The sequence below is a fragment of the Mustela putorius genome, unplaced genomic scaffold (assembly GCF_011764305.1).
Source record: "Mustela putorius furo isolate JIRA1106 unplaced genomic scaffold, ASM1176430v1.1 tig00003896_pilon_pilon_pilon, whole genome shotgun sequence".
Lineage (NCBI taxonomy): Eukaryota > Metazoa > Chordata > Mammalia > Carnivora > Mustelidae > Mustela > Mustela putorius.
This window is the reverse complement of record NW_025422045.1, coordinates 14,577,982-14,650,070: the sequence shown is the minus strand read 5'-3', so window position 1 is coordinate 14,650,070 and position 72,089 is coordinate 14,577,982. Positions and strand designations below refer to the sequence as shown.

At 36.2% G+C, this 72,089-nt stretch overlaps 3 protein-coding genes across 3 annotated transcripts; 1 reads left to right on the top strand and 2 right to left on the bottom strand.

Annotated features, from left to right (window-relative positions):
• Nucleotides 1-10,045: 10,045 nt before the first annotated feature.
• Nucleotides 10,046-10,996, bottom strand: LOC101680795 (olfactory receptor 4K2). The gene has a single exon (XM_004781751.1). The coding sequence runs from the start codon at nt 10,994-10,996 to the stop codon at nt 10,046-10,048; it is 951 nt and encodes a 316-aa protein (XP_004781808.1).
• Nucleotides 10,997-35,805: 24,809 nt separating this feature from the next.
• LOC101676320 (olfactory receptor 4K3) lies at nt 35,806-36,753 on the top strand. The gene has a single exon (XM_004781739.1). It carries the CDS (start codon nt 35,806-35,808, stop codon nt 36,751-36,753), a length of 948 nt encoding a protein of 315 aa, XP_004781796.1.
• A 13,751-nt stretch (nt 36,754-50,504) lies between these two features.
• On the bottom strand, nt 50,505-56,321 carry LOC101680489 (olfactory receptor 4K2-like). The gene is made up of 2 exons (XM_004781750.1): nt 56,296-56,321; nt 50,505-51,444 (listed from the first exon to the last, which is right to left on the bottom strand). Exons 1-2 carry the CDS (start codon nt 56,319-56,321, stop codon nt 50,505-50,507), a joined length of 966 nt encoding a protein of 321 aa, XP_004781807.1.
• Nucleotides 56,322-72,089: the final 15,768 nt, after the last annotated feature.

Genomic DNA, 72,089 nt, shown 5'->3' with positions numbered 1-72,089 from the left:
ATAAACATTGTTAAAATGTCTAAACTGCCTAGAGCAATATATACTTTTAACACCATTCTGATCAAAATTCCACCGGTATTCTTCAAAGAGCTGGAGCAAATAATCCTAAAATTTGTATGGAATCAGAAGAGACCTAGAATCGCTAAGGAAATGTTGAAAAACAAAAATAAAACTGGGGGCATCACGTTACCTGATTTCAAGCTTTATTACAAAGTTGTGATCACCAAGACAGCATGGTACTGGCATAAAAACAGACACATAGACCAGTGGAACAGAGTAGAGAGCCCAGATATGGATCCTCAACTCTATGGTCAATTAATCTTCAACAAAATGGGAAAAAATATACAGTGGAAAAAAGACAGTCTCTTCAATAAATGGTGCTGGGAAAACTGGAGAGCTATATGTGAAAATGAAACTCGACCATTCTCTTACACCGTACACAGAGATAAACTCAAAATGGATAAAAGACCTCAACGTGAGACAGGAATCCATCAGAATCCTAGAGGAGACCATTAGGTTTATTTATAATGTCTTATGCATATAAAAGTCTGTATTAAGTTGATGGTCACTTAAGTTTGAGCTCATTCAAAAAGTATTAAATTTTTCTCCTCTCCTACCCAGGTTTTAGGCACATGGTAACATATTTTAACTCTCTTATTTTGTGAATCCCTTGACCAATTTTTTTTAAATATAATTTTATTGCTTTTGTGTTTATTTCCTTTCTTACTCCTGCTTATGGTATTTGCTTTTCCTTCTTTCTTTTTTTTTAAATTTTTTATTTCCTTTTAGGGTAACAGTATTCATTGTTTTTTGTACCACACCCAGTGATCCATGCAATCCATGCCCTCTCTAATACCCACCACCTCGTTCCCCCAAACTCCTACCCCACGCCCCTTCAAAACCCTCAGATTGTTTTTCAGAGTCCATAGTCTCTCATGGTTCACCTCCCCTTCCAATTTCCCTCAACTCTCTTCAACTCTCCTTCTCCCCTTGTCCTCAATGCTATTTGTTATGCTGCACAAATAAGTGAAACCATATGATAAATGACTCTCTCTGCTTGACTGATTTCAATCAGGATAATCTCTTCCAGTCCCAGTCCCCTCCATGTTGCTACAAAAGTTGGGTATTCATCCTTTCTGATGGAGGCATAATACTCCATAGTGTATATGGACCACATCTTCCTTATCCATCCGTCCTTTGAAGGGCATCTTGGCTCTTTCCACAGTTTGGCGACCGTGGCCATTGCTGCTATAAACATTGGGGTACAGATGGCCCTTCTTTTCACTACATCTGTATCTTTTGGGGTAAATACCCAGTAGTCCAATGGCAGGGTCATAGGGAAGCTCTATTTTTAAGTTCTTGAGGAATCTCCACACTGTTTTCCAAAGTGGCTGCACCAACTTGCATTCCCACCAACAGTGTAAGAGCGTTCTCCTTTCTCCACATCCTCTCCAACACATGTTGTTTCCTGTCTTGCTAATTTTGGCCATTCTAACTGGTGTAAGGTGATATCTCAATGTGGTTTTAATTTGATACTCCCTGATGGCTAGTGATGATGAACATTTTTTCATGTGTCTGATAGCCATTTGTATGTCTTCATTGGAGAAGTGTCTGTTCATATCTTCTGCCCATTTTTTGATATGATTGTCTGTTTTGTGTGTGTTGAGTTTGAGGAGATCTTTATAGATCCTGGATATCAACCTTTTGTCTGTACTGTCATTGGCAAATATCTTCTCCCATTCCATGGGCTGCCTCTTTGTTTTCTTGACTGTTTCCTTTGCTGCGCAGAAGCTTTTGATTTTGATGAAGTCCCAAAAGTTCATCTTTACTTTTGTTTCCTTTGCCTTTGGAGACATATCTTGAAAGAAGTTTCTGTGGCTGATATCGAAGAGATTACTGCCTATGTTCTCCTCTAGGATTCTGATGGATTCCTGTCTCACGTTGAGGTGTTTTATCCATTTTGAGTTTATCTTTGTGTACAGTGTAAGAGAATGGTCTAGTTTCATTCTTCTACATATAGCTGTCCAGTTTTCCCAGCACCATTTGTTGAAGAGACTGTCTTTTTTCCACTGTATATTTTTTTCTCTTTTGTCTAAGATTATTTGCCCATGTTGTTTGCTTTTCACACAGAGTCTTCTTTATCATGTCTTTAAGACTGACTCAGTGATGATGAATTCCTATAGCTTTTTTATCTACCCCCAATCTCTCTCCTTCTATTCTGAATGATAGCCTTGCTGGGTAGAGTATTTTTGGTTTTAGGGTTTTTCTTTTAGCTCTTTGACTTTATCATGACCCTTCCTTCTGGCCTACAAACTTTCTGCTGAAAAATCTGTTGATAGCTTTATAGCTGTTTATTCCCTCAGCACAGTTTTACTTTCAGCTATTGAATTTATCTCTGATTTGTTATTTATGCTTTTTTATCTGTTTGTTGAGGGTCTCATGGAGGTCCTCCACTCTTTCTTAATTCTAGTGAGTATACACTGAGGGAATAAATAGAATAGAAAAAGTGGGATAACAGATTAGCAATCTGGAGGACAGAGTAATGGAAAGCAATGAAGTTAAACCATGAGAGACTCCTGACTACAGGAAACAAACTGAAGGTTGCTGGAGGGGAGACAGGTTGGGGATGGAGTAATTGGGTTTTGGTAATTAAGCAGGGCACATGTTTTGATGAGCACTGAGTGTTATACACAACTGATGAGAGAATGGAGTTTATTCATTTCTCTTGTTGACTTTTTTTTTTTTAAGATGCTATTTATTTATTTGAGAGAGACAGAGATAGTGAGAAAGAGCATGAATGGGGAGGAGATGAAGAAGCAGACTCTCTCCAAGCAGGGAGCCAGATGCATGGCCTCAAATCCAGGATCCCAAAATCATAACCTGAGCTGAAGGAAGATGCCCAACCAACTAAGCCACTCAGGTGACCCTCTCTTGTTGATTTTAACTGTTTTTTATTTTTCAAAATTTCATTTAAATACAACGTTTCATTTGGCATTATTTAAGTCTGAAAACACTGTCACACTTTTACAAAGAGTGTGAAGATGTTCAAATGCTACCATCTACCAAGAACTTCTTTCGTTTGGCAGTACAGTCCAGTGATCACATTATCCAAAGCTCTTATCAGTAGAAAATACTTCACATAAGGCTATACCATACAAAGGTTTACTTGTCTAAGAAATTATTTACTGATCTATGCATCTATGACTTTGCCTTAATAATATAAAGGATGAAACATCATCATTCTTAAACTGACCAAAATTGTGGTAAAAATCCATTCTAAAATCAGTAAACCAATTTAATAATTAATCATTGTAAAGAAGCCATCGCACACTAAAAACAATAACTCAGAATTTTTCATGATTCATAAAAATTATGAGCACTGAGGAAAACAATCTCTGGAGACTTGAATAAATATAAAAGTTAATGTAGTTTTCTTTTTTGTTTGTTTGTTTATAGAGACTCATTTATTATTTTTTAGAATGCAAATTCTAGTCTTTTTTTTTTTTCATTTATTTATTTTCAACATAACAGTATCATTATTTTTTCACCACACCCAGAGCTCCATGCATTCCGTGCCCTCTATAATACCCACCACCTGGTACCCCGACCTCCCACTCCCCCGCCACTTCAAACCCCTCAGACTGTTTTTCAGAGTCCATAGTCTCTCATGATTCACCTCCCCTTCCAATTTACCCCAACCCCTTTCTCTCTAACTCCCCATGTCCTCCATGCTATTTGTTATGCTCCACAAATAAGTGAAACCATATGATATTTGACTCTCTCTGCTTGACTTATTTCACGCAGCATAATCTCTTCCAGTCCCGTCCATGTTGCTTCAAAAGTTGGGTATTCATCCTTTCTGATGGAGGCATAATACTCCATAGTGTATATGGACCACATCTTCTTTATCCATTCGTCCGTTGAAGGGCATCTTGGTTCTTTCCACAGTTTGGCAACTGTGGACACTGCTGCTATAAACATTGGGGTACAGATGGCCCTTCTTTTCACTACATAGAAATAGCACCTATTCTCCTGAAGCTGTTTCAAAAAATTGAAGTAGAAGGAAAACTTCCTGACTCTTTCTATGAAGCCAGCATTACCCTGATCCCCAAACCAGGCAAAGACCCTACCAGAAAGGAGAATTTCAGACCAATATCACTGATGAATATGGATGCTAAGATTCTCAACAAGATTCTGGCAAAAGGGATCCAACAGCACATTAAAAAGATTATCCACCATGACCAGGTGGGATTCATCCCTGGGCTACAAGGATGGTTCAACATTCACAAATCAATCAATGTGATAGAACAAATTAAAAAGAGAAGAGAGAAGAACCACATGGTCCTCTCAATTGATGCAGAAAAAGCATTTGACAAAATCCAGCATCCGTTCCTAATTAAAATGCTTCAAAGTATAGGGAGAGAGGGAACATTCCTGAACTTCATCAAATCTATCTATGAAAGACCCACAGCAAATATCATCCTCAATGGGAAAAAGCTTGCGTCCTTCCCGTTGAGATCAGGAACACAACAAGGTTGCCCACTCTCACCACTCTTGTTCAACATAGTATTAGAAGACCTAGCAACAGTAATCAGACAACAAAGGGAAATAAAAGGTATCCAAATTGGTAATGAAGAAGTCAAAGAAGTCTCTCTTTGCAGATGACATGATTCTTTATATGGAAAACTCCAAAGACTCCACCCCCACACTACTAGAACTCATACAGCAATTCAGCAACGTGGCAGGATACAAAGTCAATATACATAAATCAGTGGCTTCTTATATGGTAACAATGAAAATACAGAAAGGGAAATTAGAGAATCGATTCCATTTACTATAGCACCAAGAACCATAAGATACCTGAGAATAAACCTAACCAAAGAGGTAAAGGGTCTGTACTCAAGGAACTACAGAACACTCGTGAAAAAAATTGAAAAAGACACAAAAAGATGGAAGACCACTCCATGCTCTTGGATCGGAGAAATCAACATTGTTAAAATGTCTATTGCCTAGAGCAATATATACTTTTAATGCTATTCCAATAAAAATTCCACCAGTATTCTTCAAAGAGCTGGAGCAAATAATCCTAAAATTTGTATGGAATCAGAAGAGACCCCGAATCCCTAAGGAAATGTTGAAAAACAAAAATAAAACTGGGGGCATCATGTAACCTTATTTCAAGCTTTACTACAAAGCTGTGATCACCAAGACAGCATGGTGCTGACATAAAAACAGACACATAGACCAGTGGAACAGAGTAGAGGACCCAGATATGGACCCTCAACTCTATGGTCAATTAATCTTCGACAAAACAGGAAAAAATATACGGTGGAAAAAAGACAGTCTCTTCAATAAATGGTGCTGAGAAAACTGGACAGCTATATGTAGAAGAATGAAACTCGACCATTCTCTTACACTGTACACAAAGATAAACTCAAAATGGATAAAAGACCTCAACGTGAGACAGGAATCCATCAGAATCCTAGAGGAGAACATAGGCAGTAATCTCTTCGATATCAGCCACAGAAACTTCTTTCAAGATATGTCTCCAAAGACAAAGAAACAAAAGCGAAGATGAACTTTTGGGACTTCATCAAAATCAAAAGCTTCTGAACAGCCAAGGAAACAGTCAAGAAAACAAAGAGACAATCCATGGAATGGGAGAAGATATTTGCCAATGACAGTACAGACAAAAGGTTGATATCCAGGATCTATAATGAACTTCTCAAACTCAACATACACAAAACAGACAATCATATCAAAAAATGGGCAGAAGATATGAACAGACACTTCTCCAATGAAGACATACAAATGGCTATCAGACACATGAAAAAATGTTCATCATCACTAGCCATCAGGGAGATTCAAATTAAAACTACATTGAGATATCACCTTACACCAGTTAGAATGGCCAAAATTAGCAAGACAGGAAACAACATGTGTTGGAGAGGATGTGGAGAAAGGGGAACCCTCTTCCACTGTTGGTGGGAATGCAAGTTGGTGCAGCCTCTTTGGAGAACAGTGTGGAGATTCCTCAAGAACTTAAAAATAGAGCTTCCCTATGACCCTGCCATTGCACTCAACATAGTTTTCTAATGGAAGTTAAAAACTCTCTTATAGATTTTTTAAATGATAAGGTGAAAAATGTAAAATAGAAGTTACTTTTAATTTTCCAAATTAATCCTGATATACATTAATTTTATGCATAGGTACAAATACTGAAAATTCATAAAATGAAAATTTACCTTTCAAATTAAACATGTCAGTTCTTAGCTCAGGAGAGTATAAAAGCCCTTAAACAAAGATATCCAAAGTAGATCAGAACAATAGTACAATAACATTCGTTGAACAGGTATATGAACATATATTATGTAAGTCATTCAAAGGAATGGCTTCCTTTATTCCTCCAATAACTCTGCAGTGTTAGTACTATTATTATCTCCTTTTACAGATGTTGAAGCTGAGGCTAAGAGATATTAAGTATCTTGTTCAAGTTTACACCACTAACAAATAGTAGAATTGGCATTTAGAGCAGATAGAACATACCTGAGTCTAAGAATTTTACCCTCTGTACTCAGGGTGGATCCAGGTTCCGTAGAACCTAAACTCTGTCTAGTCTGAAGGGACTTCTTTAAGAAAATAAAGAATCAAAATTGTGGGTAAATTGTTGTTAAAGTCTATTCCAGGGTCTTGGAGGAAACACATGCAAAGAACAGGCTTTGATATGAACCTACCCCCATTACACTCTATTGTATTATCAAATTTTCCTCAAATGTTTTTGGAAGTATACATCATGTAGAGTTTTTACTACCATTACAAATATCCAGTTCCTTCACATATTACTATTTACATTTTATCATTTTATCTAGACCTGATTTTTAATATTTTTCACCTGCATTTGATTATTGTGCTTAATTTTACAAAACTTTTTTCTTGCTGTTGTTTCAATTTTGAAAGCTCATAGGCTTGTCACTATGAAGCTTCCCAAACACCTAAAGGAGGAGGGAGTTGTTTGTCATCAAAGTCTTATAAATTATCCAGTTTGCAATACTCTCAATTGTGTTACTGGAAATTTAGACCAGTTAAAGCCATTCTCAACCTGGTATGTTTATATTAGCTGGTTTCTGTTCATCTAGAATGCTTTGAAAACTTTATTTCTTTAGTTGCAAATGATATCATCTTTACTACTGTGTGGCCAGCCTGCTCCCTGTCACTGTGCTTACTTACCCTCATATAAAAGAGTGTCAGCAGAAGGATGAGGACACATGGTGATAAATAATCTACCTAGAGCTCCTAATTAAGATTTAAGTCTTATGTATTACATAGAGATTGATTGTACATTTACTGTTCATGCTGAGCCACCAGAAAAGGTAGTAGGTAGTGCCCTTTGCATACGGAAGTCCTTCAGAGGCTGTGATCCTTTTCATTCTCAGCTGCAGAGTCTTACTGTAATTCCAACTATTCAGTCTCATTATTGACTTCCCTTGCAGAGTTGCCTGCTGATCAGTTGCACCTTTGAGGGTTTTGGCAAATGTCCTTGAGTTTTATCATTCTCCACACATGTACTGAAGATTAATGACATTCCTTTGAAAAGGCTGGACAGTTTTATCGTGCAAAAAGCATTCCATTAAAAAAAATTCACTGTTCAAATGAATGTATTATTTGAAAGAATTATTTATGGAATTTATAAAACACTGGCTAGAAAATTCCTACATAAATGAATTTCTTGATCCTAAAATTATTTGCACATGTAGCTGAAAGCTCACTCTCTCTCTCTCTCTCTCTCACACACCACACACACACACACACACACACACACACATACACACACACACACACGCATCCTGAATTGGTCCATTTGTATCCCTATTTCAAGTAGAATTATGCTATTATCTTGTGAATATAAACACATGCCAGTCTAGTGTTGGTACTGTAGGCATTTTTACCCAGCAATTTCAATAATTCCTATGTTTTAACACAATAATATCACACTTTATTAACTGTAAATGTGTTTCCTTATTTAATATATTAATAAAAAAACATACTGATGAAGAAAAAACACATTTCTCCTATCATTTGGCTTAAAATGAACAGTTAGGAATTTCCTTTTCTTAATTTCTATCTCATCATTGGTAATTAGTGCATATATAATTCTTGTTTTTTTCTATTTTCTCAATAATGCCAAAGAAAAAGAACTTGATATTTATCAAATACTGTGGTTATAACAGATATTTTCTTGTTCATAAAAGTTGGACCATATACTGAGCACTATATATAAGTATAATTTAGTTAATTTCAATAACAGTTCTTTCACGTTTGCCTTCACAAAGCAAGACATAGGAAAATTATTTCTCATAAATTTCAATGCTTGCAATTCCAGTAACTACCAGCAGGTGGTAGTGATAGCTCGTGTACCTTAAAGCTAATTTTTAATCTTTTTAAAACTAAAAAACCTATTTGTATAAAGGAATATACTTATTACATTGATACTGTATTACTAAGCACAGATTTACTATTTTTGCAACCAAATACTAAAAGGAAAAAGTAATTTAACCAAACTGTAAATCAATGTAATACTTTAAAGTGAAACCACAGGCTCTCCATAAATTATCTTAATTCCAGTCTTAACTTCCCAGCCATTAAGCTCACATAGTACCTGCACGAAACAAAATGTAGTGCTTTGAAACTTATTTCATTATATTTTCTAATTTGCAGAATTCCTCAGCCTCTGTAATCGTAATGCATTATAAGAAGTTGTCATGGCTGTATTTTTTTTGCTTACTAGCTAGAAGTGAGTGGTGGAGACTCTTCTACTTATAACATTTGCTTTGGACATCATCAAGATTCATAATTAAATATATCTAGGATTTTCTTCAATAGAAAATATTACAAATGTTTAAAATGTTAAGTAAGAATGATTCAGGGATACACGTAGGAAATCGTTGTCTGTCAGAAGATACTCCTATAGCAGTATAGCGTTTCTAAGGCTTATACAAATTTTACTAGTTTGCCATACTTTAGGGACAATTCTCTAAGTAACTCAGTGATTTGTTATTTGTTTTGTTTTGTTTTGAGAGAGAGAAACCCCACCAGGGTGAGGGGGTGGTGAGGAGAGGGAGAGAGAGAATCCTAAGCACACTCCATGCTGTGTAACTGTCTCTCAGAACAACATACTGCTTAAAATATAATTTATAAGAAATTATACTAGTTACCAAACATGCTTAGATATAGCCTTTAGAAAAACATGTACTAGCAACAGGCTTCTGGGGGAGAGGATGATATACATACTTAAAGCTGAGCAGCTGGGGATGCCCGGCTGGCTCAGGGTAGAACGCCACCTGCTTCAATTTTCTGTTATCTCCCCTTCACAGGAGCATTAGCAGTTAGTCAGACAATTCTTTTGTTTGGCCTTGCTCACTATGGGTCATGTACTATGTGACCAGACATGTTTTGCCTTTCTTCTTATGTATCTACAAGACTCATGGTCAATGTTAATCTACTCCAGCTTCTTTGTTGATTGTTACTCACTTTCTAATAAATATGAGACTAAGGATTTGTTCAGGTCAACAGTTACAGTGCTAAGCATGGAGCCCAATATGGTGCTCTATCTCATTACCCTGAGATCATGACCTGAACAGAAATCAAGAGTTGGATGCTTAACTGCTTAAATGACTGAGCCACCAACGTGTCTCTCAGTGACAAGTTGTATATAAATGTTATTATCTTCTAGTTCCCCTTTAATCTGTACTTCCTCTTCATACTTTTTGTTCATCTTTTCCAGTGAATAGATAATGAGTATTGAATCTCCTACCTGGAACAAGGACTCTTGGCACTTCTGGAAGAAATTGTTTCTGTCAATTTGCTTTTCTGAAATCTAACATGTATTTCAAACATATGCAAGTAGTTTTAATATTTACAATTTGATTGCAATTTAATCGAATTATAATTTGATGAGAACTCCAGAAATAAAAGCCTAGTCACAATGCTGTGTACACAAAACTGTGACATACAATGCCCAGGAAGTTAAAACTAGTAGAATTTAAGACTAAAAATAATGCAAAGGAGTCGTCTTCTTGGGATTTAGAAGCCTATTTTTCAGTTTCCTCATAGCTGTCTTCACTTCTTGATTCCTTAAGGTATAGATTATTGGGTTCAGAATGGGAGTAAAGATGGTATAAAACACAGACAGGATCTTATCTACAAGGAAACTGTTTAGTGGCCACATATAAATGAAGATGCATGGCCCAAAGAACATGAAGACAACAATAAAATGAGCTGTGCAGGTAGAAAGGGCCTTAGAAGATCCTTTTGAAGAATGATGCTTGATAGTAACCAGGATCATAACATAAGAATTGAATAAAAGAATAAAGCAGGATAAGGCAATTATGCCACTAGTTGAGATCATGAAGAGGCCCAGAACATAAGTATCCACACAAGCCAGCTGGAACACTACAGGAAGGTCACAGAAAAAGCTGTCTACTTCATTGGGACCACAGAACGGTAATGTGAGAGCAAATATGACCTGGCTCATTGAATGCATGACTCCCACAACCCAGGAAGCCACCACAAGTGCAGTACACACCCAGGGATTTATGACTGAAGCATAGCGGAGAGGCTTGCATATTGCAATATACCTATCAAGGGACATGGCCATAAGTAAAATTATTTCAGTACCAGTAAAAAGGTGTAGAAAAAATATCTGGGTGATGCAGCCATCAAAGGAAATGGTTTTGTGTCCAGTGAGGTAGTCTGTAATCATCTTAGGAGTGGCAAAGGAAGCAAGTGACATATCAATGATGGAAAGGTTGGTAAGCAGGAAATACATAGGAGAATGTAGGTGAGAGTCAGCTATAACCGTGATGACTATGAGGCTGTTACCAACCATTGTTGCTACATAAAACAGTGAAAACACCATGAAGAAAAACAGCTGAAGTTCCCGGGACTTAAAGAGTCCCAGCAAGACAAATTCAGAAATAGATTTATTGGCCACATCCATTATCCTGATTGATAGCTGAAAACCTATATCAAAGTAAAAAAAGAGAAAATATGATTCTATTTAAGCAAAAGGTACAGGGCTCCACTTTCATAGACTTTGGTTCCTCTATGAAAACTTATCTTTACTATTCTTTCCATTTTCATTGGTATGTTGGTTTGAAAGATAATTATAGAATATTAGAGATCATAGTGAAATACCACTGAAGTCATAGGGATTGAAAATAACACTTTCTTTTTTGGTATTAAATAGCAATCAAACTGAGATTATATCATCCAGAAGGTATCTACTTATCTACATATTTGTCCATCTATTCATCTATATAATATTAAAGGTAATAGCTAAGTAAGCGCTTGCTCTGGGATGACAATGTGTTAAATACACACACACACACACACACACACACACACACACACACACACACACACAATTGAGTCTTTTAGAATTCATCCCTAAGAATATCCTTACTGAAAGAACATATAAAAATTGTATCCCATGTAAGTGCCATAGAAAGATTTCAATGAACAGTTGCAGAGCGCTTGTAAATTTCCAGAGATTTTTAACATATCCACAGATAAAGAATCTCATTGAACTGATCAGAAACAGAGAAAATAAGTAAAAATCCAATGTAAGAAGACTGCTTTATTACCAAGTTTAGTACTATATAGTTATATAGCCAGTTATATAGTCTGTTTTTCTTACAAATATTTGTAATTCTATGATTTAAAATTTTACCTTTGTCTCCTTAAAGACTATATCACAACATTTCTATGGGAAAGAGCTCAAAGATTAAGTTCTTTAGTTTCTCCCCTGTTTCAGTTCTCCTTTTATATCTGCCAACATATGTAAACTGTTTTATTTATCTCAGCTCCAAGGAAAAGGGTTAGGAGATTGGAAGTAAGAAAGGCAGAGATTTAAAATCTTTCAGTAGAAATTATTTGTGAAACACTTAAGCTTACCAGCTGTGCAGTAGAATCAGGGCTTTAGGTTATTCTGTATTAAGTAGGATCTGATAGAGAGCATATAGGTAATTTTAAATATAAATAAATGACCTAGTTGAATCATTAGTTGTTTAGCAGCTCTAGAAAAAATGTTGTAGGAACTTGGGGATTGACCAAAAAAACATCTTGCAATGGGATTCATTAAATAGGAAAGATGGTGTTATTTGGTTTACAACAGGAATATATGTCAAGAGTCTTATGGGAGTTTACAATGATGATTTTCACCTGGACCAGAGAGATTCAGAGATTGGAAGTTGAAATAACCCATCATTTAAGAGGTAGCCAGAAATATCAAACAATAAGTTTTGATAAGCACTTCTGATCAGCTAACCCTGTTCTAGAGGCAGCAGAGAATAAAATCCAAAAACATTAACCTCTGCTTCAAGTAATTTATTATTTGTTTGGAGATATTGAATACCATAATTAAAAAATATTAGTGAAAATATACAGATAAATAAATCTATGTTCATACAATTCTCAGAGATCATGAGTGAATGGAATTTTAGATAAATGAAAATGTATAATGTGCTTAATTAACCAAGAAAGTGTTATTGCAGAAGAAATATCATGCCTTGACCTAGAATGTAAACTAAAATCCTGATTGGTAAGAGAAAAAAATGCACATGTGGAATAAAACAGTGCAACTAATTTGCAAGAGCAAGATATTCAGTTAGTAGTTTGAAAGAAAAGAAAATGCAGTTGTCCTAGAAAGAATAGCTTCATTTGAATATACTAATGTAAAAAAATATGTTTACAATGTTATCTCAAGTGAAAAGCAAATTGCAGAGTAATGTGTATTATATGATCTTGATTTTATAAAATCAAACAATAACAAAGCAAACTAGGCTATTAAGAAAGTGTAGGGCAGAAAAATGATGCATTTTCTCATTTATATGTATTTGAATATTTTTCACTTCTTTCTATTTTTTACTGTTTTTGTTTCAAAAACTTGTACAGAAGTGTTCATGGCCATACTATTCACAACAGCAAAAAGTGGAAACATCTATCAACTGATAATAGCATTTTTTTTTGAATGAACAAATGTGGTATAGCCATGATTGCAATGGATTACTATTTAGCCATAAAATGAATTATGAAGAGTGATTATATGCTATAGCAAGGATGAATCTTAACAACATTCTCAGTATGGAGAGTGCTGTGAAGTGAAGTGTGTAAACCTGGCAATTCACAGACCTGTACCCTTGGGGATAAAAATACATTATATGTTTATAAAAAAAAAAACTTTAAAAATGTAATTAAAAAAAAACTTTCTCAGTGAAAAATGTCTTTTAATATATGTATAGGTGTGTGCAGGTGAAAGAACAGAATAAAATCACAGCAAAAGAGCTTCATTAAATGGAGAAAAGCAATATGCCTGATAAAGATTTCAAAGTAATAGTCATAAATATTCTCACTGGACTTGAGAAAAGAGTGGAGACTCACAAAAAATTCTTCAACAGAGAGAACGGAAATATAAAAAAGAACAATCCGAGGTGAAGAACTCAATAACTGATATTAAAAATACACTAGAGTGAAGTACTTAGTCAGTTAAAGTGGCTGGCTCTTGATTTTGGCTCAAATCAAGATCTCAGGGTCTTGGGATTGAGCCCAACACTGGGCTCTACACTCAGCAGGGAGTCTGTTTGAGATTCTCTCTCCCTTTGCCCCTTTCCCCTATTCATGGATATGCACTCTCTTTCAGATGAATGAATCTTAAAAAAAAAAAATACAGTAGAGGGAATAAATAGTAGTTGAGAGGAAACAGAAGAATGAATCAGTGAGCTGGTAGAGTAATGGAAAGCAACCAAGGAGAACAGCAAAAAGAAAAATAATAATAAAAAATTAGAGTAGGCCAAGGATATTTTCCTTATCAAGGAAAATACATTCACGTTATAGGGATTCCAGAAGGATAAAAGAGAGAAAAAGGGATGGAAAATTTATTTGAAAACTTCTTTAATCTGGGGAAGGAAGCAGACATCCAGATCTAGGAGGCACAGAGATCCACCAAAAAAATCAATCCAGGAGGTTCACACCAAGGAACATAATAATTAAAATGGCAAATGGACTACGTCCTCCAGTCAAAAGATGAAACATAAAAAACAATCAAACTACAAAGACCTGTCCATATACTGCCTATAGAGACTCATTTCAGACCAAAAGACACATGCAGTTTGAAAGTGAGGGAGTGGAGGAACATTTATCATTCAGATGGTGATAAGAAGAAAGCTAGAGTAGCAATACTTACATCAGATAAAATAGACTTTAAACTCTGTAACAAGAGACAAAAAAGGACACTGTATCATCATTAAGAGGACAATGCAATAAGAATACGTAATAACTGTAAATATTTATGCACCTAAAATGACAGCACCCAAATATATAAAACAGTTAATAGAAAAGGTAATACATTAAAAGAAGGTAACTTTAACACTCCACTTACATCAATGGACAGATTATCCAAACAAAATCAACAAAGAAACTATAGCTTCGAGTGACCCATTGGACCAGATGGATTTAACAGATATATTCAGAATATTCCATCCTAAAAGAGCAGAATAAACATTCTTTTCAAGGATGCACAGAACATTCACCAGAATTGATCACATAGTAGTCCACAAAACAAAGTCTCAACAGATTCAGAAAGATTGAAATCATACCATAGCATTTTTTTTTTTTGGCCATGCATCTTTTTGGACCACAGTGCTATGAAAATAGAAATCAACCAAAAAATCTGGAAAGACCACAAATACATGGAGGTTAAATAATATGCTACTAAACTATTAATGGGTCAACTAAGAAATCATAGAACTCAAATGAACATAGAAACAAATGAAAATGAAAATACAGTGGTCCAAAACCTTTAGGATACAGCAAAGCAGGTCTAAGAGGGATGTTTATAATAATATAGGCTTATCTCAAGAAGCAAGAAAAATCTCAAATAAACAACCCAACCTGACACCAGAAAGAACTAGAAAAAGAACAACAAATAAAACCTAAAACCAGCAGAAGGAAATAATAAATATTAGAGCAAAAATAAATGATATAAGGGCACCTGGGGGGTTCAGTTGGTTAAGCATCTGCCTTTGGCTCAGGTCACGATTCCAGGGTCGTGGAATTGAGCCCCACATTGGGCTCTCTGCTCAGCAGAAGTTCTACTTTTCCCTCTATGTTCTCTCTCTCTCTCTCTCTCAAATAAATAAAATCAAAGAAAGAAAGAAAGAGAGAAAAGGAAAGAAAGAAAGAGAAAAAGAAAAAGAGAAAAAGAATGAAAGAAAGAAATGATACAGAAACTAAAAAATAAAAGGAAAAAATCAATGAAATCAGGATCTGGTTCTTTGAAAAAATTAATAAAATTGATAAATCTCAGTGTGCCTGGGTAGTTCAATTGGTTAAGTGTCAGGTCCTGAGCTGAGGTCCAAGGATCAAGCCCTGCATTGGGCTCCCTGTTCAGCGGGTAGTCTACTTCTCCCTCTCCCTCTGCCCCTCTCTCCATTCATGCTCTCTCTCTCAAATAAATAAATAACGTCTTTTAAAAAATTGATTAACCTCTAGCCATGCTCATCAAGAAAAAAGAAAGGGCCCAAATAAACACAAGCACAAATGACAGAAGAAAACTAACAAACAACACAACAGAAATATAAACTACTGTGAAAAACCATATGCCAACAAATTAGACAACATAGAAGAAACAGATTATTTCCTAGAAACATATAACCTCCCAAAACCGAAATAGGAAGAAATAAGAAATTTGAACAGACTGATTACCAGCAAGGAAATTGAATCAGTAATCCAAAAATTTCCAACAAACTAGAGTCCAGGACCAGACAGCTTCATAGGCAAATTCTACCAAACATTTAAAGAAGAGTTAATACATGTTTCTTCTCAAGCTATTTCAAAAAATCAAAGAGGAAGGAACATTTCCAAATTCATTCTATGAGGTTGGTATCACCCTGATACCAAAATCAGATAGGCACCACCAAAAAAAGAGAACTACAAGCCAATACCTCTGATGAACATAGATGCAAAACTCTCCACAAAACATCAGCAAACCAAATGAATAGTACATTTAAAAAAAAAATCATTTACTACCATGAAGTGAGATTTATTTCCAGGAATGCGAGGGTGGTTCACTCTTTGTAAATCAACCAATATTATACATCAATCACATCAATAAGAGAAGGGATAAAAACCATATGATCACTTCAGTAGATGTAGAGAAAGAGTTTGACGAAGTACAACATTCACTCATAATAAAAGCCCTCAAAAAAGTGGGTTTAGAGGAATATACCTCAATAGAATAAAGGCCATATATGGAAAACCCACAGATAACGTCTAACTTAACTAAAGTCAGGAATAAGACAAGGATGTCCACTCCCACCCACTTTTATTCAACATAGTAATGGAAGTCCTGGTTATAGGAGTCAGACAACAGAAAATAATAAAAGGCATCCAAATTGATATGAACAATATAAAAGTTTCACTGTTTGCAGATGACCTGACACTATTTATAGAAAATCTTAAAGACTCCACCAAAAAACTACTTGGACCTAATAAATGAATTCAGTAAAGTTGCAAGATACAAAACCAATATGCAGAAGTCTGTTGCATTTTATACAATAATAAAGAAGCAGCAGAGGGCAGCTGGGTGGCCCAGGTCATAGTCTTAGGGTCCTAGGATGGAGCCCTGCATCGGGCTTTTTGCTCAGCATGGAGCCTGCTTCCCCACCCCTCTCTCTCTGCCTGCCTCTCTGTCTGCATCTCTGCCTACACGTGACCTCTCTCTCTGTCTCTGTCAAATAAATACTAAAATCTTTTTTTTAATTAATTAATTATTTATTTATTTTAAAAGGAAGTAGAAAGAGAAATTAAGAAAACAATCCCATTTACAATTGCACCAAAAATAACAAAACATCTAGGAATAAACCTAACCAAAGAGGTAAAAGATCTGTACTCTGAAAACTGTAAAACACAGATGAAAGAAATTCAAGATGACACAAAGAAATGAAAAGACATTCCATGCTCATGGATTAGAAAAACAAATTTTGTTACAATGTCTGTATTACACAGGAGGAGGAGTTAAGCTGGTGGAGGAGTGGGAGGGCTCTGAGTTTGTCCCTCAAACCCAGTTTAGATAGTTACTAAATTATTCTGAACACCCAAGAAGTCAGTTGGAGTTCTGAAGAACAAAAACTTCAAGTCTATAAGTAGAAAAACAACTGTCTTTTGGAAGGTAGGAGGTGTGGAAGCTCACTTGGGAAAGATATAACTATGGATGCAGTGGTGAGGAGAGAGCCTACTTGTGGAGGCTACCATAAAGTATTGGAATGAAAAATCTGAACTTTTTAGTTGATTAGTGTGGGGGGATGTCCCTGCATTAAAGGTGCTCAGGTGGTGAAGTGGGGCAAAACCCCAGGAGTGACAGAGTGGTCTGAGGATCCACTGGGTCGCAGGAAGAACAGGTGACACCAAGGTACTGTGCTTTTCCCAGGCATAGAAGCTGGGAAGCTGGCTGAGGGCAGCAGGTCTTGGTGCCAGCTTTTTGGTATAAACTACAGACCACAGCACAGTTGTGCAGCTGCTTTCCTTGGACCTGCTGGGAAGCCTGACAAGACCGTCCTCCAGAGAAACACTACAGATCCATGCCACAGACCTCCCTAAAAACTGGAATTTTGAAACTGTCATGCGCCTAAGATAAAAAGGCTCAGACATGGCCAGAGTGAACATAGGATCATAGGGAAACCAGGAAAAAAAAAAAAAAAAATAGGGTGATTGGCTGCTTTTCTGTGAGGGCTCACTGAAGAGTAGAAGGTGTGAACTTTGACCTCCCAGGCTTTTCATCCAGCCCATCAGTGGCTAAAAGCCTTCAAGGAGGAAAACAGCACCACCTAGTGGAGATGGGAGCCTCTTACATCAATTCCCCCACCAATCCCCAACTCCCCCACCCAACCCCCCAACTGCCCCAGGAGTCTTTCCATTGAAACAAGACAGCCTGAGAATTAGCCCCAGGCCCCACCCCCAGAGGACCAGCATAAACAACTCATACCAAGTTTATTGGTAATAGAGTGCTGCAAAGTTTCACCTCTAGGGGAATTTTATTTCCTTTTTACTTTTATTCTTTTTTTTTTTTTTTTTAAGATTTTATTTGAGAGAGAAAGATTGAGAATGAGGGGAGAGGGGCAAGCAGACTGCACTGAATACAGAGCCTGATGCAGGGCTAGATCCAGAACTCTGAGATCATGACCTGAGCCAAAATCAAGAGTCAGAAGTTTAACTGACTGAGCCACACAGGCACCCCTATTTCTTTTATTTTTATTATTTTTCATTTGTTTTCTTAAATTTTCAGATACCCTTTTAAATTTATTAATTTTTTAAATTTTTGTATGTGTTCTTTCCATATATTTTTTTTCTATTTTTATTTTTTTTTTAATTTTGGGATCTAGATTCTTTCAGTAAACCAAACTGAAGCACACCCAGGATCTACATTTCTTTTTTCTGATTTTCTTGTTTTGTGTTTTTCTTTTGTTTTCTTTCTCTTTGTTTTTTGCTCTTTCTTGTTTTTTGTTTATTTTTTGTTTTATTCTGTTCTGTTCTTTTTTGTATTCTTTTCTGAACAAAATGACAAGTTGGAAGATTCACCCCAAAATAACAAACACAAGGTAGAATTCACATCCAGGGATTTAATCAACACAGATATAAGTAAGCTGTCTGAACTAGAATTTAAAATTATTATAAGGGTACTATTTGGGCTAGAAAAAAGCATAGAACACACTAGAGAATCCCTTGATGCAGAGGTAAGAGAACTAAAATCAAGTCAGTCCAAATTAAAAATGTCATAACCAAGATGCAAAGAAGCAAATCAGTGATATAGAAAATAAAACTATGGAAAATAAGGAAGCAGAAAAGAAGAGGGACCACAAAGGTAGACTTAGAGAGTTCAGAGACTCAGTAAATCATAATAGCATGGATACCATAAGAGTACCAGAAGAGGTTTATTCAAACAAATTATAGCTGAGGACTTCCATAATCTGGGGAAGGACACAGACATCAAAATTCAAGAATCACAGAGAATTCCCATCAAATTCAACAAAAGCTGTCCATCACTAAGGCATATCATAGTCAAATTCACAAAATACACAAATAAATAGTCTAGGAAAGAATCCTGAAAGCAGCAAAGGAAAAAAAGTTCCTTAACTTACAAGGGAACACAGGTCAAGGTCATAGCAGATCTGTCCACAGACACAAAGTGAGCCAGAAAGGAGTAGAAGGAAATGCTTAACCCGCTAAATGGGAGAAATATGCAGCCAAGAATTCTCTGTCCCCTAGACAGAGGGCAAGTGGGTGTAAGGATCAGTTAAATAGGTGCTGGGGATTAAGGACAACACTTGTGGTGAGCACCAGGTGTTTATGAAAGTGTTGAGTCACTATATTGTACAGCTAAAACTAATAATAGACTGTATGTTAACTAATTGGAATTTAAATTAAAACTTTAAAAAAATAGATTCTTCCATAGGTGTAAGGTTAAAAAATAAAATAAAAATTAAAAAGACTATATAAGGTAATGTTTAAACATAGTACAACATTTATAGGTATAATATGTGTAACAATAATTTCAAAAAAAAAGGAGAAAGGGGTATAGAGCTATATAAAAGTACCATTTGTAGTTCTTACTGTAATTCAGTTAATATAAATCTGAAGCCGATGCTGATAAGATATACAGTAAGACCTGGAACAACCACTAAGGAAATAGTTGAAAAATAGGGGTGCCTGGGTGGCTCAGTCAGTTAAATGTCCAACTCTTGATTTTGTCTCAGGTCATGATCTCATTGTTGTGAGATCCAGCTCTGTGTCAGGCTCTGTGCTGGGCATGGAACCTAAGAGTCTCTCTCCTCTTTTTGCCCCTCCCTCACTTCTCTCTCCCTCCCTCTGTCACTCTCTCCCTCTCAAAGAAAAAAAAAATCTTTAAAGCAGTTTAACTACATTAAAAATATTCAATGCAAAATAAAATAGTAAAGGAGAAATAGAAGAATTTAAAAAAATGAGACATGAGAAAATAAAAAGCAAAATGGCAGATGCAAATCCAATAATATCAATAGCAACTTTAAATATGAGTGCATTAAACAACCCAATCAAAAGACAGAAATTGTCAGATTGGATAAAAACCAAAATAAGATAGAGCTATATTCTGTTTAGAAGAGACATATTGTAGAGTCAAAAATAGGATTTCAAGTAAATTATGGAAAATAATATGTCATGCATATAATAACCAAAAAGAAGCTGGAGTGAGTATACATACATCAGACAAAATAGATTTTATTATTTTAAAAGATTTTATATATTTCTCAGAAAGAGATCACAAGCAGGGGGAGAGGCAGGAAGAAGGAGCAGCAGGCTACCTGCTGAGCAGGGAACTCATTACAAGACTTGATCCCAGGGCATTAGGATCATGACCTGAGCCAAAGGCAGATGCTTAACAGACTGAGGCATCCAGGTGTCCCAGACAAAAATAGACTCTAAAACAAAAATCTACAAGAGATAATAAGAGACATTTTAAAATTATAAAAGGTCAGTCCATCAGGAAGATAAAACAATCAGAAACTCTGTGAGCCTAATAACAACACCAACATGAAGGAAAAATTGATAACAATGAGGAGAGTATAGAAAATTAAACAATAATAGTTGGATCATAGTTGGAGACTTCAAAAACGTCACTTTCAATAATGAGTAGAACAACTAGGCAGAATATCAAGGAATTAGAAGACAAAAACAATACTATAAATCAACTAAATCTGATAGATATCAATAAACTAGTTCAACGAACAGCAGTATATATATTTTCAAGTACATATGGCTCATTCTCCAGAATGGACCATATACTAGTCCATGAAACAAATATCCGTAAACAGATTGAAATAGAAACAAATGTGTTCTCTGACCTTAATGGAATAAAGTTAGAAATCAATTTAAAAAGCAATTTGGTAAACTCACAAATATGTGGAAATTCAATAATATATTTCTAAATAACCAACTCAAAGAAGTAATCAAAGGAAAATTGTGATATTTTTGAGGTGAATTAAAATGAAGACACAACGTACCAAAACCTATGGGACGAACTAAAACAGCAGTGTTTGCAGAGAAATGCACAGAATTTTTTTCTTTTTTTTTATTTCTTTTCAGCACAACAGTATTCATTGTATTTGCACCAAACCCAGTGCTCCATGAGATATGTGCCCTCCTTAATACCCAATACCTGACTCCCCCAAGCTCACACCCCCCCCCGTTCAAAACCCTCAGGTTGTTTTTCAGAATCCATAGTCTTTCATGGTTTACCTCCCCTTCCAATTTTCCTCAACTCCCTTTCACTCTCCATCTCCCCATGTCCTCCATGTTATTTGTTATGCTCCACAAATAAGTGAAACCATATGATAATTGACTCTCTCAGCTTGACTTATTTCACTCAGCATAATCTCTTCAGTCCTGTCCAGGTTGCTACAAAAGTTGGGTATTCATCCTTTCAGATGGAGGCATAATACTCCATAGTGTATATGGACCATATCTTCCTTATCCATTTGTCCATTGAAGGGCATCTTGGTTCTTTCCACATTTGGGTGCCCATGGCCATTGCTGCTATAAACATTGGGGTACAGATGGCCCTTCTTTTCACTGCTACTGTATCTTTGGGATAAATACCCTGGAGTGCAATTGTAGGGTCATAGGGAAGATCTATTTTTAATTTCTTGAGGAATCTCCACACTGTTCACCAAAGTGGCTGCACCAACTTGCATTCACACCAACAGTGTAAGAGCGTTCCCCTTTTACACATCCCCTCCAACACATGTTGTTTCCTGTCTTGCTAATTTTGGCCATTCTAACTGGTTGTAAGGTGACATCTCAATGTGGTTTTAATTTGAATCTCCCTGACAGCTAGTGATGATGAACATTTTTTTATGTGTCTGATAGCCATTTGTATGTCTTCATTGGAAAAGTGTCTGTTCATGTCTTCTGCCCATTTTTTAATATTATTATCTGTTTTGTGTGTGTTGAGTTTGAGGAGATCTTTATAGATCCTGGATATCAACCTTTTGTCTGTACTGTCATTGGTAAATATCTTCTCCCATTACATAGGTTTCCTCTTTGTTATTTTGACTGTTTCCTTTGCTGTGCAGAAGGTTTTGATCTTGATGAAGTCCCAAAAGTTTATTTTTGCTTTTGTTTCCTTTGCCTTTGGAGACATATCTTGAAAGAAGTTGCTGTGGATGATATCAAAGAGGTTACTGCCTATGTTCCTCTCTAGGATTCTGATGGATTCCTGTCTCACATTGAGGTCTTTTATCCATTTTGAGTTTATGTTTGTTTTCAGTGTAAGAGAATGGTTGAGTTTCATTCTTCTACATATAGCTGCCCAGTTTTCCCAGCACCATTTATTGAAGAGACTGTCTTTGTTCCACTGCATATGTTTTCCTGTTTTGTCGAAGATTATTTGACCAAAGAGTTGAGGGCCCATATCTGGGCTCTCACACTATTTCACTGTTCTATGTGTCTGTTTTTATGCCAGTGCCATGCTGTCTTGGTGATCACAGCTTTGTAGTAAAGCTTGAAATCAGGTAATGTGATACTGCCAGTTTTATTTTTGTTTTTCAAGATTTCCTTAGTGATTCAGGGTCTCTTCTGATTCCATACAAATTTTAGGATTATTTGCTCCGACTCTTTGAAAAATACTGGTGGAATTTTGATCGGTATGGCATTAAAAGTATAGATTGCTCTAGGCAGTGTAGACATTTTAACAATGTTTATTCTTCTGAACCAAGAGCATGGAATGGTCTTCCATCTATTTGTGTCTTCTTCAATTTCTTTCATGACTATCAGACACATGAAAAAATATTCATCATCACTAGCCATCAGGGAGATTCAAATTAAAACTGCATTGAGATGTCACCTTACACCAGTTAGAATGTCCAAAATTAGCAAGACAGGAAACAACGTGTGTTGGAGAGGATGTGGAGAAAAAGGAACCCTCTTACACTGTTGGTGGGAATGCAAGTTGGTGCATCCACTTTGGAGAACAGTGTGGAGATTCCTCAAGAAATTAAAAATAGAGCTTTCCTATGACCCTACAATTGCACTCCTGGGAATTTATCCCAAAGATACAGATATAGTGAAAAGAAGGGCCATCTGTACCCCAATGTTTATAGCAGCAATGGCCACAGTCATCAAACTGTGGAAAGAACCAAGATGCCCTTCAACGGATGAATGGATAAGGAAGATGTGGTCCATATACACTATGAAATATTATGCCTCCATCAGAAAGGATGAATACCCAACTTTTGTAGCAACATGGACGGGACTGGAAGAGATTATGCTGGGTGAAAATATCAAGCAAAGAGAGTCAATTATCATATAGTTTCACTTATTTGTGGAGCATAACAAATAGCATGGAGGACATGGGGAGGTGGAGAGGAGAAGGGAGTTGGGGGAAATTGTAAGGGGAGGTGAACCATGAGAGACTATGCACCCTGAAAATCAATCTGAGGGTTTTGAAGGAGCGGGGGTTGGGAAGTTGGGGGAACCACGTGGTGTGTGTTGGGGAGGGCACGTATTGCATGGAGCACTGGGTGTGGTGCAAAAGCAATGAATACTGTTACTCTGAAAAGAAATTTTTAAAAATCAAATAAAATATATGGAACCCCTTCCCCCATGTATACTATATTAGGAAGGGAAAAGTATATAGGACTTACAGAAGAGAATAAAATAACTATATTCAACTAAGAAAAAAACATGATAAATATGGGGGTATTGTCAAGTATTTGACTCAGCAATAGAAGACCTAGAAATAACGGTTCATTTCATACAATTACAAAATTATATATTCTAGAAAATTAAAGCTAGTGTGTGGTAACATGAATATCAATAGTAATGTGAGGACAGAATGAAGAAGGAATGAGGAAGAAAGAATTGCAATTACTGGAAATTTTGTGGAAAAAATAAATAAATAACAATTGAAATTACAAAAAGAATAAACTAAACTAAAATTTTTTAAAAATTCAAAAAATAGAAAAGCAATGACAGTGGTGATAATGGACATCCCTGCCGTGTTCCTGACGTTAGGGGAAAAGCTTTCAGTTTTTCTCCATCGAGAATGATATTTGCGGTGGGTTTTTCATAAGTGGCTTTGATAATATTGAGGTATGTGTCCTCTATCCCTACACTTTGAAGAGTTTTGATCAGGAAGGGATGCTGTACTTTTTCAATGCTTTTTCATCATCTATTGAGAGTATCATATGGTTCTTGTTCTTTCTTTTATTGATGTGTTGTATCACATTGATTTGCGGATGTTGAACCAACCTTGCTGCCCTGGAATAAATCCCACTTGATCATGGTGAATAATCCTTTTAATGTACTGTTGAATCCTATTGGCTAGTATTTTGGTGAGAATTTTCGCATCTGTGTTCATCAAGGATATTGGTCTATAGCTCTCTTTTTTGATGGGATCCTTGTCTGGTTTTGGGATCAAGGTGATGCTGGCCTCATAAAATGAGTTTGGAAGTTTTCCTTCCATTTCTATTTTTTGGAACAGTTTCAGGAGAATAGGAATTAGTTCTTCTTTAAGTGTTTGGTAGAATTTCCCCGGCAAGCCGTCTGGCCCTGGGCTTTTGTTTGGAGATTTTTAATTACTGTTTCAATATCCTCACTGGTTATGGGTCTGTTCAGGCTTTCTATTTCTTCCTGATTCAGTTGTGGTCGTTTATATGTTTCTAGGAATGCATCTATTTCTTCCAGATTGTCAAATTTGTTGGCATAGAGTTGCTCATAGTATGTTCTTATAATAGTTTGTATTTCTTTGGTGTTAGTTGTGATCTCTCCTCTTTCATTCATGATTTTATTTATTTGGGTCCTTTCTCTTTTTCTTTTTGATAAGTCTGGCCAGGGGTTTATCAATCTTATTAATTCTTTCAAAGAACCAGCTCGTAGTTTGGTTGATTTGTTCTATTTATTTTTTGGTTTCTATTTCATTGATTTCTGTTCTGATCTTTATTATTTCTCTTCTCCTGCTGGGTTTAGGGTTTCTTTCTTGTTCTTTCTCTAGTTAGTTTAGGTGTAGGGTTAGGTTGTGTACCTGAGACCTTTCTTGTTTCTTGAGAAAGGTTTGTACTGCTATATATTTTCCTCTCAGGATTGCCTTTGTTGTGTCCCACAGATTTTGAACCATTGTGTTTTCATTATCATTTGTTTCCATGATTTTTTTCAACTCTTCTTTAATTTCCTGGTTGACCCATTCATTCTTTAGAAGGATGCTGTTTAGTCTCCATGTATTTGGGTTCTTTCCAAACTTCCTCTTGTGGTTGAGTTCTAGCTTCAGATCATTGTGGTCTGAAAATATGCAGGGTATGATCCCAATCTTTTGATACCGGTTGAGTCCTGATTTAGGACCAAGGATGTGATCTATTCTGGAGAATGTTCCATATGCACTAGAGAAGAATGTGTATTCTGTTGCTTTGGGATGAAATATTCTGAATATATCTGTGATGTCCATCTGGTCCAGTGGGTCATTTAAGACCTTTATTTCCTTGTTGATCTTTTGCTCGGATGATCTGTCCATTTCAGTGAGGAGAGTGTTAAAGTCCCCTACTATTATTGTATTATTGTTGATGTGTTTCTTTGATTTTGTTATTAATTGTTTATATAGTTGGCTGTTCCTATGTTGGGGGCATAGATATTTAAAATTGTTAGATCTTCTTGTTGGACAGACCCTTTGAGTATGATATAGTGTCCTTCCTCATCTCTTATTATACTCTTTGGCTTAAAATCTAATTGACCTGATATAAGGATTGCCACTCCTGCTTTCTTCTGATGTTCGTTAACATGGTAAATTCTTTTCCACCCTCTCACTTTAAATTTGGAGGTGTATTCAGGCTTAAAATGAGTTTCTTGTATACAACATATAGATGGTTTTGTTTTTTTATCCATTATGATATCCTGTGTCTTTTGATTGGGGCATTTAGCCCATTAACATTCAGGGTAACTATTGAGAGATATGAATTTAGTGCCATTGTACAGTCAATTTAATGCCATTGCCTGCAAGGTGACTGTTACTGTATATTGTCTCTGTTCCTTTTTGATCTACCACTTGTAGGCTCTCTCTTTGCTTAGAGGACCCCTTTCAGTATTTCCTGTAGAGCTGGTTTGGTGTTTGCAAATTCTTTCAGTTTTTGTTTGTCCTGGAAGCTTTTAATCTCTTTTTCTATTTTCAGTGATAGGCTAGCTGGATATAGTATTCTTGGCTGCATGTTTTTCTCGTTTAGTGCTCTGAATATATCATGCCATTTTATTACACCACACATGAAAATAGACGCAAAATGGATGAAGGACCTCAATGTGAGAAAGGAATCCATCAAAATCCTTGAGGAGAACACAGGCAGCAACCTCTTCAACCTCAGCTGCAGCAACATCTTCCTAGGAACATCGCCAAAGGCAAGGGAAGCAAGGGCAAAAATGAACTATTGGGATTTCATCAAGATCAAAAGCTTTTGCACAGCAAAGGAAACAGTGAACAAAACCAAAAGACAACTGACAGAATGGGAGAAGATATTTGCAAATGACATATCAGATAAAGGGCTAGTATCCAAAATCTATAAAGAACTTAGCAAACTCAACACCCAAAGAACAAATAATCCAATCAAGAAATTGGCAGAGGGTATGTGATTTGGTGAGTGCTGTGTAGTGTGTAAACCTGGTGATTCACAGACCTGTACCCCTGGGGATAAAAATATATGTTTATAAAAAATAAAAAAATTAAAAAAAAAAAAAAAAGAAATGGGCAGAGGACATGAACAGACATTTCTGCAAAGAAGACATCCAGATGGCCAACAGACATATGAAAAAGTGGTCCATATCACTCGGCATCAGGGAAATACAAATCAAAACCACAATGAGATATCACCTCACGCCAGTCAGAATGGCTAAAATTAACAAGGATGCTGGCGAGGATGTGGAGAAAGGAGAACCGTCCTCTACTGTTGGTGGGAATGCAAGCTGGTGCAACCACTCTGGAAAACAGCATGGAGGCTCCTCAAAATATTGAAAATAGAACTACCCTATGACCCAGCAATTGCACTAAAGATATAAACGTAGTGATCCGAAGGGGCATGTGCACCTGAATGTTTATAGCAACAATGTCCACAATAGCCAAACTATGGAAAGAACCTTGATGTCCATCAACAGATGAATGGATCAAGAAGATGTGGTATATATACACAATGGAATACTATGCAGCCATCAAAAGAAATGAAATCTTGCCATCTGCAACAACGTGGATGGAACTAGAGCCTATCATGCTTAGCGAAATAAGTCAAGCAGAGAAAGACAACTATCATATGATCTCCCTGATATGAGGAAGTGATGATGCAACATGGGGGCTTAAGGGGGTAGGAGAAGAATAAATGATACAAGATGGGATTGGGAGGGAGACAAACCATAAGTGACTTTTAATCTCACAAAATAAACTGAGGGTTGCTGGGGGGAGGGGTGGGTAGAAGGGGGGTGGGGTTATGGAAATTGGGGAGGGTATGTGCTTTGGTGAGTGCTGTGAAGTGTGTAAACCCTGCGATTCACAGACCTGTACCCCTGAGGATAAAAATTAAAATATATGTTTATAAAAAATAAAAAATTTAAAATTTAAAAATAAATAAATAAATACAATGAATTTTAAAAAATAGAAAATCAAAAGAAAAACACTGTTTTATATATCAAAAAGTTCAGGTTAAATGGTTATTATGGAATTTGATGTACTGGAGATCTCAGTGTGATGGTAAATAGGTTAAAAATCATGGTGAAAAAATAATGAATACCTTTTTTCTGAAAATAAATAAATTGAAAAAATTTAAAAAATCATAGAAAAAATGAATAAGAATAGTGGGAACGAATTAAGAATAAAAGTTGTATCTATGAAGGAGTGGTGGTAGTTCTCTTGTTGTCTTTTTTTTTTTTTTTTTTTTTCTGGTTGGTTTTCTGGGGAGGGACCTGCCATGTGGGTTTTCAGGCAATGTTCCCTGAGTTAAGTCCTCCCACCCTCCTCAAGTGGGGTGGGCTCAGAGGAAACCGTTTTTTCAGGCTTTTGTGCTCTGGAGGTTTTTATGCTTGTTTGTTTGTTTTTTTTTTCCCTCTCATCTTGACAGCTTTTGATGGTTTTTGTAGGTTTAGAGGAAAGCAAACTGCACCCCAACCTCCTTCTCAGAAGCCTCAGTCTGTTTCTCTCTGGGTGCTCCAGATCACATAAGTCCCCCTTGGCTGCTGGCAGTGCAGGCTCTGATCACAGTCCCTGGGGACACAGGAATCCTGCTTGTACCCAAAACCATGACAGTGGTGGCTGTCTGGGCAGCTCCAGACCACCAGAGAGGTTCCAAGCAGCAATTGCACACTGAGATTTTCCCTCTGGCCTGGGATGGGAGTGCCTGGTCTTTCTGGGTCTGAGAGCGCTGGGCTGGCACTGTGGGCACCTCTCTAAGGCGAGGGTTTGGGGCACGTGCATCTCACGCACTGAGAGCACTGTACTGTGCTTGTGTGGAGTGTGCAAAAAGGCTGTACATTTGCTGGCTGGTGAGGCTCCCAGCCCCTCATGGGAGCCAGACCCCATGTGTTCTCAGGCACACTGGTGGCTCAGGGACCAAGACCTGGTTTCTCCGCTGCACTCTCTCTGGCTCAGTGTCAGGGGTAGCTGTCCTGGGTCCAGGGACTTAAGCCCCTGTCCCTAACCACCCTGATTCCCACAATTTCCCCCCGTGACCCTTTGCTCTTTTTGAGTGTTTTCAACCAGACTCCAAGCTAATACTGGTCCCCAGACACAGGGAACTCTCATACTGGGGTATTACTTTCCAATGAATCACCTCTGGTGACTCTCTCCCCCTTTTGTTTATCTTCCGATATCAGTCTGATGTTCCCACTCCACTTTACCTGTCCACTGGCGTCTTCTGCCCCCGTAGAGATCCAGACGTGTATAATTCTGATCTCAGGCTGATTTCATGGGTAATCAGAGTTCTTTGGTAGGTAATCAGCTCACTTTAGGGTACAGGTTGAAACGGCGCCTCCTCCTATTTCCCTGCCATCTTGTTTCTCCCACGCAAATTTACAGAAATTTTAAAAAAGAATAAACATCTCAAATGAATAACCTCATCTTCCACCTTAAGACACTGAAAAAAAAAAAAAGACAAAACTTAATGCAAGGAAAAGCAACTAAATGAAGATTAGTGCAGAAACTGATGAGATACAGAGTAGTAACATAATAGGCAAAATGAATAAAACCAAAATGTTCTTTAAAAAAATCAACATAACTGATAATGATTACCTAGATTGACAAAGAGGAAAGGAGATAAGAGTCAAACGACAAATATAACTCAGCAAGGGATACCAGTACTAACCTTACAGAAATAAAAAGAAAAATTACAATAAATACTCTGAATAATTGTATGCTAATAAATTACATAGGTGAAATGAACAGATTCCTAGAAATACACGAAGTGCTTAAATTGGCTAGAGGATAAGTAAACTGAGTAGACCTTTAAAAAAAAAAAAAGGAAACGGAAACGAGAAATGTGAAATAATTGTAATGGGATGCAAGATACGCCACTTTTCTTTGGTAGTTCTCCATTGGTTGATATCAAATTCTTGGTTAGCCTCTTTTTGACCACTGTATTTTTAATTAGTGGTAATAAAAGGTACACTCCTTTCATAATTGGGGTTAAATTATTCCAGGTATGCCAAGTATAATTTTTAATACAATTTTTAACTTAATAAAATATATTTTGGGAACTAGTAATGCTACTAGTAATACTCATTAACTGCTTTTGCTACCCCTGCCTAAGCTCCAAATATTCAACATTGCCCCTTGTGCTGGAACTTTAAAACCCAAATATAAACCCCTAAACATTACACTACAATCCAGAGAGTCCTATATTAGTAACTATATTTTACTCCTCTCTTCCTTTCCCTCTTTCCCTGATGCTATGCACATTTGATCTACCCTTTCCCTCTCTTTATCCTTCTTGTAAATACCATCTGTTACATAGAGAGCCCACAACATTTTGAAAGATGTGTTACTAATGTGAATAATAGTAATAATAATAATAATAATAATTATTATTATTATTATTATTATTTTGTGTGTGTGGCTCAGTAGGTTAAAGCCTCTGCCTTTGGCTTGGGTCATGATCCTGGGGTCCTGGGGTCGAGCCCCACATGGGGCTCTCTGCTCAGCAGGGAGATTGTTTCCCCCTCTCTCTTTCTCTGCCTGCGTCTCTGCCTCCTTGTGATCTCTGTCTGTCACATAAATAAATAAAATATTTAAAATAAATAAATAAGTAAATAAATAAAATAAAACAAATGTGAATTAAAAGAGACCTCTGGGGCTCCACATTTTTGTAGACCTGAAGTAGGCTGATGGGAACTACTCAGCAGAAAATATAGGCCATTTCCTATGGAAAAAGGAAAATGATTCATAGTTTGGAGCCAAGAGCCACTTAATTCGGTAAATGAGAGAACTACCCCAGGGAGGCAGAAGCAGGCCCAAGTCAGGAAATATTTCCTGACCCTTGAGTCAGGGAAGCTGATGAAATGTACTCAGAAATATTTCAGAATAGCTGTGGGCCAAGGCCTGCTTTGTCTTCTATCTCTTCTTTTTGCATTGCCACACCCATTAACTGATTATAGTCTCATCACTATATTGTTGAGTTTGTTAAGAATAGAGAAGTTCAGAAATACCCATATTAAGAATATCTGCACCCAAGGAGCTACATGTACATCTGGAGAGAGTACAATGAAAATATCATGACATTATTGCATGGGACTTTGGGGGTCTTGCAATTGAGTGGGCAGGTTTTCTATCTGGGAGGAATGTAAATAACTGTGTCCAGAGAGTGGGTAGTGACATACGGAAAACAGTAACCAGACTATTTTACATCTCCTTCAAATAAATGTTTGTTTGTTTGTTTGTTGCCTAACCCCTTGAATCTTTGTTGACCCTATAAATTGCCCTGCACAATGAAAAGTGGCTATGGGATTGTTGCTTGAGTTCCAGAGCTGAGCCATGCAGCTTTTATATCCATCATGTGTGTAAATAAGTTAAGGCTATTGGATATAACATACCATGTAGAAAGAGAGAGTCCCCATCCATTTTAAGCTACTCCAGCTGAGCATCAAATAACTCATCCTAGAAGTTCTAGCACCAGGCAAACTCCCTAATAAATTTAATTCTTTTTGAGTTTCTCCTGTAGACTGGGTTAAGTATACTGCATTTTTCTGTTGTCAGCATGGTTATGTAAGAACTGCATTTCCCTCAGTTTCCTTCCCTGCAGGTTTCTGGGTTAGTATTAAAAGGAAATTTGTTTGAGATGTGAGAGTCAGCATAAAGCAGTAGCCACTATGCTCTGATCATTATACATTAGATAACATGCAGATGCAGCAGACATGCCAACATGTTCCTACTTATTTTGCTCTCTGACACCAAATTCCTTTTCCTGACTGCTGGATTTGAGGATCTATAGTAGCCACAAGACATGACCACGTGCTTTGTTGCTTATGTACAGAAGGAACAACGTCACATAATTGTTTACCAGCTTCTTTTGTATGACCCTACTTCATTAGCTAGATGGGCTTGGTTTCTTAGATTGAATTGTTGGTGTTGCCTCTCATTCTGCAACTACTCATTTCATATTTTCACTTCTGCAGGTCCTTCCACAATTGTTCAAGTCTGATTTCTATGTTTAAATCCCTTATCCTATAATGTGTATAATGTGTATAATGTGTAGTGGCTCTGCTTCCTAAACTGATTTCTGACTGATAGAGTTCCTAATCTAAGTAAAAACTAACAACCGAGATATATTCAAAGAAGCTTTTTTACAGAACTGAGATTTTGATTTATAACTAAATTCTATTCCTCTTAGCTATTTCATTAATTTCTTCAGCTTTGTTTTATTTTGGCTTATGCTATATTCTTTTCCTAAATTTTGAGTTGGGAATTTAATTCATTTTTGATATGTATTTAAAGCTATACAGTTTCCTCTGATCAAAATTTTAAATATTCTTTATAGATTCAGAGATGTTATATATTTATTATCATGAATTTTAAGAAAATCTCTAATTTTGGTTTGTAGTTTATTTTTTAGTCACTAGGGTTTAATAGAAGATATATTTTTAATTTTTTTAAGTTTATTTTCAGCATAACAGTATTCATTATTTTTGTACCACACCCAGTGCTCTATGCAATCCGTGCCGTCTATAATACATTTTAAAAATCTACAGGGTTCATGTCCTTTTTATTTTTAATTTTTTTTGTTTTACTCAGATGTAATTAATATATATCATTATGTAAGTTTGAGGTAATACATCTTGTTGATTTGATGCATTTATATATTGTAAAATGATTACCAACACAGAGTTACCTAACCTTCCATCACTTCATATAATTACCATTTCTTTTTTTTTAAGATTTTATTTATTTATTTGACAGACAGAGATCACAAGTAGGCAGAGAGGCATGCAGAGAGAGAGGGAAGCAGACTCCCTGCTGAGCAGAGAGCCCAATGCTGGGCTCCATCCCAGGACCCTGAGATCATGAGTCACCCAGGTGCTCTTACCATTTCTTCTTGTGGTGAGAAAATTGAGAATGTGTTCTCAGCAACCTCCAAGTATGTAACACAGTATTAACTATAATACCACACTCTACATTAGATCCACAAAACATACTTGTCTTATAAATGAAAGTTGTACCTTTTGACCAACATCTCCCCATTTCCCCCACTCTCCAATCCGTGGTAACCACCATTTTACTCTGTTTTTATAGGTTCCACTTTTTTAGATTTTTACATGTAAGTGATACCATGTAACACTTTTCTTTCTCTAACTTATTTCACTTAGCCTAATGCTGTCAGGGTCCACCCATGTTACTGCAAATGGCAGAATTTCCTTCTTTCTCTTCGCTGAATAATATTCCTCTGTATATATATACCACATCTTCTTCATCCATTCATCTGTTGACTGATACTTCAGTTGTTTTATATCTTGGCTATTGTGAATAATGATACATTGAATATAGGAGTGTTATATCTCTTAAAGATCCTGATTTCATTTCTTTTGTGTATATCCTCAGAAGTGACATCGCTACAGCATTTACGGTAGTTCTGTTTTTGATTTCTTAAGGAACCTGCCTATTGTTTTCCAAGTGACTGAATCAATTACATTACCAGCAGTGGTGTGCCAGAGTTCCATTTTCTCTACATCTTAGGCAACACTTATTATCTATCTTTTTTTTAACAATAGCCATTCTAACAGGTGTGAGGTGGTTTTGATTAGCCTGTCTTTTGAAATTAGTATTATTTCACTTAAAATTCACTGCAAAAAAACAGTATTTTTTCTGAAGCTGATTATGTTTTATATTTCTCATTACAAATGAATAAATTAAAATGCAAAATAATGTGGTAATGTATTCAAGGTAATATAGTAAAATCTCACCCTGTGATGTGAACCCAAGCCTCCAAATCTGACATCAGTGCTCTTGATATTATAACAGCTGCATATAATGTAGTTTCACCAGATTATTTTCTTTTACCTTATGAGTACAAGCTAGGCACTATGTAAATATTTTAAAATTTATTGTTAATAGAGAAATAGTTAATAGTCATCTGAATTGTATGGGTTATTATGCTGATTATGTAGAGATACTAAGGACTTGATAACCATTCACTGTCCTTTATATATTTAGAATGTGTCAGCTATTTCTTCATTTTTCATTCTCCTTTCTTCCCCTACTCTGTAATTATTCCAGTGAATATTATAAAACCTAAACTCTCAACCACTATTGATTCTATTATTTACAGTATAAATTTTTCTCCAAACAGAGAAACATAGCCCTTATTCTTAAAAATTAGTGGAGGAACAGAGAGATAACATTTGTAATTCCACAAGTCAAATTAATAGATCTTATTTGACTTTGCTGTGGTCCAAGAAAAAAAGTAGTTATCCTTTATGGCTTCCTGCCCCACAATATCTATACAGAGTACATAAAGCACTTAAGAACAATCACAGTATTTTGTGATCCATCTTTAATTCTGACAAAACTAACTTGAGTGTTTTAATAACTCTCACTGCAACTGGAATATCTGTTTATTCCCCAAACAGCTGCTGGTCTTCTTCATGACATGTAATTTGCCGAATCAATTCTTACTAATAGAGACATTATAAATACAAAGGTCCCAAGGATTGTGAGCCTCCTTTACCTAGAAATAAGGTGCAGTATTGATCTGAGGTCACTCTGGAGCAATTGTCATTGTTTGTAGGTACTAGCTAAATTTTTCAGTATTAATATGTGCATGGAAAGGATCTTTAAATCATCCAGATCAACCCACTTATATTATTTATGAATAATCAAGGCACCAGTTGATTTTGTAAATTATCTAGGACAAGATTTGAATTCACATTTTCTGAATCTTAGGTTGCTGCTATTTCTGCTACGCCAATTTAAGTGAGAGCTGTAACATCCATTTTAATACCAGGTATGTGGGTGCAGAAACAAATCTGAAAGTTTCTGGAATGGATAAATTTGGAAGAACAATGTGGGATTAAAGAAGGGACACCCAAACTTCAGAGGGGAAAAAAGCCAACAAGTACAGGTAATTGTATGTAAAAATTGGTTTAGTCTTAGAACAGTTCATTTAAAATATACTTATGGCAGGGTTTTGAGAAAGGAAAAAAAAAAGCTGTTTTCTGGCAACATGAAAGGAATTTGTCATGAATCTTAAGTATACATCCTCTCAGTTGGCTTTCAGTGCAGTCATAGTGTCTCAGATCTCAGTAGAAAATCGTTTACCTAAGAAATCTAGTTTTAACTTTTGAGGCATATAGTATTATCTAACTTCTCCTAGCTTCACCATATCCTCTTCCGTCTATATATAAACCTGTCTCCTATTTGTTTCAAGTGAACTCCTGAAACAAGAAGAGTTTTCTGCTTCAAACCGCTTTGAGGAAAGTCTATAAAACCTAGCAATTAAAAAATATCTGATTTCAGGCTGCATGTTACTTGATGGCCTTTCAATATAAAATATACTTGGAAATGTATGAAACCTTCAGACTCTAGCTACATAATGTTCACCAACCTTGGAAAATTTTTGGTCTTGATGATTTGGAACAGGGGCCATTCATGTCTGCATAATTGGAATGAAGAACTGAAAATGAAAGTCTGTTTCATTTTTATTCTGGACAATCTCCATTGGAAAATCAGAACATACCATGTTTCTCCATAGCCATTTCCCCTCCCCTTATTTCTGTTCCTTCATCCTAATCACTGTAAGGAACAGTGCCCACATTCCTTTCCACTTTTGTTTTCCCATTAATCATCTATCATAATTCTCAAATGTTGTTCACTCCAGTCCTTCAGTCATCATGATGTTTTGAAAAAGGCTACCATTCCCTCTCCCTTCAAAACTTGTTGGAAGTTAGCTGTGAATTTTCTTTATGTATTTTATAAAGGGAGGAGTAAGTCTTCAAATAGCTGAATTTTTATTTCTTTCATGAAGATTTTCGTCTTAAAAGCAAATTTCTAAGTCTTAAGAATTAATCTTCAGTTGAATCAAGTAAGATATCTGGAAAGTCCATGGGGAAATATTTGACTACTGTGAGCAGGGAAGTGATAAAACAGGGAACTATTTGGTAGTGGACTGCCACTAAATTATTTCATGCAAAAAAAAAATCTCATTTTGGATTTGATCACTGTATTTTTTCCTAGTTCTCCTCCCACTGGAAATGTCAGAGTCCTTCCAGAAATGAGACTGAATGGCCTGGAATAATCAGTCAGTCATAACTGAATTCATACTACAGGGTCTCTCCAGTTCTTGGGAACTCCAGATCTTCTATTTCCTGTTTTTCTCCATAGTATATGCAGCCACTGTACTGGGTAACCTTCTTATTGTGCTCACCATCCTGTCAGAGCCACGCCTTCACTCACCCATGTACTTTTTGCTGGGCAATCTCTCCTTCATTGACATGTCTCTGGCTTCATTCGCCACCCCCAAAATGATTGCAGATTTCCTCAGTGAGCACAAAACCATCTCTTTTGAAGGATGCATCACTCAGATTTTTTTCCTGCATCTGTTAGGGGGTGCTGAGATTGTACTGCTGATATCTATGTCTTTTGATAGGTACGTGGCTATATGTAAACCTTTACGTTACTTAACCATTATGAACCGAAGAATGTGTGTTGGGCTTGTAACACTTTCATGGATTGTTGGCATCTTCCATGCTATGAGTCAGTTAGCATTTACTGTCAATCTGCCTTTCTGTGGACCCAATGAAGTGGATAGCTTCTTTTGTGACCTCCCCTTGGTGATCAAACTTGCCTGTGTAGACACATACATTCTGGGAGTGTTCATGATCTCAACCAGTGGCATGATTGCCCTGGTGTGTTTTGTCCTCTTGGTGATTTCCTACACTATAATCCTGGTCACTGTTCGGCAACGTTCCTCTGGTGGGTCCTCTAAAGCACTTTCTACTTGCAGTGCCCACTTCACTGTTGTGACCCTTTTCTTTGGCCCATGCATTTTCATCTATGTATGGCCTTTCACAAACTTCCCAATAGACAAAGTGCTCTCAGTATTTTATACCATTTTCACTCCCCTCTTGAATCCAGTGATCTATACCCTTAGAAATAAAGATGTCAAGGATTCCATGATAAAACTTAGCAGACATATCTTTAAGTCTAGGAAGACTGATCTTACCCCTTGATTTCCTCATACAAAAATTAAATACTTGCTCTGCATTTATCCTCCTCATTCAGTTGATCAACAAAGTGATGCTACTGCAGAAACTGATAAGTTTATGGCAGAACTGTTTATGTAATCAGTCTCAGCACTTACTGAGTTCTGGTCATGTTAATTGTTCCTCATACAATATAACATTAACTACAGGGCACCATCAAACCTATACTCAGCATTTACCACACAGAGATCCACTTTTTAACATTCAGCTTCTGTCAGATGTAAACATTTATTTGAGTATTCCTTCCCCTGAGACATAGGCATGCTTTAAGGGTAGATTTTCCTCCCAGTCTCTTGTAATAACCTCTAAGAAAAGAGGCAAATGAGAAAGCACCAACACCTAGTATAGTAGCCTATACACTGAAGTTACAATGAGATCTTTTTATTGCTGACAAAGGTGCTAATGAATGGATTATTTTGGTTTGAAAGTCAGGAAAAGTGGAAGGTTTTTGTAAGTAAAAATATTTGGTATTTAATGTTTTTATAACCCATCTTTGATGAGAGTAATAATGTATCTTATATATATTCTGTCCCTAAGTTCCCTAGAGGATTATCCAATTTTAAAACAGTATAGTTAACTCCAGAAAATTCCTGTAGTCTTATATATATATTAAATATTAATATGTGTTATACAGCAAATTCCAGCCACACTCCCATTCTAGAAGATGAAACTAAGACCCAAGGACACAGCTTTTTCATGGTCATGCTAATTAGGTCATTCATCTGCAAATAGAGATGTATCTTTATTTTCTAAGCAGTAACAAGTTATTTTGGAACTATGTTAGTTGTATTGTTTTTATAATCAAAATGTATCTTATAATTAGTAATGTCCTATAGGATCTTTGCCATTTTCACCCTGGTTAAACACAGTATTTGACTTAAGGAACCTATGAAATAGTAGTCTTTCAACATATTTGATATAGTTAATAACTGGAGTTTTTAGAACATAGAAATCATCTATCAGTATCTATTTATTTTAAGATGATGAAATTGAGAATCAGGGAATAAAGTAACTTTCCCAAGTTCATACATCTATATGATGACAGAGTCTGTCCTAGAATGTGCCTGTCTTCTCTCTCTCTGTCTCGCTCCATCTATGTCTCTCTCAACTGAACAAGGTCTAGGTTATCTTCAAGAGAATTTGGTCATTGTCATTCTGAGAGTTGCACATAGGAAAAATGTTTAATGCATATAAGTGGACTAACTGTAACCACAAATAATTATCCAACAGCCTGCCATTTTCAAAGTTTGCATAATATTGTGATATTATACTAGGTTGGGTTTAGATAAAGACAGTTGAATATATAGAGATAGCCAATGGTATAAACATATTGTAAAGATTTAAAAGATAAAACAATCATTAAGGGAATGGAAGAGCAGATAAATGGACAAACAGACGGATGGGGGGTTGGATGTATAGCAGGGTAAATATGTAAAATCATAAATAAATGAATAAATATCTTAACTATATTGACTCAGTAGTCTGTGTACTAAATCTATACAACTGTAAATTGCAATTATCACTTGTTCAAATTATTTAAAAGGTTATTGGATTTAGTAAAGTCAAAATGGGATACTCTTAAATGTTTCTTTTTTTTCTTTAAATCTTATTTTATTTTTTCAGTGTTCCAAGATTCATTGTTTATGCACCACACCCAGTGCTCCATGTAATATGTGCCCTCCTTAAGATCCACCACCAGGCTCACCCATCATCCCACCCCCCTGCCTTCCAAAACCCTCACTTTGCTTCTCAGAGTGGACAGTTTCTCATGCTTTATCTCCCCCTCCAATTTACCCCAATTCACTTTTCCTCTCCTTCTCCTAATGTCCTCCATGTTATTTCTTATGCTCCACAAGTAAGTGAAACCATATGATAATTTACTTTCTCTGCTTGACTTATTTAACTCAGCAAAATCTCCTCCAGTCGGGTCCATGTTGATACAAAAGTTGGGTATTCATCCTTTCTGATGGAGGCATAATACTCCATTGTATATATGGATCATATCTTCTTTATCCCTTCATCTGTTGAAGTGCATCTTGGCTCTTTCTACAGTTTGGTGATTGTGGCCATTGCTGCTATGAACATGCATCTGTTAGCCATTTCTATGTTTTCTTTGGAGAAGTGTCTGTTCACATCTTCTGCCCACTTTTAGATATGATTATCTGTTTTTTTATGTGTTGAGTTTGAGGAGTTCTTTATAGATCTTGGATATCAGTCCTTTGTTTGTAGTGTCATTTGTGATTCTCAACAAGATCCTGGCTAACAGGGTGCCTGGGTGGCTCAGTGGGGTAGGCCTCTGCCTTCAGCTCAGGTCATGATCTCAGGGCCCTAGGATCAAGTCCTGCATCAGGCTCTCTGCTCAGCAGGGAGCCTGCTTCCCCCTCTCTCTGCCTGCTTCTCTGCCTACTTGTGATCTCTCTCTCTCTGTCTTTTTCTGTCAAATAAATAAATAAAATCTTTAAAAAAAAATCCTAGCTAATAGGATCCATCCAACAATACATTAATAAGATTATCCCATCATGACCAGGTAGGATTTATCCCTGGGATGCAATGTTCAACATTCACAAATAAATCAATGTGATAGAACAAATCAATAAGAGAAGAACCAAAAAGAGAGAACCATTGGTCCTCTCAACTGATACAGAAAAAGCATTTGATAAAATACAGCATCCCTTTGTGATTAAAATGCTTCAAAGTATAGGGATAGAGGGAACATTCCTCAAATTCATAGAATCTATGAAAAACCCACAGCAAGTATCATTTTCAATGGGGAAATGCTGACAGCCTTCCCTTTGAGATCAAGAACACAACAAGGGCGCACACTCTCACCACTATTGTTCAACATCATGCTAGAAGAATCAGACAACAAAAAGAAATAAAAGGTACTCAGTTTGGCAAAGAAGAAGTCAAACTCTCTCTCTCTTTGCAGATTACATGACACTTTATATGGAAAACCCAAAAGACTCCACCCCAAACTACTAGAACTCATACAGCAATTCAGTAATGTGGCAGGATACAAAATCAATGCACAGAAATCAGTTGCTTCCTTATACACTAACAATGAAAATTTAGAAAGGGAAATGAGAGGATCAGTTCCATTTACTATAACACCAAGAACCATAAGATACCTGGAAATAAACCTAACCAAAGAAGTAAAGGATCTATACGCGAGGAACTTAAATGTGTTTCTTGTGATGCAGTACAACCACTTCAGTTTAGTAATATGTTTAATGGTCACTTGAGAGATCTACTGATGAATTAACGCTAGTAAAAAAAAAATACCTTTAGCTTATTTTTGACTGTCTGAATATTATAAATCTGTTCTCCCACCTTCTCAACACTTGATTAGATCAAGTTTCTACATTGGGTCTTTCATATTTCATTCTGATCCATAGCATATGGTTGGCTGATCAGGGTAAGGAATGTTACATATTTTTTGTCAGACTACATAATTTGTGCTCCAGATTAGCATCTTAACATACACAGGGATAGAATTATAGCCATATAAATGTCATGAGTTTCATTATAGGGAAATTGACATGTGCTTTAAAATAAAATTCCAAGTATTAGGAAAATAACATGGGAAATTAACCCCAAAGACAAAATCTAGATGGTTGGCATAAGCATCAACCTAAGAAAATTTGAGGAAAGGACTCTCTATTCTAAGCCCTCCACCTACACAGTGCTCTCCCTCCTTGCCTCATATTCTTTGCTGACAATAAGTTATCTGAGCATGCTTTTTACCTATCATTTCATTGCTATGAGAAAGAAACCTCACACTGAGTCTCGACAGTCCACTGTAAAGATAAACCTAGCAAAAAATTTCAGGAAATAATCTTATTTTATGATGCCGATTTCTTCACCTCGAAGAGTCAGTAGCCTAATTGAAACTGTGTGTAGTGTGGTGCAGTAGAGCAATTTTTTTTCTTCTTCTTTTTTTTTTTTTATTTTTTGAGTAAGATAACCTGTTCCCTATTTACCTCTGTTGAGCCTGTTTCACAAGTTGATCTCTAATTACAGTCGAATAAATGAAACCAGGAATAAATGTATATAAGGATATCAAATATTTAATGTTCAAATGTTCAAAAATTAAATGTACACATACAGAATAAAACTGAGATTTGTTTGAGACTGGATGAGCTACAGCAGTGAGCCATCAGCCCCAAACAGGGTTCCTGGTACCAAAATCCCTTTAGATGTATTTCTCTCCCATTGTTCCTGCTCAAAGAACCACTGTCCCCTGCTCATTATAGGAATCACGAGGATAATCAGGAACGTGGCCTTTCATTTGATAATGCTGATGATGTAGCGGGGGATTTTTGACACTTTATTAACAAAAACTTCACCAAAAGTGATTTGTTTCATGTGCCATTTTTTCTGGTCAGTTATCAGTTTGTGCTCCCCCCACCCCATTTTGTTCCTGAAAACCTACTTAGAAGATGATGTTATAGTTTGCATTTCAAACAATTGTAATGGTTTTAGAACTGAGACGTAGTACAACTTTATAACACACCCCTTCAAGGTTTAACCTAAGCCCCACCTCTTCAGAGGAGGATTTTTCAATTCTTTTATTAACTTCTCTTTACTTTTTTCAGAGCTAATATTTCCTGCATTATTAATTTTACACATTCTTTAGATAGTTACTTAACCATTAAGTCTGTGTCATCTTCTTGTAATTTATAAGCATTTTAAAAACAGAAATTTTGCCCTTGTTTTTGTTGTTATTATTCATATGTTTGTTTCTTTTTTTTTGTATCTGCCATAGCATTTGACTTAGAGCACAGTTAGAAGCAATGATTTGGTATAATTTTTATAGTATTTACGTTTTTCTAAATCTTTTTTTTTGTTGTTATATTCCACTGTTCTTTGATGGTATCATAGTAATCACAGAAATGTTGAGGTAGAGAGGATTTCAGAGATAAGTAGTTGCCTCTGTCAAATTCTGCCCCCATCAAATTCTGCCATTAATTATGGACCTTGTACAAACCTCTGATTTGATTATATCAGATCAAGCACTATCATCATGTGTAGGACCTTTAATTGTCAATTCATTTTATCCTGTGGTAGTTCAAGTATAAAACTTCCTAAAAGTCAAGAGAAATTGTGAATGTCAGAATCTATAGGAAAAGGGACTCTGGTTTGATATTCTTTTTTTTTTTTAAGATTTTATTTATTTATTTGACAGAGAGAGATCACAAGTAGGCAGAGAGGCAGGCAGAGAGAGAGAGAGGAGGAAGCAGGCTCCCTGCTGAGCGGAGAGCCCGATGCGGGACTCGATCCCAGGACCCTGAGATCATGACCCTATCCGAAGGCAGCGGCTTAACCCACTGAGCCACCCAGGCGCCCTGATATTCTTTAAATAATCCTGGAAATCCAGGAAAATATGCATCCTATAAATTTTGGTAGTTGTGTTTTCATTTTCATATGTTATGAGATATGTTCTAATATCTGATTTTCTTTTTTTATAAAATAGTTGTTTAAAAGTATGCTAATTTACACATATTTGTGAATTTTTCCATTTCCTTTTGGTATTGGTTTCTAGTTTCATTCCAGTGTGGTTGGAAAAGATGCTTGGGATGATTTCAGTCTTCTTAAATTTGTAATGACTTGTTTTGTGACCTAGCATGTGATCTCTTCTGGAGAGTGTTTCACGTGCACTTGAGAAAAATGTATATTCTGGTCCTACTGGGTGAAATGTTCTGTATATGTCTGTTAGGTCCAGCACCTGCTGTTTCCTTACTCATATTTAGTCTGGATCATCTATCCATTATCATTTAGGGTATTGAAGTCTTCTTTATTGTGTTGCTATCTATTTCTCCCTTCAGACCTGCTGATATTAGCTTTATATATTTATTTTTAAAAATATTTTTATTTATTTATTTGACAGACAGAAATCACAAGTAGGCAGAGAGGCAGGTGGGTGGTGGGGGGAGGCAGGCTCCCTGCCGAGCAGCCTGATGTGGGGCTCGATCCCAGGACCCTGGGATCATGACCTGAGCCGAAGACAGAGGCTTTAACCCACTGAGCACCCAGGAACCCCTAGCTTTATATATTTAGTTAGGTGTTGTCATGGGCATATATATTCCTAATTGTAACCTCTTCCTGTTGAATTGACCCATTAGCATTACATAATGACCTTCTTTCCTCTTGTGACAGTTTTTGACTTAAAATTTATTTTATTTTTTATTTTTTATTAAAATCTATTTTTTTCTGATATAAGCATACTCCTCCTTTCTTTTGGTTACCATTTGAATGAAATGTATTTTTCCATCCTTTCACTTTGAGCCTGTGTGTGTGTGTCCTTTATCTAAAGCAGATACCTTATAGAGAGCATATAGTTGGATCTTGCTTTTTATCCCTTTGGTGACCCTATGTCTTTTGTTTGGTGAGTTTAATCTATTTACATTTAAAGTAATTATTTTTAGATAAGGATTTACTGTTTCCTTAATTTTTTTCTGTTTTGTAGTTTCTTTTGTTCCTCTTCCTCTCATCATCTTCATTATCGATGTGCTGCTTTTTTGCAATGGTATATTTTGATTATTTTCCCTTTATATTTTCTTATATTGCTACAGATTTTATTATCTGTGGGTATACCATAGGCTTTCAAAAAACTTTTTGTTATAGCAGTCTGTTTTGGACTGATAACAACTTCACTTTAATTGCATATAAAAGCTACACTTTTACCTCCTGACACATCCTTTGTAGTGTTGTTGTAACAATTTAAGCAGATAAAATAGCATGTCTAAAGGCCTCAAAAGAATGGATTATGGCACATGGGAAGAAGAATAAAATGAGTGTTCAAGAGGGAAAGGAATGCAAAATAGGGCTAAGGAGGTAAGCAAGGTTCAGATGATTCATGTCCTACTATACATTGTAATAATTTGTTATTGTATATTCCCTAACCACATTAGTGTTTTATCTGTGATACATAAAATGAAGTCTGTTACATTTTAAGCTTTTAGTAATAAATATTTGAGAATAAATACATATATCATCTTCATCAATAGTAAAGTGAACAATGTTAAAATCAGCATCAAATCAGAATATTTCACCTTTGCAGAGACAAGTGCTGAACCGTGTATGCCCCTGTCCTATAATCCTTCCTGCTCCCTCTCCAGGTACTCTCTGTCACCTTAATCTAAAGGTTTCTTTCCACCAACTTGCATGGCATCCCCTCAATGCAAATACACCAAAACGCATTCCAGAACTGACATCAATAAGCCAGTAAGCTTACTTCAGGGTATGGGAGGAGAAGATATTCTGGGACATAGATTTAAGATGCAAGATGATGGGAAAAGAAGAGAGGAGGTAAAAGGAGGTACCTATTTCCAGAAATTGCTGAGCTAACAGTTCCAAGTCACCTCACCTGATAACCTTATAAGCCAATTACACTTAAAAGATTCAGTATTCTGGTTAAGTAAACAAATTCACAATTTTACAGGAAAGATCATAAAGAGATAAGAATGAGGATAACTTTTCTTCTGTAGCTCCACTGTAGTCTTCATGTGCAGACTATAAGTTTAGTACCCTGTTATCCACTGGAGAAAAAATGAGACAAAACTTTCATCAGATGACCTGAGAAGGCTATAAAAAGTTTTCACAAGAACTGGGTAAAAGCTGGCCTTTTGCTTCGAGTCTTCCCTCAATTATTCAGTGCTTCCTCATTCTTTCCAAGGCTCTGGCCACTTTTTTTTTTTTTTTTTCATTACAATCTCTTTCTACTACTGCTAACCTAATAATTTGTTCTCTAGAAAAAGTTAATCACATGCAACTCCTGAGTTCACTAGGTATTTGTGTTTCTCTCTGCATTTGCCCATGCTGTTCCTTCCCAGTGGCATACTTTGCCCCCAACTTTGCTTTCAAGTCTCAGATTCAGCACTATCTTCAAGAAGATTTCTCTGACTCTGCAGGCATATTTGGACATGCCTTTTCCTAAGTTCCTATATTATTGTATGCAAATCTACATCATGGCCATTATGACACTGCATTGTGATTATTTTTCTGTGATTAGATAGAATCTCTTTAAAGGTAAGGGTAATGTTTTATTGTGTTTCCAAAGGACAGAGCATAGGCCCTCAAACAAACACAAAAACAAATGAAAAAAACATTTCTGGGAATATCTATACTGAGGGAGGAGATTAAGGTGGCACCTGTTTGACAAAGGTGGGAAATACTACTTAAGATAATGTCATCTCTCTGTTGACTATTACTAGACTATTTACCTATTTCAAGAAGAGGCCAGTCCTATCTTCCTACAATTAAAAATGCATTTGGAAGATCTAAAATAGCTCTCCAGTGTAAAATGAAATACAGGTGACCAAAAGCAGATTTCTACTGGAGTACAGTCAGAAGATCAGAACATAGGAGAAGAAAGGCATTTTAAAAAAGAAGAAGAAGAAGAAGAAGGGGAAGAAGACAGGGTGCCTGGGTGGCTCATTTGTTAAGTGTCTGCCTTCAGCTCAGGTCATGATCCCAGGGTCCTTGGATCGAGCCCTAAATCAGGCTCCCTGCTCAGCAGGAAACCTGTTTCTCCTTCTCCTATTCTGCCTGCTTGTGTTCCCCCACCTGCTGTGTCTCTCTCTGTCAAATAAATAAATAAAATCTTAAAAAGAAGAAGAAGATAACAATGAATCTTAGAATACTGCATCAAAAACTAGTAATGTATTTTATGGTGACTAACATAACACAATAATAAAATATTAAAAAAAGAAAAAGAAGTATAACTGACTTTTTAATAATCCAGTTTGGCTTAAAATCTTATAGAAGAATAATCTGTAGAAGTATCAGTGACCCAAGGAGATACAATGAATGCTATATGTTTGTTGAGAATGAACCATCAGAAGTTAGGGACAAGAGTAGATTGTGTCAAGGTGAAGGTTAGAGCTGGAAGAAAAGTGGTAGATGTGGTGATAGAAAAGACATAATACACATCTTAATTTCTTTATTAGGAATCATAAACTGCCGGGGTAATATGCATGAATGGGGAGGGAGTGTACTAGTGTGCAAGACAAAACAGATGAGATCTCTGGTATTAGCCCAGTCTAAAAACTCACCTACAGTTTAGAATTCTGGCCTAATGTAAGCAGGTTTGTTTTTCTTCCATTTTTTAAAGAAAATCTATCAAGCTCTATTTTGTTTTGAAATCTACCACTATCTCATTTTATCAAATTAGTTTTTCTTTATAAACCTTTGAGGAAAGACAAAAAACATGTTGGGTATGCAGGCTGCTTACTTGCAAACTCTACTAAAAGAATGATGAGAAAACCAGGATAGAAATTGACAAACTTATCCCAAACCAGAAGCCCAGTAAGTGGTATAGAGCTGCGTTCAAATCAGATAACCAGGTTTCAGTGGTGATATTCATAGTCTCCACTCCAAGAGTTCTTAGTCTTGTGTGTACCACAGACCCCTCTGAGCTTCAGCAAAGCTCAAAGCCTCACTAGAATAATATGGCAAATATACAAACTAAAATACTTAGGAGTATAAGGAAAGCTGATCAAACTTAATTATACTTATCAAAATGTGATATGTACAGTGTGGGGTTTAACTGATTGCCCAGGAAAGGGTTTTACCACATAAACCTCCAGGTAGAAATTAGATATTTATCCTACATCTTCAGGGATATCCTAGCCAGATGAAATGTCTGACTTGATGCTACAATTTCATGGTTCCAATTTTAATAGTTTCTTAAACAATACTTCTACCAAATCTCCAAATAAGCTATTCCCTTAATTTTCAAAATGTGGAGAAAATCTTTCTGCCTACAGTTGTAACCTTCTTCATGTGCTAAATATAAAGTGAATAAGTAATTGTGACCATTCATTTCTAGTTAATATTTGTAATAAATGTAGTTATATAAGAATTTTAAGCATTTCACTACTATGTTTTGAATGAGTAAAAGACAAAGAGAGACAAAATATGTGAACAATATTTTATCACTTTTTAATCATATAAATTTTACTTAAAAACATTGTGATAAAATAAGACACTGACTTGTAGAACATTTATTATTTTCCCCTTTCATGGCATCTTGGTATATATTTCTACAAAAATGAATAAAAAATTTCTAAAATATAATGCTTCCTTTGAAAAACACAGACCTACAAAAGACAATATTAACTACATCAGTGCACCAAAGATTAATAATTGGCACAAATCCAGTATTCTAAAATTAGTTAATGTTTGGTAAATTGACACATCCTAATAGTCTACAACCATGTTCTTGATGTTTAATTAAGCATATCTATATCCATTCCATTTAAACTGTCATTTATGCATGCCTAACACAATTGGCAACAATAATATTATTAGTTAGCATTCATTAAACATTTAATGAGTGCCAAGCACTCTTTATTATGTTACATGTCTTTTTTATTAATTTTTATAACATTCCTAGTGGTTATATATTAAGTCTACAATTTATCAGTGAAAAAAAAAAAAACAGAGTTAGAAACATTAAGAATATGTGCTCAAAGTTCTACACAAGAAAGTGGTGAGACTGGAATTCCACCTACAACAGACTGGTCCCATCTAATTGCTAGATATGTTTCTTAAAAACAGATAAACAGGGGCACCTGGGTGGCTCAGTGAGTTAACGCCTCTGCCTTCAGCTCAGGTCATGAGCTCAGGGTTCTAGGATTGAGTCCTGCATCGGGCTCTCTGCTCAGCAGGGAGCCTGCTTCCTCCTCTCTCTCTCTCTCTCTCTGCCTGCCTCTCTGCCTACTTGTGATCTCTCTGTGTCAAATAAATAAAATCTTTAAAAAAAAAAAAAAAACAGATAAACAGATCTTGTAAATTAATGAATCACGAGCACCCAGAAAAGATCTTAAACAGAGTAGGTGCTCAATGAATAGTTATTGAACTAAAGATTTTTCAGAAGCAGGATTTATATTTAAAGATTTTATTTATTTATCAGAGTGGGGGGGAGAGTGAGCACAGGCAGACAGAATGGCAGGCAGAGGCAGAGGGAGAAGCAGGCTCCCCGCTGAGCAAGGAGCCCATGTGGGACTGGATGTATATTTAAAAACAAAGATGTGGAGGTTCCTCAAAAAGTTAAAAATAGAACTACCCTATGACCCAGCAATTGCACTACTAAGTATTTAACAAAGGATACAATCATAGTGATTCAAAGGGGCATATGCATCCCAATGTTTATAGCAGCAATGTCCACAATAACCAAACATGGAAAGAGTCCAGATGTCCATTGACAGATGAATGGATAAAGAAGATGCGGTATGTGTGTATATACACACACGCGCATGCATATACAGGCATCAAAAAATGAAATCTTGCCATTTGCCACGAGGTGGATGGAACTGGAGTGTATTATGCTAAGTTAAATAAGAGAAAGACAAATACCATATGATTTCACTCATGTGGAATTTAGGAAACAAAACTGATGAACACAGGAGAAGGGAAGGAAAAATAAGATAAAATCAGAGAGGGAGACAAACCATAAGAAACTCTTAATTGTAGGAAACAAACTGAGAGTTGCTGGAGGAGAGGTGGGTGGGGTAATGAGGTAATTGAGTAATGGGCATCAAGGAGGGCACTGGGTATTATATGCAACTGATTAATCACTACATTCTACCCCTGAAACTAATAATTCATTATATGTTAACTACCTTGAATTTAAATAAAATAAAAAATTAAAAAATCATCACAAAGATGATAATTTTTACTGAAGAATGGAATTAAGACAAAGGACATTTTTACCTTAAATTTTTCTCATTTCTCTGATTGACTCTGAGGCAAGAAGGAAGAGTTTATGATTTGGTTAAAAATGAACTAGTATTTTAAACTAGAATTTTTTTTTATTATGTTATATTAGTCACCATAGAATATGATTTTATACCTAAGTCCAACACTACATTTCTTCACAAACTTCTGCCAAATTATTTAACTTCAGATATTAAATATTTGGCTTGGAGATTGTGTTAAAGCATACTGAAACCTTAAAAATTGAGAATAAATATAAGAATCTATTAATACTATTAAAACCAAACTGTCTAAATCCATCATAACAGATTATTTCCTAAACTATTTTCATATACTTAAGTCAGTTCAAATAGATACAGCCTATCAGTACGTTGTTGTTCATAAAAATCACAAATTATCTGACAATCTAATCTAATTTTTTCTAACTACCCTCCATGTTAGTGAAGGAAAACTGGAAAGTGTTCTTTTGTTTTTCTGCCATATGTCTTAAGAAGTCATAATCAAAGAGACATCCTAAAACTAGAATATCAGATTTTGTGAGCTACTGGTTTCACTTGAATGCAGCTATTCTTTAAAGGTATACTTTATGAATAAGATGCATTTTCATTTAGAGTCTGTGCAGATGGGAAGGGAAAATAAAATTACATTTTTAGAGTCTCTTCTGTCCAGTTTCCATAAAAGTCACAACAAACAATCTAGTTTTATTATCTTCACAATAGAAATTACAAAGGGTAGAGAGATAAAGTGAATATCCTAGGATAACACAGCTAGAAAAAAAACAGATCCAAAATTTAATTTTGAGATCTACATATTTTTAGAAAAATGATCTTTGCCTCTTACAGTGATTCAGTCTTGAGCCAACTTTATGAATTCTCTGCATCTTATGTTCTTCATCAGCAGTTAGGGAAATTATTTGGTTAGCTGATTTCCAAAGACCATCTTGTAATAAAATATATCTTTAACAAAATCAGTTATAAATCAGAATAGGGAGAACTGTGCTATATTTTTTTAACTTAGTTTCATCTTTTCTTCCTATAGGCTACTTATATTGAAAATGAGGAACAAAACTCATACTAAGACTAATAATATTTTGATATATTTTATTTTGGGAATGACAAACTTGTCATGAATTAAGTAGTTAATTTTCCAAGCAGTTAGTCTTGCTATTAAATGAGTTCATCATATTTCTGATATTTGGCCAGGTTTTAGAAGTTTTTCAGACCTGAGTGGTTTACTTTCTATCATTTAAACTTCACAAATGGCCATTTAATCAGTTATTTGCTATATTAAATATCAAGTGTGGTAGTGATCTGTACACTTCTTAAAAACTATATCATTAAATTTCAGATCCTCCAAACTGTACTGTTTTATTCAAAGCTGACTCAGAACTCAAACAGTTTCATGTAATAAATCAGGATTCTTCTGCTTTATTCAGAACAATCTCTTCACAATATGAATTCCCCCACAAAAATATTCCCAATGCTATGGGGGGGGGAACCCTGTTATGCCCAACACTCTTTTTTTTATTGTGTTATGTTAGTCACCATAAAATACATCATTTGTTTCTGATGCAGTGTTCCGAGTACACCCAACACTCTTAATCAAAGTTCTGCAAGTGGACACCATCAGAATGCCACAAAGCTGCCACAGAGTGGGAATGTTCTGGGTTAGAAGACAAGAGAACACTATTTTATTTCAGGTTTCTCTAAGCTGACTGAGGTATGTTGATAGGACTCAGGGATTTATGAAGCCCTGAGTTTATGTTTTAGTGATATATCCATTTCTCTATGAAATTAACCTACATATTTCAACAGATTTTCAAAGGTTCTATGATTTCAAAAGGCTTGCAAACATTTCACTAACTTTTAGGCAAAATATTTCATATCTCTCAACCCCAGCTTCCTACTTTTGTGGATTTAGATTAAAGGACTTGAAGTTCTAAGTTTAATTTTCTATTGCTATAAGGACAAAACTGATGATGTGTATCTCAGACAGGAGATTCATTGCACTGGGTATCTTGAAGTAGTTTTCCCAAGATTCAAGTTTTGATTACTTAGTTTCTTCTTCACAGCAGTCTTCACTTCCTGATTTCTAAAGGTATAGATAAGTGGATTCAGAAAGGGGGTGAAGATGGTATAGAAAACAGACAGAACTTTGTCTACCAGGAAGTTGGTAAAAGGCCACACATAGATAAAGATGCAAGGCCCAAAGAACATAAACACAACTATAAAATGTGCAGTGCAGGTAGAAAGAGCCTTAGATGTCCCTGTAGAGGAGTGGTGGTCCTTGATTGTGACAAGAACAATGATATAGGAAGTGAGCAAAAGCAGAAAACTTACAAGAGCAATCACACCACTGGTAGAGATCATGAAGATTCCAAGAACATATATATCTATACAGGCCAGCTGGATGACCAAAGGAAGGTCACAGAAGAAACTGTCTACAACATTGGGACCACAGAAGGGTAAATAGAGGGTGAAAGCTAACTGACTCATTGTATGCAGGAAGCCTACTGTCCAAGAGGTTACCACAAGCCCAGCACACACTTTTTGGCTCATTATTGTTGAATAATGTAGAGGTTTGCATATGGCAATGTACCTGTCAAAAGACATGGAGATCAGCAGCACAATCTCAGTCCCAGTGAAAAGGTGCAAAAAGAAGATCTGCGAAATGCAGCCCTCAAAGGAGATGGTCTTACGCTCAGCAAAGAAGTCCATGATCATCTTTGGAGTAGCAAAGGAGGACAGGCACATGTCAATGAAAGACAGATTGCTAAGGAGGAAATACATGGGAGAGTGAAGGTGTGGGGTAGACAGAACTGTGAGCAAAATCAGGCTGTTGCCCAACATAGTTATCAAATAGAAAACAGAAAATATTACAAAGAAAAAAGTCTGGAGCTCAGGAGAATCAGTAAGTCCAAGTAACACAAATTCAGACACTCTAGAATGGTTGAACCGCTCCATTGATCTGCAGACTGCTCTGTAATGACAAAAATAAGACAAAATGACATAGGCAGAAATTGTGACACTTTTACATATGGAGTTATGATATCAATTAATAATTCATAAGAATACTAATTACCTAAAAGCCAACTAACAACTATCTCAGTAAAGATTTGTCCTTTTGGAACAAACAACAATTGCTGTTAGCACTTCAAATGGACAACTTCTTGGTTTGGCCAACATCAGTACCCAACATTTTGGGTTATACTTTTCATATACCCATACAATAATATTCCCATTCTGAATACTGAGTAATGAGTTACATAATCCATGTTTACAAAGTAAGATTACACTAAGTTACTGCACTCTACCTAATAAGTCAGGTATAAAAAAGTTTAAATGAGGGTTGAAATCTCCAAACTTTCTGTTAAACAATAATAATAAAATATAATTATGTAAAATCTATTATTATTGCATGCTGGATATAACTAAGAGTTTAACATAATTTCAGAAGACCTATTAAGTATCCTAAGAAGGTAATAAATGATTCTTTTAGTGGTCTCCAGTTTTCTCAGCTTCAGAAAAATCCAGTTCCATTCTAACCTCACTTGCAAATTTGCAAACTGTTTTGTCACTATTGATAAGTATTATTTTTAATATATAATTTTGTTTTCTTAATTTTATGGGTCATGTTCTTTATTTTTGTAAATTGCTTTTTTTTGAATTTTTTAAATTTCTTTTCAGCGTAAAGTATTCATTGTTTTTGCACCACACCCAGTCCTCCATGCAATCTGTGCCCTCTCCAATACCCACCACCTGATTCCTCAACCTCCCACCCCCCACCCCTTCAAAAGCCTCAGGTTGTTTTTCAGAGTCCATAGTCTCTCATGATTCACCTCCCCTTCCAATTTGCCTCAACTCCCTTCTCCTCTCCACCTCCCCTTGTCCTCCATGCTATTTGTTATGCTCCACAAATAAGTGAAACCATATGATAATTGACTCTCTCTGATTGACTTATTTCACTCAGCATAATCTCTTCCATATAATTTCTTAATTCCATAAAACTATTGATAACTGAAAAGTATACCTACAACATGAATTATTCTCGACTTGAAACATTTAAAAAAGAGAGAATATCCTTCCTTTACATCTCATGCTATTCCAACAAAGGTATTTTTTGACTAGAAAAAAAATAGATTCTAGAACTGAACCAGAAAATATACAAGATGAATATTAGACCTCTTGTAATATCAGAATATAAGAATATAAGATGCTCAAAACAAAAATCAAAAACCCACTTAAGTGATACTATTTCCAAGTGACACAGGAGTCACTGGGGCAAGAAAAAGATACTTTTAAGGGCTCAGTCTCATTTTTCAAAATTGAAAAAAATATAAAAAGATTTTTATTTGCAATACATTTTAAGTGCTACAAATACCTTCTATGATATTTTTCATATAAGTAACCACCTGGTTTCCCGTTAGAGAAAAATTTGGCTTCATCCTCATTTATTTGCACATAACTCAAATTGTTCTGTCAATATTGATAAATATTTATAAAATTTGTCAGAGAACAATATTCCAGAAATCTTACAACTGAACTGTGGCAAAATAGTTAAAAGGGTTAAGGTGTTCTTAATGTGCTGTGTGACCTTGATTGTACATGAGGAGCCTCTGTAAGATTTGACATCTTACCTGAGAGAATTAAATTAGATAGCCTGTATAAAGTCCTTATATCTCCTGGACAACATTCAAGAACTCTCTAGGTTTCAAAATCCAAATTTCAGAATACTGCTTGGAAGTAATCAGCTTGTTTTATTTCACTAATAAACATAATAATTGCAGTAAAAATATTCAAATCTAGTTTTAATTCAGGGATTAGGAAAAGATATGTGCTTATAAAATCATTTCATCTTTTTGAAGTTAAATTACTTCTTTCCAAATGAAAATTATTAGTATCTTGATATATTAAAAATCTCAGCCTCACTCATTTAAATATTTGTTCTATTTTCCTAACTTAATAATATTACTAGTAAGGAGAATGTAAGCTATTATAGCTAATTATATATATATATATATATATATATATATACACACACACACACACACACACATACACACACACACATATATGTATACACACACACACACGCACACACTATGAATATATTGTGTATTCATTATAAGTGAATAAAGAGTTACCAGGTTTTTTCTCCTTTTATCTTCAGAAGGGCATCTCTAAAACCTATTTAATGAAATCATCCATCTTTATGTCTTCAGGTTATACATTTTTTCCTTATTACACTTACATTATATTTGCTTTATAGAATTATTAAATGAATTGTTCTAGCCACCTGACGAACATAAACCATGACTGCTTCTCAAAATTCTTAATATTATTTCCAGCTTTTATCCTACCAGCTATACATCAGGAATCAAAATACTACATCCTTCAAGATTCAGAAGCCTACTGAAATCACCATGGTCCTTATAGATATATGTTTTTCCCAGTCCTGGTATAAAAGCCTCTAGAAAGTAGCAACATTTAGGGGCTGAGGGACTGGATATTTCTGTCTGCTTGCAGTGGGAGTTATTAAAATGTTGAGCTGACTTTTCCCAAAGTTGCAAGAATTGTGGAGTATGTCTTTGTTATTTAAAGTGAGGAAACACACTCATGCTCATGATGAAGCCGTGTTCATCACAACTGGGACTAGCCTAGGAGAAGGACTCCTTTGACCAGTCTGAAGGAGCATTTAGGAGCAAAAAATTGCTCCTTTGAATGCGGAAATATTCTCACCTTTATGCCCCAGTGTTCATTGTCTAAAAGTTGGAAAATTATTCTTGTAGGCTAAGGCACTTTGTCAGTGAAAGAAATTTTGCTTACTGGAAGAATCATATAGCAAAATAATCATGTATTGTGTTTTTGACAGGGCACTAAAAATAAGTACAAGCTGGTAGGTACCAGCAGGTAAAATCTGGGAAAGGAGAAGTTGGGAAGCCCAAAGTGCAAAAGAAGTGAAGATAGGTACTTGCAAGTGCCCTAGAGGAATGGTGTATTAATTAAATTATACAAATAAATGTAAAGCATTTAGCACAATATCTGGCACAGAGAAAGTGGTGAATATAGAATAACTAGCAGAGGTGATTCTAATTAACTATTTTTTGAAATGTCCATGACACATAATTCAGAAAGATTCCAAATGTAGACTCTCAACCTGAAACCCTAACTGAGGGTCTTGCCATATTTTCTTGAAGGCCAGTCATTCATCTGTGGATTGCTCTCCAAACACAACTTTCTCCTCAAGTTTCTCAGTAATTTGAACTCTTCACAACTACAATACCTATCCTACATTCCCCATAAGACTAACAGTAGAGCCCAAGAAAATCTTCCTTAGCTGACCACATTACTTATAGTCTTTGAAATAATAAAACAAATAACTTTGTTTTGAAGATTTTAAAAATTTCTCTTCTATAAAAAGAAAGGGAATAAAAGAAAAAAAAAAGGCCAACCAACCCAAAAGCAGTTGCAAAAATTCGGTAAATTTTAAGTATTTGCCCACTTTAAAACAAAAGGTAAGTGTATACAGACTACTAGAGTTATTCTGGAAAGGCGAGAGAATTAACAAAAAAAGTAGCGGAAATAAAAGATAATTCAAAAACAGAGTTATGAAGGAGTTTGAGAACATTATGCAGATGTTCTGTATCTTGGGTGTAGTGGAAGTTACACAAATCTATATATATATGTATTAAAATCCACAACACTGCAATACCAAAAGAAACCAAAATCAGTTTTGCTTTAAGATAATTTATAAAGTAGAATTTTAGAAAGAAAAACCAGAAAATTTTGCTTACAAAAGAAGCAAATAAAACCATGAGATTTCTTATAAACCAACATTAACCTACTAAAATATATAGTAAAAAAAAAAAAAGTTTTCCAGATAAGCAACAGAATACATAAATAAGAGTAATCTTAATCTGAAATGTGTTGGATATATGTGACAAGCTGTAATACTCTACAAAAGGAAAAAAATGAAATACATGCTGTGTTATTGGAAGGAAAAATACAATATTGCTCAACAAGAAAATTGTTTTATTGAGGTATAAATAACACACAGCATTCTACTGCTTTCAGATGTACAACATAAAGTTTGAACAATTCTATACATACTCAGTGCTCACAATGGTAAGTGTAGTAACCATCAGCCAAACAACATAGTACAACATTATTAACTATATTCCCTGTTCTGTAATTTTATCTCTGACTTTATTTCGTACTGAAAATTTGTGCCTCTTTCTCCCTTTTATCTATTTCACCTATTCCCCTACTCACCTTCCCTCTAGAAACCACCAGTTTGTTGTATATGAGTCTGTTTTGTCCCTTTTTTCTGTTTCTTTATTTCTTAAATTCCACAATGAGTGCAGTCATATGGTATTTGCCTTCCTCTGACTGACTTATGTCATTTATCATTATACTCTCTAGCTGTATCCATGCCATTGCTATTGGCAAGATTTCATTCTTTTTATACTGAATAATATTCCAGTATGTAAAACATACCAATTACACACACACACACAGCTTTTTAATTGATTTATCTATCTGTGGATACTTAGGTAACTTCCAATCTTAGTTATTATAAATAATGCTGCAAGAAATATAGGGGTGAATGTCTTGGAAAATTAGTACTTTTGTTTTCATTAGTAAATATCCAATAATGAAATTACTGGATTATATGGTGTTTCTGTTTTTCATTTTTTGAGGAAACTCCATACTGATTTTCACAGTGACTGCACCTTTTCACTCCCACCAACAATGCATGAGGGTTCCCCTTACTCCATATCTTCACCAATACTTGTTTTTATTTTTGATATTAGCCATTCTGACAAGTGTGGGCTGAAACCTTATTGAGGTCTTGATTTGCATTTCCATGATGTTTAGAGATGTTGAGCATCTTTTCGTATGTCTGTTGGCCACCTGTATATCTTTGGAAAAAATGTCTAATCAGGTTCTCTGCCCATTACTTTATCAGAGTGTTTGTTTTTTGATATTAATTTCTGTAAATTCTTTTCATATTTTGGATGTTAACCCCTTATAAGATACATCATTTGAAAATATCTTCTCCTTTCAGCTTTATTTTGTTCATGGTTTCCTTCACTGTGCAAAAACTTTTCATTTTGATATAGTCTCAGTGGTTTATTTTTGCTTTTGTTTCACTTGCCTGAGAAGACATATTTAGAAAATGGTTTCTGTGGTAGATAAAAAAGAAATTACTACTTGTGATTTCTTCTAGAAGTTTCATAGTTTCAAGTTTCACATGTAGGTCTTTAATCCATTTTGAGTTTATTTTGCATGTGGTGTAAAAAAAGTGGTTCAGTTTCATTCTTTTGCATGTAACTGTTCAGTTTTCCCAGGACCATTTGTTGAAGAAACTCTCTTTTCCCTATTGGATATTCTTACTTCCTTTGCCATAAATTGACCATATAAGTGTGGGTTTATTTCAGTGCTATTTTCTTCCATTGATCTTTGTGTCTGTTTTTGTGAGTACTATTACTGAGATTTGGATAGAAAAGGAAAAAAGCCTTGGTTCTTTTCACTGCCATGGCAAAGAAACAAAAGTAAAATGAAACAAAAGTAAAGCAGAGCAATTCTATTAAATACTTCAAGAGGAGTAGCGAATCAAGAGAGACAAAGATCCTGGAAACTCTGGGTGTGAGTTTATATCAATTGTTTTCTTTTGGGTGAGTCCTAGGCTCACAGCATTTGAGTGAGAGGAATGGATTATGTAGCAATTAGCTATCTGTCCTTTCCCAAGATGTATTAAAATGCCTGTGCAGGGTAAGAAAGCACATTATTTCTTTCTAGAGACATAGGTCCAATAAGGACAAGAGGCTGCTTTCTACCCAAGCGTAATCAGCCCAACAAATTTAACTCCTTTTCCACTGAGACATGGTAACTGCAAACCTACTGCTACATGGGTGGAATGGGGTATTCTTTGGGCAGTCCTCTGTTGAGGCTCTCAGTCAGGACATCTATAGTACATCATTTATTGCTCATGCCGAGCTTCCTACCTAACAAGTACTGTACTATTTTGATTACTACCACTCTGTAGCATATAATGAACATGGAATATCTTTCCATTTAATTTTTCTCAATTTCCATAGTTTGTCTATTATGGAAGTTACTGCTATAAACATTCAGGTCCATGGGCCCCTTTGAATCACTACATTAGTATCTTTAGGGTAAACATGGTAGTGCAATTGCTGGGTAATACGGCAGTTCTATTTTCAACATTTTGAGGAACCTCCATGTTGTTTTCTAAAGCGGCTGCACCAGCTTGCATTCCCACCAACAGTGGAGGAGGGTTCCCCTTTCTCTGCATCCTCGCCAGCATCTGTCATTTCCTGACTTGTTAATTTTAGCCATTCTGACTGGTGTGAGGTGATATCTCATTGTGGTTTTGATTTGTATTTCCCTGATGCCAAGTGATATGGAACACTTTATCATGTATCTGTTGGCCATCTGGATGTCTTCTTTGCAGATATGTCTGTTCATGTCCTCTGCCCATTTCTTGATTGGATTATTTGTTCTTTGGGTATTGAGTTTGCTAAGTTCATTATAGAATTTGGACACTAGCCCTTTATCTGATAGGTAGTTTGCAAATGTCTTCTCCCATTCTGTCAGTTGTCTTTTGGTTTTGTTCACTGTTTCCTTTGCTGTGCAAAAGCTTTTGATCTTGATGAAATCCCAATAGTTCATTTTTGCCCTTGCTTCCCTTGCCTTTGGCGATATTCCTAGGAAGATGTTGCTGCGGCTGAGGTCGAAGAGGTTGCTGCCTGTGTTCTCCTCAAGGATTTTGATGGATTCCTTTCTCACATTGAGGTCCTTCATCCATTTTGAGTCTATTTTTGTGTGTGGTGTAAGGAAATGGTCCAATTTCATTTTTCTGCATGTGGCTGTCCAATTTTCCCAACACCATTTATTGAAGAGGCTGTCTTTTTTCCATTGGACATTCTTTCCTGCTTTGTCGAAGATTAGTTGACCATAGAGTTGAGAGTCTATTTCCGGGCTTTCTATTCTGTTCCACTGATCTAATGTGTCTGTTTTTGTGCCAGTACCATGCTGTCTTGATGATGACAGCTTTGTAATAGAGCTTGAAGTCCGGAATTGTGATGCCACCAACTTTGGCTTTCTTTTTCAATTTTCCTTTGGCTATTCGAGGTCTTTTCTGGTTCCATATAAATTTTAGGATTATTTGTTCCATTTCTTTGAAGAAGATGGATGGTACTTTGATAGGAATTGCATTAAATGTGTAGATTGCTTTAGGTAGCATAGACATTTTCACAATATTTATTCTTCCAATCCAGGAGCATGGAACATTTTTCCATTTCTTTGTGTCTTCCTCAATTTCTTTCATGAGTACTTTATAGTTTTCTGAGTATAGATTCTTTGCCTCTTTGGTTAGGTTTATTCCTAGGTATCTTATGGTTTGGGGTGCAATTGTAAATGGGATTGACTCCTTAATTTCTCTTTCTTCTGTCTTGTTGTTGATGTAGAGAAATGCAACTGATTTCTGTGCATTAATTTTATATCCTGACACTTTACTGAATCCCTGTACAAGTTCTAGCAGTTTTGGAGTGGAGTCTTTTGGGTTTTCCACTTATAGTATCATATCATCTGCGAAGAGTGATAGTTTGACTTCTTCTTTGCCCATTTGGATGCCTTTAATTTCCTTTTGTTGTCTGATTGCTGAGGCTAGGACTTCTGGTACTATGTTGAATAGCAGTGGTGATAATGGACATCCCTGCTGTGTTCCTGACCTTAGCAGAAAAGCTTTCAGTTTTTCTCCATTGAGAATGAGATTTGTGGTGGGTTTTTCATAAATGGCTTTGATAATATTGAGGTATGTGCCCTCTATCCTTACAAGAGTTTTGATCAGGAAGGGATGCTGTACATTGTCAAATGCTCTTTCAGCATCTATTGAGAGTATTATATGGTTCTTGTTCTTTCTTTTATTGATGTGTTGTATCACACTGATTGATTTGCGGATGTTGAACCAACCTTGCAGCCCTGGAATAAATCCCACTTTATCGAGATGAATAATCCTTTTAATGTACTGTTGAATCCTATTGGCTAGTATTTTGGTGAGAATTTTTGCATCTGTTTTCATCAAGGATATTGGTCTATAGCTCTCTTTTTTGGGGGGATCCTTGTCTGGTTTGGGGATCAAGATGATGCTGGCCTCATAAAATGAGTTTGGAAGTTTTCCTTCCATTTCTATTTTTTGGAACAGTTTCAGGAGAATAGGAACTAATTCTTCTTTAAATGTTTGGTAGAATTCCCCTGGGAAGCCGTCTGGCCCTGGGCTTTTGTTTGTTTGGAGATTTTTAATGACTGTTTCAATCTCCTTACTGGTTATGGATCTGTTCAGGCTTTCTATTTCTTCCTGGTTAAATTATGGTAGTTTATATGTTTCTAGGAATGCATCCATTTCTTCCAGATTGTCAAATTTGTTGGCGTAGAGTTGCTCATAGTATGTTCTTTTAATTGTTTGTATTTTTTTGGTGTTAGTTGTGATCTCTTCTCTTTCATTCATGATTTTATTTATTTGGGTCCTTTCTCTTTTCTTTTTGATAAGTCTGGCCAGGGGGTTATCAATCTTATTAATTCTTTCAAAGAACCAGCTCCTAGTTTGATTGATTTGTTTTATTGCTTTTTTTTTTTTTTTGGTCTCTATTTCATTGATTTCTGCTCTGATCTTTATGATTTCTCTTCTCCTGCTGGGTTTAGGGTTTCTTTCTTGTTCTTTCTCTACTTAGTTTAGGTGTAGGGTTAGGTTGTGTACCTGAGGCCTTTCTTGTTTCTTGAGAAAGGCTTGTGCCACTATATATTTTCCTCTCAGGACTGCCTTTGTTATGTCCCACAGATTTTGAACCGTTGTGTTTTCATTATCATTTGTTTCCATAATTTTTTTCAATTCTTCTTTAATTTCCTGATTGACCCATTCATTCTTTAGGAATGAAGGATGCTGTTTAGTCTCCATGTATTTAGGAATAGAAGGATGCTGTTTAGTCTCCATGTATTTGGGTTCTTTCCAAACTTCCTCTTGTGGTTGAGTTCTAGCTTCAGAGCATTGTGGTCTGAAAATATGCAGGGTATGATCCCAATCTTTTGATACCAGTTGAGTCCTGATTTAGGACCAAGGATGTGATCTATTCTGGAGAATGTTCCATGTACACTAGAGAAGAATGTGTATTCTGTTGCTTTGGGATGAAATGTTCTGAATATATCTGTTATGTCCATCTGGTCCAGTGTGTCATTTAAGGCCTTTATTTCCTTGTTGATCTTTTGCTTGGATGATCTGTCCATTTCAGTGAGGGGAGTGTTAAAGTCCCCTACTATTATTGTATTATTGTTGATATGTTTCTTTGATTTTGTTATTAATTGTTTATATAGTTGGCTGCTCCCACATTCGGGGCATAGACATTTAAAATTGTTAGATCTTCTTGTTGGACAGACCCTTTGAGTATGATATAGTGTCCTTCCTCATATCTTATTATAGTCTTTGGCTTAAAATCTAATTGATCTGATATAAGGATTGCCACTCCTGCTTTATTCTGATGTCCATTAGCATGGTAACTTTTTTCCCACCCCGTCACTTTAAATCTGGAGGTGTCTTCAGGTTTAAAATGAGTTTCTTGTAGGCAACATATAGATGGGTTTTGTTTTTTTATCTATTATGATACCCTGTTCCTTTGATAGGGGCATTTAGCCCATTAACATTCAGGGTAACTATTGAGAGATATGAATTTAGTGCCATTGTATTGCCTGTAATGTGACTGTTACTCTATATTGTCTCTGTTCCTTTCTGATCTACCACATGTAGGCTCTCTCTTTACATAGAGGACCCCTTTCAATATTTCCTGTAGAGCTGGTTTGGTGTTTGCCAATTCTTTCCGTTTTAGTTTGTCCTGCAAGCTTTTAATCTCTCCTCTATTTTCAATGATAGCTTAGCTGGATATAGTATTCTTGGCTGCATGTTTTTCTCATTTAGTGCTCTGAATATATCATGCCAGCTCTTTCTTGCCTGCCAGGTTGCTGTGGATAAGTCTGCTGCCAATCTAATATTTTTACCATTGTATGTTACAGACTTCTTTTCCCAGGCTTCTTTCAGGATTTTTTCTTTGTCACTAAGATTTGTAAATTTTACTATTAGGTGAGGGGGTGTGGGACTATTCTTATTGATTTTGAGGGGCGTTCTCTGCATCCTCTGAAATATTATGCTTGCTCCCTTTGCCATATTGGGGAAATTCTCCCCAATAATTCTCTCCAATATACCTTCTGCTCCCCTCTCTCTTTCTTCTTCTTCTGGAGGACCAATAATTCTAATGTTGTTTCGTCTTATGGCATCACTTATCTCTCGAATTCTCCCCTCGTGGTCCAGTAGCTGTTTGTCCCTCTTTTGCCCAGCTTCTTTATTCTCTGTCATTTGGTCTTCTATATCACTAATTCTTTCTTCTGCCTCATTGATCCTAGCAGTGAGAGCCTCCATTTTATATTGCAACTCATTAATAGCTTTTTTTATTTCAACTTGGTTAGATTTTAGTTCTTTTATTTCTCCAGAAAGGGCTTTTATATCTCCCAAGAGGGTTTCTCTAATATCTTCCATGCCTTTTTCGAGCCCGGCTAGAACCTTGGGAATCATCATTCTGAACTCTAGATCTGACATATTAGCAATGTCTATATTGATTAGGTCCTTAGCCTTTGGTACTGCCTCTTGTTCTTTTTTGTGTGGTGAATTTTTTTGCCTTGTCATTTTTTCCAGATAAGAGTATATGAAGGAGCAAGTAAAATACTAAAAGAATGGCAACAACCCCAGGAAAATATGCTTTAACCAAATCAGAAGAGATCCTAAATCGTGAGTGGGGAGAAAGGAGATAAAAAGAGGTTCAGAAAGAAAGAAAGAAAAAACAAAACAAAACAAAACCAAATCAAAACAATAACAACAAAAAGAAAAGAATTAAAAAAAAACAAATAAAGAAAAGTATAAAAAAGAATATATATATATATATATATATATTAGATAAACTAGTTAAAAAATGTTAAAAAATAAAAGCATAAAAGTTAAAAAAATTTTAGCAGAAGAAGAGAAAAATAATAAAAAAGAAAAAATATTTAATTAACTGCAAGACTAAAGAATCATAGGGATAAATCCATCAGTTCTGTGCTTTGCTTTCTCCTCCTCTGGAATTCTGCTGCTCTCCTTGGTATTGAAACTGCACTCCTTGGTAGGTGAACTTGGTCTTGGCTGGATTTCTTGTTGATCTTCTAGGGGAGGGGCCTGTTGTAGTGATTCTCAAGTGTCTTTGTCCCAGGAGTAATTGCACCGCCCTTACCAGGGGCCGGGCTGAGTAATCCACTCAGGTTTGCTTTCAGGAGCTTTTGTTCCCTGAGCGCTTTCCCTAGAGTTCCGGAGGATGGGAATACAAATGGCGGCCTCCTTGTCTCTGGCCTGGAGGAGCCGAGAGCCCGGGGCCCCACTCCTCAGTGCGCCCGCAGAGAACAGCGCCCAGTAACTCCAGTGTGACTGACCTCAGGCCAAGCCTGCGACCCGTTCAAGGTAACCCCAAGCTCTGAGCTCACTGTCAGTTCTGTCTCTGTAGCTGGCTTCCTCTTTCTAATACCTGTAAGCTCTGTGACACTCAGACACCCCTGATCCTTCTGTGACCCTGCGGGACCTGAGGCCACGCTGACCCCACGTGGGCTTCACCTCGGTTTAGCCTCTGGAGCAATGTCCCTCAGTGGAACAGACTTTTAAAAGTACTGATTTTGTGCTTCGTAGCTCTGCCACTTGCCGGGAGCCGGCCCCTCCCCCCGGGGTCTATCTTCCCCTAGATTGACTTCTCTGCTAGTCCTACCTTTCAGAAAGTGGTTGTTTTTCTGTTTCTAGAATTGCTGTTCTTCTTCTCTTCAACCTGTTGATGGATTTGTAGGTGTTTGCAATCTTTAGATAAGCTATCTAGATGATCTCCTGCTAGCTGAAGTAGTCTCAGCCTGCTACTTCTCCACCATCTTGACTCCTCCCCCTAGAGATTGCATTTAATGTATAGATTGTTCTACGTAGCATAGACATTTTCACAGTATTTGTTCTTCCAATCCATGAACATGGAACATTTTTCCAATTCTTTGTGTCTTCCTTAAAGTCTTTCATGTGTATTCTATAGTTTTCTGAGTAGAGATTCTTTGTCTCTTTGGTTAGGTTTATTCCTAAGTATCTTATGGTTTGGGTGCAATTGTAAATGGGATCAACTCCTTAAATTCTCTTTCTTCTGTTTTATTGTTGATGTATAAAAATGCAACTGATTTCTGTGCATTGATTATATACCCTGACACTTTACTGAATTCCTGTATGAGTTCAGCAGTTTTGGAGTGGAGTCTTTTGGGTTTTCCACCCAAAGTATCATATCATCTGCAAAAAGTGAGAGTTTGATTTCTTATTTGTCGATTTGGTTGCCTTTTATTTCTTTTTGTTGTCTGATTGCTGAGGCTAGGACTTCTAGTACTACATTGAATAGCAGTGGTGATGATGGACATTCCTTCCATGTTTGTGACCTTAGTGGAAAAGCTCTCAGATTTTTCCCTTTGAGAATGATATTTGCTGTGGGTTTTTCATAGATGCCTTTTATGATATTGAGGTATGTACCCTCTATCCCTGCACTGTGAAGTTTTCATCAAGAAAGGATGCTGTATTTTGTCAAATGCTCTTTATGCATCTACCAAGAGTATCATATGGTTCTTGTTCTTTCTTTTATTAATATATTGTATCACACTGATTGATTTGAAGATGCTGAACCAAACTTGCAGCCCAAGAATAAATCCCTCTTGGTTGTGGGGAATAATCCTTTTAATGTGCTTTTGGATCCTATCAGCTAGTATCTTGGTGAGAATTTTGGCACCCATGTTCATCTAGGATATTGGTCTGCAGTTCTCCTTTTTGATGGGGTCTTTGTTGGTTTGGGGATCAAAGTAACACTGGCCTCATAAAATGAGTTTGGAAGTTTTCCTTCCATTTCTATTTTTGGAAGAGTTTCAGGAAAGCAGGTATTAATTCTTAAAATATTTGGTATAATTGCCCTGGGAAGCCATCTGGCCCTGGGTTCTTGTTTGTTGAAAGATTTTTGATGACTGCTTCAATCTCCTTACTTGTTATGGGTCTGTTCAGGTTTTCTATTTCTTCCTGGATTAGTTTTGGCAGTTTATATGTCTCTAGGAATGCCTCCATTTCTTCCAGATCGTCTAATTTGCTGGCATATGTTTGCTTATAATACGTTCTTTTCATTGTTTATATTTCTTTGGTGTTGCTTGTGATTCCTCCTCTTTCATTCATGTTTTTATTATTGGGCCCTTTCCTCTTTTCTTTTTGATAGGTCTGGCGAGGGGTTTATCAGTGTTAGGAATTCTTTCAAAGAACCAGCTCCTACTTTTGTTGATCTGCTCTACTGTTCTTTTGGTTTCCATTTCACTGATTTCTGCTTTGATCTTTATTATTTCTCTTCTCCTGCTGGGTTTAGGCTATATTTGCTATTGTTTCTGAAGCTCCTTTAGGTATAGGGTTAGGTTGTATATTTGAGACCTTTCTTGTTTCTTGAGAAAGGCTTGTATTGCTATATGCTTTCCTCTTAAGACTAACTTGGCTGCATCCCAAAGATTTTAAACAGTTGTGTTTTCATTACCATTTGTTTTCATGAATTTTTTCAATTCTTCTTTAATTTCCTGGTTGGCCCATTCCTTCTTTAATAGGGTGTTCTTTAGCCTCAATGTATTTGAGTTCTTTCCAACTTTCCTCTTGTGGTTGAGTTGTAGTTTCGAAGCATTATGGTCTCACAATATGCAGGGATGATCACAATTTTTTGGTACCAGTTGAGACCTGATTTGTGACCCACGATGTGATCTCTTCTGGAGAATGTTCCATGTGATGTGCATTAGAGAAGAATGTGTATTCTGTTGATTGGGGATGGAATGTTCTGAACATAACTTTGATGTCCATCTGGTGTGGTGTATCATTTAAAGGCTTTATTTCCTTGTTGATCTTTTGCTTATATTATCTGTCCATTTAAGTGAGGGGGTGTTAAAGTCCCCTACTATTATTATATTATGGTTGATGTGTTTCTTTGATTTTGTTATTAATTGATTTATATAATTGGCTGCTCCCATTTTAGGGGTATCAATATTTAAAATTTTTAGATCTTCCTTTTGGACAGACCCTTTAAGTAGGATATAGTATCCTATACCCTTTAAGTATGACTTTTATCACTATAGTGATATAGTGTCCTATACCCTTTAAGTATGACTATATTATAATCTTTGGCTTAAAATCTAATTTATCTGATAAAAGGATTGCCACCCCAGCTTCTTTTTGATGTCCATTAGCATGGTAAATGGTTTTCCACCCCTCACTTTAAATCTGGAGGTGTCTTTGAGTCTAAAAAACTCTCTTGCAGACAGCATATCAATGGGTCTTTTTTTTTTTTATCCATAATGATACCTTCTGTCTTTTGATTGGGGCATTTAGACCACTTACTTTTGGGGTAATGATCGAAAGATATGAATTTACTGCCATTGTGTTGCCTGTAAGGTGACCATTACTGTTATTGTCACTGTTCCTTTCTGGTCTGTTTCTTTTAGGCTGTCTTTCCTTAGAGGACCCCTTTCAATATTTCCTGTAGGGCTGGTTTGGTGTTTGAAAATTCTTTTAGTTTTTGTTTGTTCTGAAAGCTTTTTATTTCTCCTTCTATTTTCAATGACAGCCTAGGTGGATATAGTATTCTTGGCTGCATATTTTTCTCATTTAGTGCTCTGAATATATCATGCCAGTTTGTTCTGACCTGCCAGGTCTCTATGGATAGGTCAGATGCCAATATAATATTTCTGCCATTGTAGGTTGCTTTCAGGATTCTCTCTTTGTCTCTGAGATGTGTACGTTTTGCTATTAGATAATGGCATGTGGACCTATTTTTATTGATTTTGAGGGGTGTTCTCTGTGTCTCCTGAACTTTAATACCTGTTTCCTTCCCCAAATTAGTGAAGTTCTCTGCTATAATTTGCTTCAATATATCTTCTTTCCCTCTCTCTTTCTTCTTCTTCGGCAATCCCAATTATTCTAATATTGTTCCATCTTTTTTTTTTTGAATATTAATATAATTTTTATTTTTTATAAACATATATTTTTATCCCCAGGGGTACAGGGGATTCACAGGTCTGTGAATCGCCAGGTTTACACACTTCACAGCACTCACCAAAGCACATACCCTCCCAAATGTCCATAATACCACCCCCTTCTCCCAAACCCCCTCCCCCCAGCAACCCTCAGTTTGTTTTGTGAGATTAAGAGTCACTTATGGTTTGTCTCCCTCCCAATCCCATCTTCTTCACTTATTCTTCTCGTACCCACTTAAGCCCCCATGTTGAAACACCACTTCCTCATATCAGGGAGATCATATGATAGCTGTCTTTCTCCGCCTGACTTATTTCGCTAAGCATGATACGCTCTAGTTCCATCCATGTTGTCACAAATGGCAAGATTTCATTTCTTTTGATGGCTGCATAGTATTCCATTGTGTATATATACCACATCTTCTTGATCCATTCATCTGTTGATGGACATCTAGGTTCTTTCCATAGTTTGGCTATTGTGGACATTGCTGCTATAAACATTCGAGTACACGTGCCCCTTTGGATCACTACGTTTGTATCTTTAGGGTAAATACCCAATAGTGCAGTTGCTGGGTCATAGGGCAGTTCTATTTTCAACATTTTGAGGAACCTCCATGCTGTTTTCCAGAGAGGTTGCACCAGCTTGCATTCCCACCAACAGTGTAGGAGGGCTCCCCTTTCTCCGCATCCTCGCCAGCATCTGTCATTTCCTGACTTGTTGATTTTAGCCATTCTGACTGGTGTGAGGTGATATCGCATTGTGGTTTTGATTTGTATTTCCCTGATGCCGAGTGATATGGAGCACTTTTTCATGTGTCTGTTGGCCATCTGGATGTCTTCTTTGCAGAAATGTCTGTTCATGTCCTCTGCCCATTTCTTGATTGGATTATTTGTTCTTTGGGTGTTGAGTTTGCTAAGTTCTTTATACATTCTGGACACTAGTCCTTTATCTGATATGTCGTTTGCAAATATCTTCTCCCATTCTGTCAGTTGTCTTTTGGTTTTGTTCACTGTTTCCTTTGCTGTGCAAAAGCTTTTGATCATGATGAAATCCCAATAGTTCATTTTTGCCCTTGCTTCCCTTGCCTTTGGCGTTGTTCCTAGGAAGATGTTGCTGTGGCTGAGGTCGAAGAGGTTGGTGCCTGTGTTCTCCTCAAGGATTTTGATGGATTCCTTTCTCACATTGAGGTCCTTCATCCATTTTGAGTCTATTTTTGTGTGTGGTGTAAGGAAATGGTCCAATTTCATTTTTCTGCATGTGGCTGTCCAATTTTCCCAGCACCATTTATTGAAGAGGCTGTCTTTTTTCCATTGGACATTCTCTCCTGCTTTGTCGAAGATTAGTTGACCATAGAGTTGAGAGTCTATTTCTGGGCTCTCTATTCTGTTCCATTGATCTATGGGTCTGTTTTTGTGCCAGTACCATGCTGTCTTGATGATGACAGCTTTGTAATAGAGCTTGAAGTCCAAGATTGTGATGCCACCAACGTTGGCTTTCTTTTTCAATATCCCTTTAGCTATTCGAGGTCTTTTCTGGTTCCATATAAATTTTAGAATTATTTGTTCCATTTCTTTGAAAAAGATGGATGGTACTTTGATAGGAATTGCATTAAATGTGTATATTGCTTTAGGTAGCATAGACATTTTCACAATATTTATTCTTCCAATCCAGGAACATGGAACATTTTTTCATTTCTTTGTGTCTTCCTCAATTTCTTTCATGAGTACTTTATAGTTTTCTGAGTATAGATTCTGTGTCTCTTTGGTTAGGTTTATTCCTAGGTATCTTATAGTTTTGGGTGCAATTGTAAATGGGATTGACTCCTTAATTTCCCTTTCTTCTGTCTTGCTGTTGGTGTAGAGAAATGCAACTGATTTCTGTGCATTGATTTTATATCCTGACACTTTACTGAATTCCTGTATAAGTTCTAGCAGTTTTGGAGTGAAGTCTTTTGGGTTTTCCACATATAGTATCATATCATCTGCAAAGAGTGATAATTTGACTTCTTCTTTGCCGATTTGGATGCCTTTAATTTCCTTTTGTTTTCTGATTGCTGAGGCTAGGACCTCTAGTACTATGTTGAATAGCAGTGGTGATAATGGACATCCCTGCCATGTTCCTGACCTTAGCGGAAAAGCTTTCAGTTTTTCTCCATTGAGAATGATATTTGCGGTGGGTTTTTCATAGATGGCTTTAATGATATTGAGGTATGTGCCCTCTATCCCTACACTTTGAAGAGTTTTGATCAGGAAGGGATGCTGTACTTTGTCAAATGCTTTTTCAGCATCTATTGAGAGTATCATATGATTCTTGTTCTTACTTTTATTGATGTGTTGTATCACATTGACTGATTTGCGGATGTTGAACCAACCTTGCAGCCCTGGAATAAATCCCACTTGGTCGTGGTGAATAATCTTTTTAATGTACTGTTGAATCCTATTGGCTAGTATTTTGTTGAGTATTTTCGCATCTGTGTTCATCAAGGATATTGGTCTATAGCTCTCTTTTTTGATGGGATCCTTGTCTGGTTTTGGGATCAAGGTGATGCTGGCCTCATAAAATGAGTTTGGAAGTTTTCCTTCCATTTCTATTTTTTGGAACAGTTTTAGGAGAATAGGAATTAGTTCTTCTTTAAATGTTTGGTAGAATTCCCCTGGGAAGCCATCTGGCCCTGGGCTTTTGTTTGTTTGGAGATTTTTAATGACTGTTTCAATCTCCTTACTGGTTATGGGTCTGTTCAGGCTTTCTATTTCTTCCTGGTTCAGTTGTGGTAGTTTATATGTTTCTAGGAATGCATCCATTTCTTCCAGATTGTCAAATTTGTTGGCGTAGAGTTGCTCATAGTATGTTCTTATAATAGTTTGTATTTCTTTGGTGTTAGTTGTGATCTCTCCTCTTTCATTCATGATTTTATTTATTTGGGTCCTTTCTCTTTTGTTTTTGATAAGTCGGGCCAGGCGTTTATCAATTTTATTAATTCTTTCAAAGAACCAGCTCCTACTTTCGTTGATTTGTTCTATTGTTTTTTTTGTTTCTATTTCATTGATTTCTGCTCTGATCTTTATGATTTCTCTTCTCCTGCTAGGCTTAGGGTATCTTTCTTGTTCTTTCTCCAGCTCCTCTAGGTGTAGGGTTAGATTGTGTACCTGAGACCTTTCTTGTTTCTTGAGAAAGGCTTGTACTGCTATATATTTTCCTCTCAGGACTGCCTTTGTTGTGTCCCACAGATTTTGAACCGTTGTATTTTCATTATCATTTGTTTCCATGATTTTTTTCAATTCTTCTTTAATTTCCCATTTGACCCATTCATTCTTTAGAAGGATGCTGTTTAACTCCATGTATTTTGGTTCTTTACAAACTTCCTTTTGTGGTTGAGTTCTAGCTTTAGAGCATTGTGGTCTGAAAATATGCAGGGAATGATCCCAATCTTTTGATACCGGTTGAGTCCTGATTTAGGACCGAGGATGTGATCTATTCTGGAGAATGTTCCATGTGCACTAGAGAAGAATGTGTATTCTGTTGCTTTGGGATGAAATGTTCTGAATATATCTGTGATGTCCATCTGGTCCAGTGTGTTGTTTAAGGCCTTTATTTCCTTGCTGATCTTTTGCTTGGATGATCTGTCCATTTCAGTGAGGGGAGTGTTAAAGTCCCCTACTATTATTGTATTATTGTTGATGTGTTTCTTTGATTTTTTTATTAATTGGTTTATATAGTTGGCTGCTCCCACGTTGGGGGCATAGATATTTAAAATTGTTAAATCTTCTTGTTGGACAGAACCTTTGAGTATGATATAGTGTCCTTCCTCATCTCTTATTATAGTCTTTGGCTTAAAATCTAATTGATCTGATATAAGGATTGCCACTCCTGCTTTATTCTGATGTCCATTAGCATGGTAAATTCTTTTCCACCCCCTCACTTTAAATCTGGAGGAGTCTTCGGGCTTAAAATGAGTTTCTTGGAGGCAACATATAGATGGGTTTTGTTTTTTTATCCATTCTGTTACCCTGTGTCTTTTGACAGGGGCATTTAGCCCATTCACATTCAGGGTAACTATTGAGAGATATGAATTTAGTGCCATTGTTTTGCCTGTAAGGTGACTGTTACTGTTTATGGTCTTTGTTCCTTTCTGATCTACCATTTGTAGGCTCTCTCTTTGCTTAGAGGACCCCTTTCAAGATTTCCTGTAGAGCTGGTTTGGTGTTTGCAAATTCTTTCAGTTGTTGTTTGTCCTAGAAGCTTTTAATCTCTCCTTCTATTTTCAATGATAGCCTAGCTGGATATAGTATTCTTGGCTGCATGTTTTTCTCATTTAGTGCTCTGAAAATATCATGCCAGCTCTTTCTGGCCTGCCAGGTCTCTGTGGATAAGTCAGCTGCCAATCTAATATTTTTACCATTGTATGTTACAGACTTCTTTTCCTGGGCTGCTTTCAGGATTTTCTCTTTGTCACTGAGACTTGTAAATTTTACTATTAGGTGACGGGGTGTGGGCCTATTCTTATTGATTTTGAGGGGCGTTCTCTGAACCTCCTGAATTTTGATGCTCGTTCCCTTTGCCATATTGGGGAAATTCTCCTCAATAATTCTCTCCAGTATACCTTCCGCTCCCCTCTCTCTTTCTTCTTCTTCTGGAATCCCAATTATTCTAATTTTATTTCATCTTATGGTGTCACTTATCTCTCGAATTCTCCCCTCGTGGTCCAGTAGCTGTTTGTCCCTCTTTTGCTCAGCTTCTTTATTCTCTGTCATTTGGTCTTCTATATCACTAATTCTTTCTTCTGCCTCATTTATCCTAGCAGTGAGAGCCTCCATTTTTGATTGCACCTCATTAATAGCTTTTTTAATTTCAACTTGGTTAGATTTTAGTTCTTTTATTTCTCCAGAAAGGGCTTTTATATCTCCGAGAGCGTTTCTCTAATATCTTCCATGCCTTTTTCGAGCCTGGCTAGAACCTTGAGAATTGTCATTCTGAACTCTAGATCTGACATATTACCAATGTCTGTATTGATTAGGTCCCTAGCCTTTGGTACTGCCTCTTGTTCTTTTTTTTGTGTTGAATTTTTCCGTCTTGTCATTTTGTCCTGAGAAGAGTATATGAAGGGGTAGGTAAAATACTAAAAGGGTGGCAACAACCCCAGGAAAGTATGCTTTAACCAAATTAGAAGAGATCCCAAATCGTGACGGTGGAGAAAGGGGATAAAAAGAGGTTCAAAAAGGAAGAAAGGAAAAAAAAAAGAAAATAAAAAAAGAGAGAAAAAAAAAGAAAGTAAAGAATTAAAAAAAAAAAGAAAACACCTAAGAAAAATATAAAAAAGAAAAAATATATATATTAGATAAACTAGTAAAAAATCGTTAAAAAAGAAAACGGTAACAGTTAAAAAAAAATTTTACCCGAAGGCGAGAAAAAAAAACAAAAAATGAAAAAGAAAAAAA

Coding starts and splice junctions, on each gene's coding strand:
- LOC101676320 (XM_004781739.1), top strand. CDS start 35,806: ATGGCCTGGAATAATCAGTCAGTCATAACTGAATTCATACTACAGGGT.
- LOC101680795 (XM_004781751.1), bottom strand. CDS start 10,996: ATGGATGTGGCCAATAAATCTATTTCTGAATTTGTCTTGCTGGGACTC.
- LOC101680489 (XM_004781750.1), bottom strand. CDS start 56,321: ATGGCTAATATCAAAAATAAAAACAA. Junction 51,445..56,295: donor AATATCAAAAATAAAAACAA/GTATTGGTGAAG, acceptor CAACCATTCTAG/AGTGTCTGAATTTGTGTTAC.